General features: G+C 35.0%; 2 long non-coding RNA genes across 2 annotated transcripts; both read right to left on the bottom strand.

Annotated features, from left to right (window-relative positions):
• Window positions 1-27,852: 27,852 nt before the first annotated feature.
• On the bottom strand, window positions 27,853-39,877 carry LOC131148948 (uncharacterized). The gene is made up of 3 exons (XR_009135094.1): window positions 39,469-39,877; window positions 28,501-28,650; window positions 27,853-28,090 (listed from the first exon to the last, which is right to left on the bottom strand). It is a non-coding gene; the product is annotated as an uncharacterized LOC131148948 (long non-coding RNA).
• Window positions 39,878-40,909: 1,032 nt separating this feature from the next.
• LOC131148947 (uncharacterized) lies at window positions 40,910-63,258 on the bottom strand. Its single transcript, XR_009135093.1, has 2 exons — window positions 62,975-63,258; window positions 40,910-41,054 (listed from the first exon to the last, which is right to left on the bottom strand). It is a non-coding gene; the product is annotated as an uncharacterized LOC131148947 (long non-coding RNA).
• Window positions 63,259-72,089: the final 8,831 nt, after the last annotated feature.

Below are 72,089 nucleotides of genomic sequence, written 5' to 3'. Positions count from 1 at the left end.
TTCTCGAATGAATCATATTCATATTGATCTACATTTTGTTCGTTATATGGCTCAACATGGCATTCTCAATGTTCATCACGTCAACACTTAAGATCAACTCGCAAATTTATTAACAAATCCCTTGTTACAACAACACACAAATTCTCTCAAAAACAAGATTGTCTTAACCAATGGCAGCTCCATCTTTCGAGGGCGTATAAAGATGGACTCCTCAAATCAAGCACAAGATCATACAATCTGATTATTAGGCTAAAAATTTGGTTATAACAGCCACAAATCATGAGTTAAATCTTTGTAACAATTAGTCAAATCACGCGTTAAAACTTTGTAACAGTTAGGCAAATAATGAGTTAAAGCTTTGTAACAGTTAGGCTTATTTTTTAACTTTCGTTCCTAGAATAAATTTTGTATACTTGTATATATTTCCATACAAGAATTTGTAATAGAAGTGTGAAATATTCTTCACAAAAGTAATAAGAATTTTATTGTCAATATTTTCAAACTTTATTAGATTATATATATCACAATATTGACTTGAGCATAGGAGAAGTCTCGAGTGGCCACTAGCAATTTCCTTAATTCTTTCTTCTTCTCTTGATTGCATGATATTTTCATAATCTATGTATGCAAATATTGGGTGAGATTTTTAGCATCAACAAATTGGCACGCTAAGTAGGCAAATTTTGCTACATGATGATCCTTGAAACTAAAGGGAGGGGGGAAATAAGGGAAAAGAATATGAATTTATTCATACCACCTATTTTTTAGGCACATGGTATTTTGAAATTTGTAAATTTTATTATTTGAGGCCCTTTTTGGACTACAAAAAGCATCCAACCTCACAAATATAACAACTATTATGAATGATGGTAGCTTGGCAGCATATGAGTGATGGCTACTAGCTGCCAATGTTGGCTACCACATGTAAGAAAAGAAGAAAATTTCAGCGACCTATGTTGGCTGCCACATGTAAGAAAAGAAATAAAATAATTACCTGCTCCTCCACTATATAAGAGTTAAGATTGTGAGAGTTTTTACAGAAGAGAAAGGAGAGCAAGTAAAAAGGAAATAAAAAGAACGTAAAGGAATAGAAGACATATAAAAGAAGAAGAGAAGAGAGATAAAAGAAAGTTTGAGGGATATTTTGTACATGGTCAAATCTATATTATTTTGTAATTCCTCCCAAAATTGTGAAGCTTTGATCCCATCCGCCCGTGGAGTAGGTATATACGAACCACGTAAAATTGCTATCTCATTTTTATGTTATTTTCTACATCTATTATCTACATCTTTTATAACACGTTATCAGTATGAGACTCTATCCAAGTGACATATTTCTTTAATTTTCTAACCAACTGAGATATTTCTTTGAATTCTATTTAATTTATTTTCTATAAGTTTTACCGCCTTGATAACAAGTTTTATTTCTGTGTATTAATACTGCCTTGATGGTAGGTTTTATTTTTTGTGTATTAATACTGCCTTCAATCTTCAGAAAAGATGATAATATTTACCTCTTGAAAAGGGTATATTTTTAACCTCCCGAAGAGATGTTCAAATCAACCTCCTGAAGAGGTGAAGCGTTTATCCTCTAGATGAGGTAGTATATTTTACCTCTGGAAGAGGTGGTAAATTATTATCCATTTTTATATTGTAAATTGGAATCATACTCCTAAAGAGTACAAATTGAGAAAAATAAAATAATATTCCTCAAGAAACATATTTAAATAACCCTGAAAGGGTGAAAATATTATATTATTATCTCATTTTTATTTCAGTTTTTACATTTCACTTTTCTAAATTGCTTTATTATTGTTAATTTATTCAAATGTCGAACCTAAGCAAAGTCAAATTTGTTTCTCTTAACATCAAAGGTAATAATTATCTATCAAGGATCCTTGATGTTGAGATCCATCAAAATGCAATAAACTTAGGGAATACTATTTTAGATGGAAATACCGCATCCCTACAAGATTGCGCGAAAGTCATGATCTTCATTCATCATCATTTAGAGGAAGAATTAAAAACTAAAGACCTCGTTGTTAAAGAAAGACCCACTTATCCTATGGAGAAATTTAAAGGATAGATTTTTCCACCAAAAGACTATGATTTTACCAAAAGCTCGATATGAATGGTTGTAGGTTGCAAGACTTTAAAATTGTCAGCGAATATAACTCGGCCCTGCATAAGATTAGCTTGAAGCTAAAGTTATGTGATGAAAATATTATTGATGAAGACATGTTAGAAAAATATTTTACTAATTTTCATCCCACTAATGTGCTCCTGTAACAGCAATATAGGGAAAGAAATTTTGCTAAATTTTTCTGAGCTTATATCATGTCCTCTTGTCACTAAGCAAAATAACGAGCTTTTGATGAAGAATCGCTAAACTTGTCCAACTGGTTCGACTCCATTCCCTGAAGTGAATATGAACACATCTCGAAGTTAAGGACGAGGCCATTGGTATGGTCGTGGTCGATATAATCACAGGCATCGACGTTAGTTTACAATCCCCAAGAAAAGGGATCGCCTCTAGAAAAGGGATTACCACTATAAGAGGGATGGCCATCAAAAGCAGAATAATGGTCAAATTCAACGACCTAGACATCATAAAAATGAATGCTACAAATGCGGAGGAAAAGGTCATTGGTCACGTACATGTCGTACGCCTAGGCACTTGGTAGATCTATACCAAGCTGTAATAAAAGAAAAGGAAAATAGTAGAGAAATAGAAACAAATTTTTCCGATAATATTGTCCTAATAGACCCTAATGCTGAACCATCCAACTCTGTATATCTTGATGTTGCTAACTTTCCTACAAATCAAGATGAAAATAATGATGTAATAGTTTAAGATATAAAGTAAGCAATATTATATTTGGATTTATTATCATATGATTAATTATAATAATAGATTTTTAAAATATGTATTGTAGCATGGATTGTCCTAAAGCTTTGATCGATTCTAAGATGTCTATGGAAGAAGTTTGTTTAACTGACAGTGCTACTACACGCACAATTCTTCGAGATAGAAAATATTTTCAGTATATGAATATATCCTCAACAAATGTTAATACAGTATCTAGTTTTACAAATTTTATTGAAGACTCCAAAAGAGCTAATATAAAGTTACCCAATGGTATTTTATTACAAATTAATGGAGTTTTATATTCTAACAAATCCAGAAGAAATCTATTAAACTTTAAAAATTTAAGACTCAATGGATATCACATTGAAATTACAAATAAAAGCAATAAAGATTTTCTCTATATTACTTCCATTGTCTTTGGTACGAAACAAATTTTAGAAAAAATGCCAACTTTATCTTCTAGACTATATTATACAAAGAATAAAGCAATAGAATCATATAATGTCTTGCACCACAAATGCAATGATCCAAAGTTATTTACACTTTGGCATGGTCGTCTTAGACATCCTGGAGAGGTAATGATGCGAAGAATCATTAAAAAATCACATCATCGTCCACTAAAGAACCAAAAGATTCTTTTATCAAGTGATTTCATGTGTACTGCTTGCTCTCAAGAGAAATTAATCGTCTAACCACCCATTTCAAAGGCAAGTATCGAATCTCCTAGTTTCTTACAAAGAATTCATGGTAATATATATGGACCAATACATCCACCATTTGGACCATTTAGATACTTCATGGTTTTAATTGATGCATTTACTAGATGGTCACATGTTTCTCTACTTTCTACTCGTAATATTGCATTTGCTATACTTCATAGTTTCTCCTAGTTTCTTACAAAGAATTCATGGTAATATATGTGGACCAATACATCCACCATTTGGACCATTTAGATACTTCATGGTTTTAATTGATGCATTTACTAGATGGTCACATGTTTCTCTACTTTCTACTTATAATATTGCATTTGCTATACTTCCTTCTCAACTAATTAGATTACAAACTCATTTTCGCAATTTGTCAATTAAATCAATTCGTTTGGATAATGCTGGTGAATTTAGATCCCAAACTTTTGATAACTATTGCCTGTCACTTGGAATAGATGTTGAACATCCCGTTGCTCATACCTATACACAAAATGGTTTAGTTGAATCTTTTATTAAGAGACTTCAACTCGATGCTAGATCTATGATTATGAGAACCAAATTGTCTTTATTTGTTTGGGGACATGCTATTTTTCATGTTTTATGTTTAGTTTGTATAAGGCGAACTACTTATTATAGTCTTTCACCCATGCAATTAATTTCTAGGCAACAACCTGATATTTCTTATTTAAGAACTTTTAGTTGTACAGTATATGTTCCTATTGCCCCTCCTCAAAGAACTAAATTGAGTCCTCAATATAAGCTTGGTATCTATGTTGGTTTTGATTCTCCTTCTATTATTAGATACCTTGAACCTTTAATAGGTGATATGTTTAAAGCATGGTTTCAAGATTCTCATTTTGATGAAGCAGTATTCCCTACATTATGGGGAGCAAAATCAATGTCCAAAGCATAACATGAAATCACATAGAATGTCATGAGTTTATCTCATTTAGATTCTCGCACAAATCAAAATGAACTTGAAGTTCAGAAGACTATACATTTGCAAGGGGTTGCAAATCAATTACCAGATTCTTTTTTAGATACCAAGGTCATATTAAAATCTCCTGCTACAAATATTTCAGAATGTATTGATGTCCCTGGAGGACAACGGCTGGCTAATGAACCTAAACCACAAGTTAAGCATAGAAGACCTATTGGTGCAAAAGATAAAACTCGTAGAAGGAGAAAATTGAAATCTGTAAGCACTATAGAAGAGGTTATAGAGGTGGATAATCCATTCAACATTCACATACCTATTTCTCTTGAAAATGAAATCCCTATTATGGAACCTCCTGAAGAGGAATCTCTTTAAGAGAAAACTCCTAAAGAGACATCCCTTGAAAAGGGACAGGTTCCTGAAAATAATAATGAGATCTCAATTCATTACACAAGATAAATGTGAGATAAAAATAAAGTTGTTGTCAACAACATATTTGCATATGCAGTAGCTACTGACATTATCAGAAGTAATGAGGATCCTGAACTTTAATATGTTCATGAATGTCGATATAAAAGTGATTGGCCAAAATAGAAAAAGGCTATCACAACAGAAATAAACTCTCTATTAAAAAGATAAGTTTTTGGACCTATAGTCCAAACACCAGAAGATGTCTAACCCGTTGGATGCAAATGGGTTTTGTGCACAAGAGAAATGAAAATAATGAAATTACTCGATATAAAGCAAAACTTATGGCACAAGGTTTCTCGTAGAAACTTGGAATTGATTATGAGGAGACATATTCTTTCATAATGGATGGAATCACTTTCAGATTCCTAATTGAGCTAGTAGTTGCTAAATGAGTGAGCATATGTCTTATGGACGTAGTAATAGCATACCTATATGGATCGTTGGACAGTAAAATTTATATGAAAATACTTGAAGGATCTAAATTTCCTGAAGCAAAACCCAAAAGTTTATATTCAGTTAAACTCCAACATTATTTATATGGATTAAAGCAATCTGGACGCATGTGGTACAATCAATTAAGTACCTTGTGAAATAATGATTCATAAATGATCTAATTTGTCCATGCATTTTTATTAAAAAGATCAAAATCTAGATTTGCTATAATTGTTGTTTATGTTGATGATTTGAATTTAGTTGGAACTCCTGAAGAATTCACTAAAGCTGTTAATTATTTAATGGCAGAATTTGAGATGAAAGATTTAGGAAAGACAAAATATTGTGTTGGCCTGCAGATTGAACATGTAAATGGCGGAATTCTTGTTCATCAATCTAAATATACCGAAAAGGTATTAAGACAATTTTATATAGATAAAGTTCATCCTTTGGGATCTTCATTGATGGTGCGATCACTTGTTGTTAAGAAAGATCCATTTCAACCTCATGATGAGGGAGAGGAATTACTTGATTCTAAAGTACCATATTTAAGTGCTATCGGCTCTTTAATGTATCTAGCCAATTGTACAAGATCTGACATTGCATTTGCTATAAATCTACTAGCAAGATATAGCTCCGCTCCTACTCAGTGATACTAGAATGGAATTAAACACATCCTACGCTATTTGAGAGGTACATCTGATTTGGGTTTATTCTACTCATTTGATTCTAAATCTCAACTAATAGGATATGCAGATGCTGGATATCTATCTGATCCTCACAATGCTAAATCTCAAACTAGGTATGTATTTCTTTATGGAAAAACTGTTGTATCTTGAAAATCAGTAAAGCAGAAAATTACAACAACATCCTCCAATCACTTTAAAATAATAGCTATCCATGAAGCTAGTAGAAAATGCGTATGGCTCATATCAATGATTTCTCATATCAAATAAAATTGTGGTGTCAAACAATCAAAGATATTCCAACGGTTTTATATGAAGACAACGCTGTCTGTATAGCTCAACCTAGAGGAAGATACATAAAGGGTGACAGAACGAAGCATATCTCTCCAAAAGTCCTTTATATGCATGAACTCCAAAAGAATGGTGATATAGATGTTCAATGGATCCGATCAAGTGATAATCTATCCGATTTGTTCCCCAAAGCTTTGTCAACTACAACATTCAAGAAATTAGATCATCTCATCGGAATGAGACTTCTTAAAGATCTTAGCAAAAGGAGTTAATATATGATTGACATCCAAGGGGGAGTATTATGAATTATGGCTGCATGGTAGCATATGAGTGATGGCTGCAACATGTAATAAAAGAAGAAAGAAAATGTCAACTGCCCATGTTCGCTGCCACATGTAAGAAAAGAAATAAAATAATTATCTGCTCCTCCACTATATAAAAGCTAAGATTGTGAGAATTTTTACAGAATAGAAAGGAGAGCAAGTAAAGAGGAAGAAAAGAACGTAAAGAAATAGAAGAGAGATAAAAGAAGAACAGACGAGAGATAAAAGAAAGTTTGAGGGATACTTTGTACAAGGTCAGATCTATATTATTTTGTAATTCTTCCCAATATAGTGAAACTTTGATCCCATCCGCCTATGGAGTAGGTATATCCAAACCACATAAAATCTTTGTCTCATTTTTCTATTATTTTCTGCATCTTTTATAACAGCAACCTATTAGTTTCATTTTTACTCTTACACCTTTTTTGTTTTTGAATAAAGGAAACATCTACCTATACATATACAACGGGATCCCCTTCAGTTTCCATTTTTATTATCTAAAATATCTCTATATAAATGTTAATTGAAGACAATAATTTATAGTAGATAGAGAGTTACGTTATATCTACAAAAATAATTTCATTAAATTATTATTATAAAAATAAATAATGTAAAATTTTGATTAATTTTATAAAAAATAAATAAATGAAGAAATATTGCACATATTGCATGTATTATGAGTACACCTAAAGAAAAGAAAGCATCAAAATTACCAAAGCAAAGCACATGGTGCTTGTGTGATATTATCAATTGCAACTTCACCGAGAAGGGTATGTTGATCTTAAAGTTAATAAAATTGCTCATCAATATTAAGGGTTTGGCAGATGCATATATCATAGATCACATTTTGACATGAAAGTAACCAAACTATATATTTGCTTAAGTGTCCAAATTGTATGTTCATGCCATTTATTAAAGTTAGGACTTGGGTGCTTTTTGGGCAAAATTCACTTATATACTAATCATCTAATACATGCGATGTGTGTAATTTGCCTCCATTTATTTTTCATAAAACTAATCAAAATTTTACATTCTTTTATTTTTATACTTCAATGAAATTACTTTTCTCGAATTCTAACATTTACTTTCTATCTTACTGAAGTGAAGAGCCCTTTTTGCATATGTATAGATAGATTTATAAATATAAAAGCCTCCCTTTATCCAAAAACAAAAACTATATATATATCCACAAACAAATCGCTATATTTGACTACTTTTTTTAGTCTAGAAATGACCTCAAATATTAAAATTTACAAATTTCAATATACCATGTGTGTAAAAAAGTGGCAACATGAATATATTCATATTTTTTTGCTAACCATGAACTTGATCAATTGATCATGCACATCCATAAATTGGAGTGCCACAAAAATGTAGATGTCAAACCAAAAGGAAAAAATTGGGAAAAAAAAAAATAGATAATGTATCATTCCTTAAAATTCCGGAACTAATTTCCTTTAATTATGCATATCTCAAACACATGGACTAGTTAAACCATTTGGGCAATAGGACAAACTCACTAAAAGCTTTTTCCTTTTTTCTTTAATAAACAAGAATTGTATTCGAAGGAGAAAGCATATACAGCATAAAAAGAAAAGAATAAAAAAAAAACAAGGAGAATAACAAAATCCTCACTTTACATCAAGAGAAACTACCTACAAAGATCACAGCAAAACTAACGACAACTCAATGAAGCGGAGCCAACCAATCCTAGTGCAAGTCTTATAAAGAAACATGAAGAAAAAATTCATTTTTCAACACCAGCAATGATGCAAGATAAACTGCTCTACTCCAAAGCAAATTTTTAGTAGTAACTACATTTTGAAAACTCTAGTATCCTTGTCAAACCAGACACACCAAATAATAGTCATAACAATGGATCACCACAAAGCTTTCCTACCCTTTACCTTGCCAAAACCCCTAAATGTAATAATACAAAAAGGCTTCGATGCGAAACCTGCCCGAAAAAGGAGGGGTTGTGGGGTGTAGGTTATACCAATATCAAAACAACCAAAGTGAAAAAGGGTGAAGAAACAAATGTGAAAAATCTCTCTAGTACTCCTTGAACAAAGGACAAGTACATTGGTGTTGATTCTTTTAAGTATCATAGTCCAAATAAAAGCTTTTACTTTTTAAGGAGCTTTAGCTTTCCAAATCAAAGAATACAAAGCAAAAGGATCCATAGTAGTCACGAGAAAAATCAAAGAAAAAATATTTACAAGAATTTTCATGAGGATTTAAGCTCCAAATGCTTTTATCACTTCCCAAATGAACATGAAGAGACTCGAGCATATTGATCAATAGAGCCAAAAGATTAATTTTCCCCCCATTACCCACCATATATTAAAACTTAGGAAAAAATATTCATAAATCTGAGACACAATTTTCCAAGGACTCGAATAACTAATATTGACTTACACTTTAACATCCCACCCATTTTAAAATAGACCAAATTTACTATGAATTACCTTATGCCAAAAAGAATTAGATTCTGAGGAAAGAGCCATAACAATTTCCCCACCAAAGAAATATTTTTACCAAGACCCAAACCTCCCTCCCTTTAAGACCTACACAATCTACGAACCTATAAGAAACTCAATGAAAAATTAAATGATTCCAACTATATCAATAAAATTGCAAACACGTGCATCATCTGCTAAAGAAAATGTTGTGGAAATCGAGTATAGAATGCACAGAGGAATTTTAAATTGCATCAAATGATGAAACACTAGACAACACAACCAGTATATATGAAATCAAATAAAGAAACAACACACGAATATACGTTGTTCGATAATGTCTACATTTACGGGAGCAATCCAGCCAAGAATTTCACTATGAAATGAAAGTTTACAATACACTTCATACAATGATCTCTCTCTTATCAAAATATGCCTAGAATGACCTATTTAACGACCCCTCAGAGGCTTCCCTCTAATTAATACCCAACCGTCCCAATGTTCCAATTCAAAATTTGAATTCTTCCTCGCAGCCTAGAACACTCGTCGACGAGAACAGGGCACTCTTCGACAAGAGAGAGAAGCCCACTCGTCGACTAGTGAGTCCACTCGTCGACGAGTCTTCGAGTCTCTGATTTCTTGCTCTCGGTATCTTAGAACTTCTTCAATTCTCGAGCTCTCTATATCTACTTATCAACAAGTAAGACATACTCGTTGACAAGTCCCTACTACTCAGCACCAATGAATCCATATGCTTTTCTTCTTCCTTTATTTATGAGCCCTAGCAAGTAAAAGAGCCACACATACAAATACAACAGAAAATATAATTTTTTTTTTGGGAATGTTAAAGAACATCAATACCTTTCTCCCAAATATTGTGGTTGAATTACATATACATGGTTGTAGCTTCCGCCAAGAATATCAAATAATGGGCTTTTTCTATCTCCCATTGTTTTACTGTTTTCTAATATTTTTCCTACGTTTATTATTAACTTGACATTTCACAATTCTTAGTCCATTCTCCTCATTAAATGTGAGTTTCATAGTCCTCAATTCAAATACAACCTAATGCAAAATTGGTTTGTCGACTTTTTGAGTCCTGTCCCGTTTTGATAATGACAAATCACAGCATCTCATTTGTGCATTGAGTGAATAAACATGATTAAGTTTTAGAAAGCACAAATGGTCGATGCAAAATGGAAGCCATGAAGCACTTAATCGAGCACATCATTTGGCACATTCCATGGAAAATTGAAGAGTAGAGCTTGAAGACATGTATTTTTCAGTTGTAATGTTTATAGGTTTCAATTGTGCATGCATATTTCATTTGATTTGATGTGAAACTCGCATATGACCTTAGTTGGACCCTAGGTACTCTGTATTTCATGAAAAATCATTTTAACAAATGTGCAAAAATTATTTCAAGTGTAAAAGTCATTTTTGGAATGAAAAACTCCAAAACAAGATTTTCAAAATCCCCTTCATGTTTTTTTTTTTTTTTTGGATATCGTCCGGGTGTCCCCAGCCGGCATCTACCAGATTACCCTGGGATGCATCACAACCGAGACTAATCCCCACTCCCCACAGAACCCACCCCAAGACCCTACAGGGAGATAAATCAGGATTTGCTCAAGGCAGCAGGAATCGATCCCGAGTAGCTAACCTGGGTCACAGGCTCAGCCGGGTCACCCTTGCCACCCGAGCCAGCACTTGGGGGAATCCCCTTCATGTTTTTGCCATCGCATCAATGAGCCTTTTTCTCAATCAATCATGTTGACTTTTTGAGTCCGATCCTTGGTTTTGATAATGACAAACCGCGAGTTACTTAAGTGTGTTTTTAGTACTTGAGCAAGCTTAATATTTTTGCACACACATACGGAAGTGATGGAAGCCTGAAGGAACATAAAAACCATATCATCTGACATACTCCATGACAAATCAGAGGAGCAAAAGAAGAAAGAGAAGACATTTTTGCTATATTGTAAATGCATTTTGTTTTATATTTTGACTCTGTAATATTATGGACTGTAATAATTGCATTGTGTGCATGATAGGATGTATAAGCTCAAAAGACCATAAAAAAGACTTCGGTCGACCGACATCAAGTTTTTTAGGCTAAATTAAAAATCTGTTAGAATTGGTGTATTCCCAAGAGGGGGGGTGAATTGGAATTTTAAAATTTATCACCTAGGTTAGCCGGATAAACAGCAGTATATACACAACCTAGGGTCTGCCTATTCAATTTCCAAATGCGTAGATAAGTATAATGTGAAATTTAAGTCATACGCATCATTCACCCATAACATACATGTGCGGCTAATATAAAGTGCGGAAATATAAATGAACACACGATATGTTATCGGGGTTCGGCCAACCGTGCCTACGTCCCCGCCTCAAGCTCCCAAGTTAGAGGATTCCACTAAGAGCTCACTTAAGGGTGGAGCATCACCGTTTACAACCAGGTCAAATTAACACAAGGCTGACCTCAACCTTAACCAGGTCAATTAGCGGGGCTGACCTCAACCTACACGCCTTAACAGGATGACGCACCTAGCTTTCCTAACCGGGTCTAAGCCAATCCGGGACTATTCCAGGGCTAGTCTCCCTCTTCAGGCCCGTGCCTGGAAACACAACCAAAGTGTATTACAATGAAATGGTACAGTGATTGTGCTTTCAAGTAAAGCAGATATGTACCCAAATTCGCGCAATAATATACACCACAAATATGAATTAATTTGTAAGCTCAGTGTGGTCTAAGATGTCAACTCTCAAATAGATTTACTATCGTTGTAATGAGTGCGTGAGAGTGCAAACCTAAATGATCATTGTATCACAGGATATTCAATCTAAGTGCTCAAACAAAGATATCATCCAGACTTCATATATTTCAATCAACAAGTTTTCTCAATACACATATGTATATGAAGCTCTAGCAACGTATAAGTTTGGTTTGCAAAAGGATATTCAATCTTTGTATTCAGCAAAAGATATATGAGTTAACGAGTATTGCAATAAAGATTTTATCACACTATCAAATATCTCATCAAATATTTTCAAGATTAATAACACAGTAGATATTTGAAAATATTTTGCAACCAAAATACAAATACTATCTTCTTAAGATGTTGCAATGGAGGTGCAAATCTTAGAAGATCTATCAAAGTTTTCTTAGGATAGACTTATTAATAAAGTCCCCTAAGAATACTCAAGGTTTAGCTCTCAAGGATAATAAAACAATCAAATATGAATGGGAGAGCAAACCTACTTAGACTAGCACTCAATCAACTTACAAAGGGTTTAATTTGTATGAGAAGGTAAGTATGAGTGTAGGAGGCTTAAGAATGAGTATTATAGGGTTTTGGATTTTCAAAGAATTTTCCCTAATCAAAGTGGCTAATCCCCCTTAATCTTTGCAAATGAAGGCATATATATAGGCAAGGGAGAAAATATGACCGTTGGGGACCTATAGGGTATTATTAGAAAAGTTTAATGGAGTTTAATGCATTTTAACCCTGTTTAGAAAAATATTAACCACGGTAAAAATGGGAACAACCCGAGAGGTCCGGTCGACCAAAAGTGGTTCGGTCGACCAGGACTCAAGTAGCTCGGTCGACCGGGAGCATTTTGAACTGAGTGGTTGGTCGACCGGAAAAAGGCGATTTTCAAAAATACCGCGGTTCGGTCGACCGGCCCCTTTTTGAACTGCATGGCTCGGTCCACCAGACCGTTGGAAATTTTCCCGAGACCTTTCGGTCGACCAAGTTGTTGAAGAACAAAAATGGTCGGTTGACTGGGAGGTCAAACTGTTGACCCCCAAGAGGTTCAGTCGACCGAGGTCAAATGACCTATAAGTGCTCGGTCGACCGGGCCTAGGTCAAACTGTTGACCCGGACAGGTTTCGGTCGACCGAGCCAAAATGAACTGAGTTGGCCGGTCGACCGAAAGTACACCAAGTGTGCATTTCGGTCCGTTCTTGCAACATTCAAACCCTATTCAAGTGCCTATTACATACAAGTGCAAAAGTGAGTGTCCTAAGGTCACTTGGGTCCAATTTGGAAACACTGGAAAACTCCGGTATCGGTCGACCGATCACCCTAAGGTCTTTCTATGGTTCGGTTTGAGCTTACAAAGTAAATCATTCATGTGATGTGTGTGAGCTTATTACAAACCGAAAAACCCTAATTACTATTACAGACAATTTCACTGGAAAATATTATAATTAAGAGTTTATGAAATTGTCTTCAAGCCTTTCTTGCTTTGTGCACATCTTGATCTTATCATTTTTGATTCCTGCACAAAAACTCAACTACTCATTAGATACAATGAGTATTTGTCATAATCAAAACCGGGCGTGACCAATAAGGTCAACAAAATCCTTGGCCGTAGTCTGACCCTAGGTCCCTGTATTTAAATTTTGACTTAAACAGGACCAAAATCTTAATTTTGAAAGGGCTTCAAGTGACCGAACTGTGTGTGTTAAAAACGCCTTAGTCGACCGAACAGTTGAAAAGTCAATATGTTGACTGTGGGTCAGGCGACCGAACTGATTTGAACTAAATGTCCACAGTCGACTGAACGCTGGCCCTGACTTTTCCAACTTCTCCAAGTGCTTGAACTTCACGTTCAAATTAACCTCAAGCGACCGAACCCTCAAGTTTGGCTAACCAAACTAAGGACCACGCGATCGAACCTTGAGTAGTTTGGAAATCGCCTTAGTTCAGCCACCTGAAGTTCTCACCAGGAACCTGAACTTCAAAACTGCCTTTTGTTAACTTTACTAGATGGGGATGAATTCGTATTTTAAAAATTAATCCTCTAGACCAATCAACCAGCAGCAGTATTACACAAACCTAAGGTCAATCTAGTGCGGATAAAATAAATCAATGCATACTCAACGAAAATTAAACTGTACAAGATATCTAATTAAGCAAGCACAATAAAGTTGTAAGGAGAGATGACACCAGATATGTTATTAAGATTTGAAAAACTGCCTACGTCCCCGCCTTGACTCACAAGCACAGGAATTATACTAATGCTCACTTAACGGGTGGAGCGGCAACTAAATACAACTCGATCAATTAACACAGGACTGACCTCAACCTTTACAACCAATCCTTCCGAGTTGGATTACCGCCCCCTCAGGCCACGCTTGGAATACAATAGAATCACAATACAATTTGCGTACAAATATTATGTTTCTCAATCAAACAGATTTGCACCAGTAATAATCAAAGCACACAAGTAATGTAAGAACAATAAGCTCAATGGTGTATATGTGCAACCAACACTCAAGGTAATAACTATCTCAAATTAAGCATAAGAGTATATCAACAAGCTAATCTTTAAAACCATGTAAAGATGAAAATATCAATCTCAGTTTAAGGTTTCAAAGATTTGTACCAAGAATAATCAGAATATCTCAAAAATAATTTCTCAATATCAAAGCACAAAGAGATATTCAAAAAATAAGCTTGTAAAAATATTTTTGCACACATAAAAAATACAAGCACAATGTGTCTTGCAATAATAATGCAAAGACCCACTTAACTATAAGGTTTTCCCACACACGGATTTATTAAATAAAATCATTGGAAAACCTAACTAAACCCTCAATCCGAAAATCAAATATGCAATAAACCAATAAGGGGTTTTAACACATTAGAACAATTAATAAACACTCACAAGGCTTGATTTCTCAAAATAATGGAAATATATGAGTGTATAGGGTTTGTATGAAGAAATAGGGTTTAGGAAATTTCAAAGGATTTTTTGCTTAATCAATGTGCTAATTGGGTGCTAATCCAAGCAAATGGACCCCTATATATAGACGTGCCCAATTTTATAACCGTTGGGGATATATAGGGTATTATTAAATTTGTTTTAAAACTGTTTAGGAAAATTTACCCTATTTAACCCCTCTTAACCATGGTAAAAATTAAAACAACCCAAGAGTTTCAGGCACCTGACCCTTGGTTTAGTTGCCTGAACAAACACAACAAAACAGGAAATTTTTCAACATTCGGGTGCCTAAATAGGGGTTCAGTTTGCTGACCAAGGCAAATTTCCATTCTGTCTGAGGTTCGGTTGCCTGGTCCTGAGTTCGGTTTACCGAACTCATATGTTCGGTAACTCGAGGCAGTTTTGAACTTGTAAGTTCGGGCTACCAAGTTGGTCAAAAAGGTAAGCTTGCGAGTTTGGTTGACCGAGGACGGTGAAGTCCTTTTTTGGTTCGGTCGCCCAAAGTCAGGTCAACTATTTGACCTTTCAATGGTTCGGTCAACCAAGGTGTTTTAAACACCAAGGTTCGGTCACCCAAAACCTAACTAATTTAGCCCTTTAGGTCCTGATTCAATTCAATTGATTCCCCTAGATAGTATATGTGATTTTGGGGACAATCTTACGTGTAAATGCAAGGACCTAGGGTCATTCTAAACTCTTTGAGCTTATTGTTTCTACATGCATGATATGCAGTAAATATTACAGACCTTTCCTATTTTACTATTATAGACCTGAATTGAATATAATATAAATTACAATGAATGAATCTTCTAGGTCTTTATTCTTCAAGTCTTCATATGCCATCAAAAGATCTTACTAATATGAACCTGCACACTAACTTGATAGACATTAAATACCTGAGTATTTGTCATAATCAAAATCGGGTATGACCTATAAGGTCAACATTTCCCCCCTTTTTTATGATGATAAATACATTATGCAAAAGTGGGTATAACCTTGAAAGGCTCCCCTTGTCAATATGTATAATGAAAAGTTTAAATATTTAAAGTTCAAAAACATTGTTCAAAAAGTACCCAATTTTGCCCCTTCTCCCCCTTTTGGCAACAGCAAAAAAAGTTACTGTAAGTATAAGGCGCATAAGCAAGGCATTGAGTATGAGTCATTTATATGCAGGATATGATTAAGAAAGTTTTTAGAAATTTAGGTAGCATGTCGTTTAAAAATAGAGCATTTTCCCAAAAATACCTGCATAGAAATGACCTGATTGAGTTTTAAATTAAAAATTTATCCACAACTACCAACTTAAACAGTTCAGTATGATCAAGAGGAAAAACATAAATATAACTATCAACATGTAAAAAATATAACAGTCATGCATTCCACAAACACATACAAACACATAAAGTATAAAGCAATGATAGAATTAAAGTTCAGAGCCATATGTTTTCTATATTAAGAAGCTCCCCCTAGGTTTGTGCACTTTATCAAAAATCAAGGAGGCATATCTACTATGCATTAGACCTAACTTACATCTAATTTGTATGAACCTATCTTCCTAAAGTGGTTTGGTGAAAATATCAGTCCACTGCTCATTTGTGCACACAAACTCAAGTGCAACATCTCCTTTCTGCACATGATCATGAATGAAATGATGTCTAATTTCAATGTGTTTTGTTCGTGAATGTGATATAGGATTTTTAGAGATGGTGATTGCACTAGTATTATCACATTTAATTGGAACTGTATCACAGTGCAATCCAAAATCAATAAGTTGTTGTTTCATATAGATCGTTTGAGCATAACAACTTCCAGCCGCAATATCTTCTGCTTCGGTTGTGGATAAGGCAACTGAGTTTTATTTCTTGGAGAATCAAGAAACCAGAGATTGTCCTAAATAGTGACAAGTGCTGCTAGTACTCTTCCTATCAACCTACTACCGGCAAAGTCAACATCAGTATAACTAACAATCTCAAATGTTGTATGCTTAGGATACCATAAACCTTACTCAACAGTTCCAACAAGATACCTAAGAATTCGTTTGATTGCTAATAGATGAGACTCCTTAGGTACAGCCTAAAACCTAACACATATACATACACTAAACAAAATATCAGGACAACTAGCAATAAGGTATAGGAGGCTACCAATCATGCCACGAAATAATTTCACATCAACATGGATTCCTTGCTCATCTTTGTCAAGTTTAGTGGAAGAACTTATAGGAGTACCAAGATATTTACCGTCTTCCATATTAAATTTCTTGAGCAAGTCCCTAACATATTTAGATTGGCATATAAAGGTTCCATGTTTAGCTTGTTTAATTTGCAATCCTAAGAAGAAACTCAATTCACCCATAATGCTCAGTTCAAATTCACATTGCATGCATTTGGCAAACTCATTACACAAATCATCATTAATTGCTTCAAAAATAATATCATCAACATAAATTTGAACAAAGAGCATATCATCATTTTTAGATTTAATGAAAACTATAGTGTCAATTTTGCCTAGGTAAACCCATTTTCCAATAGAAAACCACTAAACCTTTTATACCAAACTCTAAGAGTTTGTTTCAATCCGTACAAGGTTTTGGACAATCGGTATACATGATTAGGATATTTATAATTTTCAAAACCAGGAGGTTGTTTTACATACACTTTCTCATTTATATAGCCATTTAAGAAGACGCTTTTAATATCAATTTGATACAATTTAAAGTTCTTAAAAGCAGCATAAGCAAGCAACATACGAATGGCCTCCATTCTAACTACTGGAGCATAGGTTTCCTCAAAATCTATCCCTTCATCCTAATTATATCCCTGGCCAACTAGTCTAACTTTGTTTCTAGTTACTACCCCATTTTCATCCTTTTTATTTCTATATACCCATATAGTTCAATTAACAATATGATCGTTAGGCCTAGGAACTAGGGTCCATACTTTGCTTCTTTCAAATTGGTTAAGCTCTTCCTGCATAAACATTACCCAAGACTAATCCTCTATGACTTCCTTAATATTTTTGGGCTCTTCTTGAGAAAAGAATGCAAAATGACTAACTAAATTTCTTAAGGAAGATTGGGTAGTTACACCACGTGAAGGTTCACCTATAATTTGATCTAAAGGGTGGTTCCTAATGAATTTCCAATCCCTAAACAGCTCTTGAACTCACTTTCAATTTTATCATTTTCAATTGATTTATCATTTGCTTCTAAATTGATATCCACATTATTTTCAATAGATAACTTAACTAAACATTTCTAATATCAATATCATCTTCATCATCTCTTTTAGAAAACGGATTAGATTCATCAAACACAACATGAATAGATTCAACAATAGTTAATGTTCTATTATTAAAAACTCTATATGCTTTACTGTTAAGTGAATAACCTAGAAAAATACCTTCATCAATTTAGAGTCAAATTTTCCTAGGTGCTCATTATCTCTAAGTACAAAACATTTATAACCAAAACATGAAAATAAGAAATATTAGGTATATGGTTGTTAAACAATTCATATAGAGTCTTATTAAGTGAATGTCTGATTAACACTTTATTCATGACATAACATGCAGTATTCACAGCTTCTACCCAAAAATATTTTGGTAATTTGTGTTTGTGTTCATTTAACATTGTCCTACCCATCTCTTGCAAGAACCTATTCTTTCTTTCTACAACTCTGTTTTGTCGTGGGGTCCTAGGTGCAGAAAAATTATGTGAAATGCCCTCTAGGTCACAATAGTTTTCTATACCATCATTTTTTAATTCAGTCCCCCTATCACTTCTTATGTGTGTGATTTTGTAGCCTTTTTCATTCTAAATTCTTCTACACAGTTAAGTGAATTGTTCACATTATTCATCTTTATGAGAGAGAAACAGCACCTATGTGAACCTAGAATAATCATCCACTATAACAAAGGCATACAATTTTCCACCTAGACATTGAACTTGATTAGGGCCAAATAAATCTAAGTGTAACATTTCAAGTGGTCTGGTGGTAGATATGAATTTCTTTTTCTTAAAACTTGATTTTGTTTGCTTACCCATTTGACATGCATCACAAATCTTATCTTTCACAAAATGTGTTTTAGGTAAACCTTTAACCAAATCCTTTGTCACAAGTTTTGACAACAAATCCATGCTTGCATGTCCTAAACATCTATACCATAACCAGCTAGCTTCATTTATTACAGAAAAACATGTGACTTGTTGAGAGGCTAAATTGTTAAAGCTAGTTGTATACACATTTTCATGACGTTCAATAGTAAAAAGTACTTTGTTATTAGATTTACTCTCAATAATGCATTTATCATTTTCAAAAGATATTTTATATCTTTTATCATACATTTGGCTAATACTCAACAAATTATGTTTCAAACTATCAACAAGCAGTACATTATCAATAACCAGGGAAGGTTCCTTACCAACCTTACCTACGCCGATAATTCGCCCCTTTGCATTGTCTCCGAATGTCACGTATCCTTCATCTTTGGGAGAGATGGATACGAACTTAGCCTTGTCGCCAGTCATATGTCGTGAGCATCCGCTGTCCAGGTACCACTTGTCCTTAGAAAGAGGACGATTTTAAGCACACCAACAAGAAAATCTAAGTAATTGACACTGGTCCCCAAATTCTATTGGGTCTACAAGGGTTAGTGCCTGGATCACCTTTGACTCTCCATGGCCTATTAATTTTTACATGTCTATTCTAAGTGGAAAATCAAATTGAATATGACCAATTTGTTTACATTTAAAACATATAATTCGACATCAAGGATCATTAGGTGGAATTTGGGATTTTGATTCTCGAGTAAAATGTCTCAAATAAAGATTAGGTCGTCTTACATTTTCAATACCATTAAATCTAAGACCTTATTTGCTAAGAGACTTTCTTTGGGCTACAAGTAGTTTTTCAAAATTGCATTGGCTCTCAGTAAATTTGAAAACAATTTTGGAGCTATCCTCCAATTTTCTTTCAAGCTTGGCAATTTTCAAATCTTTTTCTTTAAGAATTTAGACATGAGAGTTCTTTACAATTTCAAATAGTTTTGACCAATTTTCACATTTATTTTCAAAACATTATTCTCCTTGGTCATGGTTTTTCCCATAGATTTAATTCATAAATCCATTCCGTAGGGAAACTTCTATTTGCTTGTGGGTCTTTGCATATTTATTGCAAGACTCTTGAGTTTGTCTTATGTTTTCTTTGAAGAAAATAATTTTTTACAAGCTTATGTTAAATATCTCTTGAGTTTAATTTTCTACAAATCTTTTTGAGATATTTGCTTATACTGTTGCAATCTTTGAAACCCTATTTGTGATTGATATACTTATACATATTGTTTCAAATATATTATCATATCACACTCTCACAACTTGAGAGTTGCAATACTGACTTCACTAAGCTTATACATTCATATCATACTAAAGTACATTAGTTATTGCTTATGCATATCGGTACAAATCTTCTTGTATTAGAAACAACTTTATTTGTATGCAAAATTTGAGCCGATTGATTGTATTTCAGGCATGGCCCTGAAGAGGGTATACTCTGCCCTGTTAAGGAGTGTCTTGTAAAGGTCAGGGTCAGCCTTGTGAATTTGACCTAGGGTCTTCTCTGCCCCGTAGGGAGGACTTGTAAAGGTTGAGGTCAGCCCTAATAATTTGACCTAATTATAAATGATGTCGCTCCACTTGTTAAGTGAGCAATAGTGGTAATCCTCGGGCTTACGAGCTGAGGCCAGGACACAGGCAGTATTAGCCGAATCCCAATAACATAGCATGTGTGCACTTTATAATTCCGCAATATATTTACTTCACATGTATGTTATTTTCATTAGACTGTGAATGCTGCGCATGATTTAATTTCCGTATATTATAGTTATTTGCACATTTTGGATTGCATAAATAGACCTTAGGTTGTGTTATACTACTATTGGACATTGAACCTTGGACAAAATTTTTAATACCCAATTCACCCCCTCCCCCTCTTGGGAATACACCAATTCCAACAAATCAGTTCTCATCTTAAAAAATGTTCAACATGAAAGCTATGGGATTTTCTTTTAGATTTCTTATGATACCAAAAACGTCCCATTTGAGTTTCTATAAAAAGTAATGCTCAAAATACTAAAAGTTGTCCACAGCAAAAAAATTCCCTTTATGTTTCTTCCGTGGCATTGATGAGTCATTTTCTCAATCAATCAATTCTCATCTTAACATATGTCAACATAAAAGTTGTGGTATTTTTCCTTAGCTTTCTTTTGATACCAAGAACGTCTCATTTAGAGTTTTCTACAAAAAGTTACGTCTGAAATACTGAATGGTGTCCGCAGCAGAAATCCCAGATTCAGTCGACCAAACCTCAGTTCAATCAACCGAAGTTCATCCTGGTATGATCCAGTCGACTGGATCATTAGGTCAGTCGACCAAGTCGAGCTAAATTATAAAATTGTCTTTGATTCAGTTGACCGAACCTCTTGGGTTCCGCTAATAACGGTCAGAAAACGGCCATAAATTTTGAAATTAAACATTATTTTATCTCTCAACGATCATATAATGGCTATATCTTGATTTTGCCTATAAATACAAAGCTTTAAGACTTGGAGAAGATTGATAATCCATTTTGAGAGCATATATGAATATTCTTTTATTATTGAGCTTCATTGAAACACTTTTTCACTTCATTTTAAAATTTATCCTACTCTTGTTTTGAAAACACTTTTGAAGAAAATATTTTGAAGTACTCTTGAAAACTTTGAGCATCTTTTATACTCACATTCATTACATCAAAGCTATCTCACTTTTGATATTTCAAAAGTCTATTTTGAGAAAATTATTTCCATAATTTATTGAGCTTCAACTTCAAATCATTTAAGAGTGCATTAGAAATATTTGTATTTGTACTTATCAACTCTTGAAGGAGCATCCATTGTACACCAAACTTTATTTCCATTCATTTCTTTATGGTTCGGATTTTGAACCGTGCCAAGTGAGGGTATATCACTTGGAGAGATATCTCTGCCTATAAGAAGGGATTACGAGTGTGAAGCGTACTGAGCAAGGGTATATCGCTTGGAGAAGCTTCTCCACCTATAAGGAGGGATTGTAGTGACAACTCCACCCTAGTTTAAAGGAGTAAGATAGTGGAAATCCTCAAGTGGTTCTCTTGAGGCAAGGATGTATGCAAGTATAGCCGAACCTTGTAAATCACGGTGTCATTTTCTTTATCCCTACACTCTTTAAATTCCACACGTGCATGTCTATATTTATATTCTTGTGATTATTGTACATGCTTTAGATTTGTTGTTAGTATTGATGGGGAATCGACTAAATAGTTGTTAAATTTTTAAATACACAATTCACCCCTCTCCCCTCTTGAAATAACACCAATCCTAACAATTGGTATCAAAACCTGATTAATATAAACTTAACCGTATTTGTATAAGATCTTATGGCTCATATTGGTGTATCCCCATTTAGTAAGGGTCAATCCTTTACAAAGCCTCCAATGTTTTGTGATTGTTCAAGGGAACTATGTTCCTATGAAAATTATTAATAATAAAGAATTTCCCAAACTAGAAAATGAGATGAATGAAAATGACATTGGTTTAATGCAAATCAATTTTAGTGCTATGAACATATTGTATTGTGTTTTAGATACTAACGAATTTAATAGGATCATGACTTGTACAAGTGCTAAGGAATTTTGGAAAGAACTTGATAAGAGATATGGAGAAACCAAGGAAAAGAAGGCTACCACTTGGGATGATTCGAGCTCAAGTGATCAAGAAGGAGAAAGTTGTTGCTTTATAGCATTAACCGATGAAGAGGTACATTCTTCTCCTTCCACTTCGTTTAATGATTCATGTAATGATTCTTGTGATGAATCCTATGATAAATCATGTGATGAATCTTGTAATGAAAGCATGTTATCTTATGAGGAACTTCAAAAAGAATTTATTAAGACTCATAATATTCTAATTAAGATAACCAAACGATACACTTCATTGAAAAATGAGAATAAAGTTTTAGTGAAAAATTTAGAATCTCAAACTTTTGTTGAAAAAGAAAAGGACTTAAAAATTAAGAAGTTAGAGAGTAAGGCTGAAAAAGTAACAAAAGAACTAGAGGACCTAAGATCCCAAACCATTATTGAAAATAAGAAGGATTTGGAAATAACAAGATTAAAGAACAAGGTCAAAGACTATGCTTTTATCTATACATTTACAAGAGGTAAAGAAAACTTTGATAAGCTAATAGGCTCACAAAAGATGACTTTAGACAAGAAAGGCATAGGATTTAATAGCAAAGAAAATAAGAAAAATAAAATCTTTATTTAGGATACTTAACAAACGAATCAAAATTCTATGTTAGCACCTTGTCAAATGCATATGCTCACACTACGTGCTTCTTGTGTTAAAAAAAAAAAAAAAAGAGCCACATCAAATTTGATTGCCCACTTAAAATGAAAGGTGTGAAAGCCAAACAAGTTTGGAGAGTCAAAGAACCACTGGATTTTAACCCGTCAAAACTCAAAGGAGAATGGGTACCCAAACGAACCACAAAATGATTCTTCATTAGGATTAAGAATTAAGTAGATTTAACCATCCCTAAATGAAAAAGTAATAGTGATATATGACTAAATGCTTGGGAAGTGGTTTGCTCTTAAAAATTTCAAATCCTAGTATACACTATTGCTATACTAAGAATCTTAGAGAATCAAGTCAATACGAAAATTCAAGTGATATATCTAATTTGATTGCTTAACGTATATATTATAATGATTGGTTAAAGTATGAAAATATTGGCTATAGCATGCTAACTTTGAACTGAAAAGGAATGAAATAATATCTGTCTGAATGGAACATTAGTCTCCACATAAATCCATATCATTCCTTCGAAATGTTCAAAGTAAAGGTTAAGGGCGTAACTAGTTACAATAGAAATGTTTTTTTTGGAACCTTATATTTCTAAGATGAATAACATAGATTATCTACTCCTAAAATAAAATCTCAAAAGCATGCTCGAGTAAATCCACTTCCAATGGACAAATGTGTCTCTATTTGTTAAATGATTTTTAATGCTTTATTCATGCTTAAATGTGAATATCTAAAGTTAAAACATATTTTGTCCATTGCACAAGTTTGAACTTTAGGAAATTAATCTTATACTATGTATCATCTAGCCCTAAACTCATCTTGGAGCCTTATTGCTTGATCATATTCAAGGGCTTTCAAAACTCATCCACATGTTAGATAATTTAGTCGTCACTGGAAGTTCACGATATCAAACTCTACTAGTGAATCCTTCTCATGCATAATTTGTCAAATGCTTACTAAAATCCTCTCACAATCAAATTAGAAACATCTAAAAGAGGATTCAAGGCCTTCATCAAATCAAAGCAAATACTTCCTCTGTGTTTAATCATCAATAAATCTTTTGACTACTATTAATATAAAAAGTCTTCTCTTCTATAGGAACTCTTTACAAATGTGCTTAATCACCTAATGCAAAATCGGTTGATTGTAGAAGCTTCCCACCAACTATCAAAGATTTTTTTTTCTCAAGATGTTCATTGGTCTAAGGGCCAATCCAAGTACCCAATGCTTCCTTCTTTTTTCCTTTTTCTTTTTTTTTTTCTTTTTTTTTTCCCCCCTTTTTTTCTCCAAATACAAGGATTGTCACTTTAAGCAAACTTCTCCTACTGACGCACCAATATGTTAACCTCAAAAATCATACCTTAATTTCTGCATCCACATATCATGGCAATCACCACAACCAAGTCAATAGCGGGTATATGTAATCATAGTATTTCTCAGATTATTATAGGATATCCTTACCTCAACTAAGACCCTCCTTTTAAACATAGGCCTTCCCATTTATAATTTCCTCCACAATCGCCTATTATGTAATATCACTTTACATAGGAATAACCGTTTATCTCCTTTGACCGAGCTTTGGTTTACATATTATTTTTGCCCCCTTCAAAACTCGACAATAAAAAAGTATGATTAGATTAGCAGTTTGGCATTTGGTTCAACAAGGGGTTCGTCAAATTTGACCACTATTCCTTACCTCATTTAAAGACAAGTTTATTCGATAAATTTGTCAAACCACCGAACCAAAAGTAAGCCTTAAGTCCCACTAAGTGGGGTCAGCTATATGAATCTTTTTCCACCAATTTATGTGATCATACACCATTTTCTTTAACAAATTCAGTGCTATTAAATCCTTATTATCTCATTTCAAGTTATTTTAGGTCTATTCCTACCTCTTCTACCATCCCTCACACTAAACTAACTCACTCTTCCTTACTAGCACACTATGTGATCTAAATTGCAAATGTCCAAATCATCTAAATCATCCCTTCCTTATCTTCTATAGGAGTTACACCCAACTTACCACAAATATGCTCATTTCTTAATTTATCTTTCAATGTTATAACACTCATCCATCTAAACATTCTCATCTCGCCAACTTTTACATTTTGGATATATTGTTTCTTAGTTACCTAATATTTTAATCCATATAACATAGCTGATCTTATAGTCATCCTATAAAACTTCCCTTTTATTTTTAAGAGTATTCTATGATCACAAAGCGCACTTGAAACACTTCTCCATTTTACCCAACCTGCTTTAACTATATACTTTACATCCTCTTCAATTTCTCCTTTAACTTGTATAATAGATTTAAGATATTGAAATCTACTAGTATTATTGATTTCTTCATCATCAAACTTAACTTCATCTCCAATATTCTTCCTACCATTACTGAAATTACATTTCAATATTTTGTCTTATTCCTACCTATCCTAAAGTCTCTAGATTAAAGCTTCTCTCAATAATTCTATCTTAAACTCCACTCCAAGTTTACTTTCATCAATCAAGACAAAATCATTTGAAATCTACAAAGACCACAGATTCTCATTTTATATACTCCAAGTCGGCTGATCAACCACTAAAGCAAAAATGGAGTGTTTGGGTATGCTACCATATCGATATCCTTCTTTCCTAAATGAGCTCACAACTATTTACCTCTTTAAATCCTGATACTAAAAGTAGAGAGTTAGGTTTACGTTTGCTCATTTGGAAATATGCAAAATGGAGAAAGAGTGAAAGATAAAAAATAATAATAATAAATAAATAAATAAAGCAATATTAAGTGGGTAACAAATTGACATCTTTACAATTACTCCTATTTGGGCCTTTGAATGAGCATGCCAGCAAGCTTCTAAAAGGGCTTAATCAAAACTCACGAACAAGTTCAAAACAAGCATGTTAACTGTTCACAACCCTACACCGCCAATCGCAGCCTTGTCAAGCTTGATAATTGCTTATTTATGCAAATGGACGGACCTGAATTACCTTGCTCTTCATGAACTCAGTTTATTTGCAGCCCTCAACAGGGCTAACCTGGGAAGTATGATGAGAAATAGGATGCTTTTTTGGGTTAGGATGCAAGCCAATTCAAAACATGTTTTTCAGTTAACACACACACACACACATACTACGATGGATAAGAGCTGCCATGAATAGCTTTATTGAAACAAGAATGAATATCTAAAATAAACATGAAGTGAATATCTGAAATAAACATGAAGAGTTGTGGTAATGCTAAACATGGTTCTAAATAATGGTATCGGTTCTTGTAACATTACTGCTGGTGGTGTAAGCATTTGCAACTTTTTACTACTTTATTGATTATAAGCGAAGTCAAAACTAAGAAATCATAAATATATATATATAAAACACCATCTTTTGTACTCTCTAATGGTACGTTTGCTATGAAAAAAATAGAGCATATAATGTTCATATGTTAAACAAGAACAAAAATGCAAACAATAGAAGTATTTGTCACCAAACTAGGTGTAAAAATAAAATAAAATAATAAAACTGAAAGAACTTAGAATACAAACACATATAAGTTAATGAGAGAAAAACTTGGGTTTATTTTAATGGTAGTTATTAAAAAAAAATGCACACTAAATGTCAAAGGAAAATAAACCCAAAAATAAAGTTTCTACAATAATAATAATAATAATAATAATAATAATAATATCACCAACTAAATAAACTAACTTAATATTGAGTTTCTAAACTTCAATAAAGGGAAAAGGGAAAGGGATAATGCAAAAAAAGGGGGCTCAACCTGTTTTAGTCATTCACAGCTAGTCTAGCACTCCTAACAGCTTGTAACAGCTAGAACGTCCCATAACAGAACCTAACGGCCATTACAGTTGTAAATTGGAGCACCTCCAAGTTATTGCTCCATAACGATCTCAAAAGCCACCAAGACTGTTACATAACATCTGTAGCGGTCATTACACTGATTTTTTTTTCATCCGAAATGAGCTCACAACTCTTACCTCAACCCTAGATGTTAAATGTAGTTAGGCTTACGCTTGTTCAATGGGAAATATGCGAAACAGAGAAAGAGTGAAAGACAGGCCAAAAAAGAGCAAAATTAAATGGGTTACAAATTGACATCTTTACAGTTACTCCTACTTGGGCCTTTAAATGAGAGCATACCAGCAAGCTTCTAAAAGGGCTTATAAAAACTTATAAGCGAGATCAAAACAACCCTGTTAACTGTTCACAGCCCTAAACAGCTAATCGCAGCCTTGTTCAACAAGATTTAAAATTATATTGAAAATCGCTCATTTATGCAAATGGACATTCCTGAGTTAACAAGCTCTTCATGAACAGTTCAGTTTATTTGCAGCCCTTGGCAGAACTAGGGTGGGAAGGATTATGAGAAACAGGAGGCTTCTTGGATTAAGATGCAAACTAATTCAAAACATATTTTTTTCAGTCAAAGAAAAAGCATGTTAAACGTGATCCCATGAATGAGAGCTTTACTGAAACAAATATGAATTTCTGAAACTGCCCAAATAGGCAGCACCTCTGAAAACAGAATGAGCCCATAGAATGTCAGGATCGTGTTTTCTGCAATTGAATTAGTGGACAGAGTTAGATTCAACCCTCATTGAGTTGAATGGGGACAAGTCCAATGCATATGCTCCAATTTAACAAATAAATAGTCATTATGCTGTTCTAATGGCATAGAGATTTTCCATATTATTGTGTTTTTGAGATCCTGAATTCCTGATAAGCTTCAATGCAGAGCTGACAGCAGAGTTTAGCATGCTACCCATGTTTCCAACTGCATCAAACCTAAAATAAATAAATGGAACAGACAATGGGGTTAAAGAAGTTTTAGGCATAAACTTGAAATCTGAACTACCTGTCAGCATAGCATTTTTTAGCCAATTAAACAACACAATCAGCCAGCATCACAAGCCTTTATGTTTTCTTGTTCTTTCACTCAAAGAAGGATTACGATACTTCACTAGGTTTCATGTTTCATATTTAGCAACAGATGACGCACTCTTATTTTTTTCCCCAAATAAACAAATTCCCAGTTTGATACAAGAGCAGTAAACTACCTAGCTCAATGAGATTTAATATGCATAAAACCAGAATGTTCTTCCACTCCACTTCATGTTATTGCATGAAACAATACACAAAATGAACTTGAGCTGTAAACTTGACATGAACAAATGAAATAATTATTGCAAATCTACCTCTTGGTTAGTAGACAAATTTATGGATCTACAACCTATGTGTTTTTGCTGCCAAAAAAACCAGATTTGCCACCTCAAACCTGCCTTCCAAAGAGTAACTGACTATGAGGTTTGCACCTCTACTAGCAACCACAAGACCAGCCATATAACCTTCAGTATTAGCAGAAAACCAATTTCAACCGTTAGCCAATGGATAAAAGAAACTAAAGAAAAAAAGAAGCAATAAAAACTTAAAAACATGAAAATATTAGCCCTAGGCAATAGACTTAAATAATCCATAATACAAGATTTCCTATAATTTCATTCCAGAACAAATGGTGAGTATGCCCGCCCTCATCAGAGTACACGTGTGGTGGTAGGCACATGGGTGGGTGGATGGGGGCGTGTCTGTGTGTTGAGTGAGAGGGAGTCGCAATGTCAGCCAAGTAGAATGGAGGTGAAGCAGTATCAGACCAATCATCATGATTGCATATTCATAGATTTTGTGTTGTATGTTCTAGTACAGAGCCCAGATCAACATTTACAAATGTCAGTGAATAATAATAGCATGCCAAATGCTCAAATAATTCAAATGGGACTCCTCAATATGCCAATCAACATTATCAACCCTCTTCCCATAAACATGAGATAATAGGTGGAGAATGAGAATCATGACAATGCACCATGGAAATAAATTCAATCCAGTGTTCCTCGTTAAAAAAATAAATAAATAAAGAAATTTAAAAAAAAAAAAAAGTTCAGCATGGTTTCTTGTTGCATTTAAAATGTTTATTTTAAATGCAAAGAAAGAAATCACAAAGATTTCTATGGAAAACATCATTCCAGCATTTTAATATTAATTGTGGTAATGAATTCTGCCATCAAATTTCAATAGAAAATTGAGTGGAATTAGTTTGCTTCCATCAGATAGCCAAGTGCATCAAGATATCCATTTTTTAAAGAGTACAATTCAAGAATCTTATTTCACATTCACCAGATGGCTATTATAATAGAATCACTGAAAAACCATAATAAGGAAATATAGAACTTCAGTAAAATAGATGTTGGTACCCCAAATTTCCGAAGCGCTTCAAAATATAGCCTTTTGCAGTTTGTCTATACAGTCTGATGCAGGACCAAGTTCCAAAAATTTGGACTCTCAATTCCAGTCTGTCTAAACGTATTGCGTAAGGGCCTCTTTGTAGGATTACAATGGTTGGACAAGCCTAAATAAACTAAAATTTTACAACAACAACAACAACAACAAAACCAAGCCTTAATTCCCACTAGGTGGGGTCGACTATATGAATCATTTTTCATCAATTTATGCGATCATAGACCATTTCTTTTTTATAGATTCAGGAATATTAAATTCTTACTCACTATCTCCTCCCAAGTTATTTTAGGTCTAGCCCTACCCCTTTTACTACCCCCCACAGTAACTAACTCACTCTTCCTCACTGGTGCACTATGTAGCCTACGTTGCAAGTGTCCATACCATCTGAGTCGTCCCTCTCTTATCTTATCTCGGTAAGGATTCATATCATAGTGATCTGACAAATTTTACACTGGCTGTCAGCTACCTAACGCAACCCTCCTCCTTACCCGGGCTTGGGATCGCCTATGTGTGAAAAAATTAGGACATTAAGTGCATCACAAACGAAATTAAATAAACTAAAATACTATTTCCTAAAAATAATACCCTAGAATCTTGCTTCCTAAACAATAATATCCTATAATGTTGAAGATATGGTACTAACTACAAATAAAATTAACCTAAATAAAACAAATGAAAATACAATAAAATTAGGAAATTAAAATAGATCTTGTTTGCATGCTGCATCATTATCCCTCAACTAGAAAAAATTCGACCTCAAATTTTTAAAATCTGAAGGATGAAGAATCCATATTGTGACCATGCTTGAAGGAGGCCAGTGTAAAGTGCTGGCTTCAAAAAGAAATAAGATTTTTTGAGTGAACAGCCCATGGAGGTACAACTAACAAATTTATGGGGGATGATGAAATCAACTGGTTGCAAAATTTATGTGGGATGATGAAATCAACTGGTTGGAAATCAGGCTCCAATTTTGAGATCAGGATGGTCAGGAATCTGGCTCTGATTTCAAGGCATCCACTATTTCCTGCGTTGGTTCTTCGATCTCAATAGGAGCATCCTCAACTACCTCTTCTTTTTGGACTACCTCTTTTCTTAATGGGTAGAAAAGAAGTCATCTCTTCTTATTTGCAATGATTGGGAGAACAAAAAATAAAGGTGCAAAGCATTGAATCAATCTAGCATCAATCTTGTAAAATGCAGAGGTAAAGGTAGCATCCTTTTCTAAAAAAATTTCTCTCCAGCTGGTTTAGCCTGGTCCGGTTTGGTCTAACTAGTAAAAGAACCAGCTCCATCCTGTTCTCTAAAATTCTCCTTCATAAATCAAAACTAAATGAGAGGAAGGGTTTTCTTTGTCATTCCACAAACTTGATAGTTGGAAGGACACCAAGCAACAAGATTGCATCACTAAATGGAATCAATGACCAGTAAAAAGGGAAAATGTTCCCTGCAATGGCTAGATTCTTCATGTGAGCTCTATCATCGATGGCTTTAAATAGCAGCTGCAACCATCACATTATGCCATTATATAAAAGTCTGTTGAGTTCCCAGTAACATTGCAAACCACTAAATTGGTGGGAGGAAAATTCACAACCGTAAGTCATTATGAATTACTATTATATAATGGCCCCTACAACCGCTACAGAACTATTATGGGGAAAAAAGAGTATTTTTGTTTTTACTTTTTCTTTTTTTTCTTTTTTCCCTTTCATAAGTTATTCTCGACAAACTATGTAAAGAGGGCTTGAAGAAGATTATAATGAGGATGATGATGATACAAAAATTATTTATTTTTTATTAATATTCACAAGAGATGCATTGATAAACTATTTGATATGAACAACATTTTTATAAAAAAAATATTTTATTTTGATAATATTAGTGATTTGATATTTCTTTTCTATATTTTTCAACCTCAACCTTCTTTTCTTTCTAGTTTGGTCGTGTTCAAATTGTTAGTTTTTATTTATTTAATCATAAATTTTATAAATTTATATATTATAATTTTAAAAATTAGGTTATACTTATACAACACAACCCCAACTTCTCGCGAATCCCTACTGGACTCAAAATTGAGACAAGAAATACCAAGGGGAAAGGAAAATTAATAAATTAAAGTGTATTACCTTATCTGGGTCCTTCTCTTTCAATCCTGCACGAAGCTGTATCATGTAGTCTTTCGTATCCCACTATTATGCTTGTTGTCTAAATGGAACCTCTACGAACGCTCCTTCTAACAAGCTTCCTTGGGCTTCCTTAGAACTTCAACCTTCACACAATAATATTTGGAATAGAAAGAAAGACTCAAAAATAGAGAGGTTTAGAACTAAATAGACTTCTATTAATGTATCTTAATTTTTCCTCTCCAAACACAAGGGTCGGAGCTCTCTTATATAAGCAAGCAACTACTAATGGATAAGCACAAGTTGTTTTCTTAAAAATAGACGTCAAACCGATGTCGACATAAAGAAAAAGTAAAAGCTACTTTAAATAAAAGCAAAAGGACAGCACATCAAAACCTGCTAACTCTTTTGACAAAATAACAAAATACCACCAACTTTTATTAAAGCAACTTTTGACTAAAGCATAAGAATACAAATACAAAAGCAATTTATATGACCCGACGAATTGTCCTTTCGGCTAGGCCTGGGATATGACATGGTTCTGGACAAATGTCTTATATGACCCTTTTGAGTAGTCCGCTCAGTCTGGCCTGGGATATGATGACACCTAGACTATCATCTGAATCGCATATCGGGCAAAGATCTCGTCCTTCTTCAGAGATTTTTCAAAGCTCTAATGATTTCTTCATCGTGATCTTTTCTTGCTAATTATGCAAGTACAATCTGTAGATCACTCTTTATGGCCAGGATTGAAGGAAGATGATGCTCCCAATTTTTAACTTGATTTATTATTCTTTTTGCTCCAATTGCAAATTCTGCTAAATTTGCTTCTTCAAATTTCTAGAGGAACTTTCCTTCAATAGCAATCAAAGTTTCATAATCTGCGAAGAATATACAATCCAAAACCATCCTTTCTTCAAGAAGATAAATTCCCCACAAATTATGAACCAATTCATAGAACTTCCTATGTTTCTGGAAATCCTCCCAATCTGGTTCTTCTTCATGAAATTCTGAAATCGCTCCGTCTTTCCAATCTTCTGGAAAAAGATTCCAAAACAAAACTCTTCCTGATTTCAGCTCAATTGGTTCAATGTATCCAATCCACCATAACCATCCTGGATTAGTGAAATTTAACACGTCTTACCATTGATGGCAGGAAATCAAAAGTTTGTCCTGTTTTGCTGAATCCAAAAAAACTAGACTTCTCCTGATCTTAAGGCCTTTTGTACTGCAATTAACATTAGGGCTTATATTTCTAGGAATGTGTAATTTCATAATACACAAACCACTCCTCATCCAAAACTGTTTTAATTCTGGATACTCCGAAATACTCATTATCGCTCTAGTAGTGAAGTTGTATTTTTTAAGCTGGATATCCATTTCAAAAGTAAGTTTAATTTGTTGATGAATGAGTTCCGTTGTACTTTCCCTGTTTATAGTCCTAGAGTTTTTTGAAATAATGGCTTTCAAATTCTTCCAATATTTCGACTACTTCTTTTAGGCAAACTGAAAAAGAAATATTTGTTGGAATCGCTAGATTATTAACTATCCTTTCTAGCAAGTTTCTCTTTTCCTTTGAGATTTCTGGAGTCCTTCCCAGAAAGTCTTCGATAACCAAATCAACTTCGACTATTTCTCTATCCTTACTGGATCCTAAAACATTCTTGTTGATAGCAACTGAGTCATTTTTCTGCATGTCTTCTCCTCTTACCCTCCTGGTTCTAGGATTCTGAACACACTGGGTTCCGTAATGTCCATACCGGCTGCAAATGAAACACTGAATATGACTCTTGTCACTGGACTTTTCATCTTTCCTAGATGAGCTTCTCTTCTTCATCTAGCTTTGTTCCAGAACTGGAACTGAACATTCTCTCTTCTGAGACACGTTTCTTCTTTCTTTGCTACTTCCTTCTCCCTTTCTGCAGTTGAAAGTTATCTGTCTTTATTTGTCAACAAATCTGGCAACTGGTCAATCTGTCACCTTATGCCTTTCCTGACAAATTGGACATTTGTAATGGCTGCTATTGCTACTGCTACTACTTGCAATTAGATCTGCAAGAATTCAAATATCTTGTTAGAGTATCAGTAATAATATTATCTCTTCTTTTAATATGTTCTACACTAAAAGAGTAATATTGTAACTCATTTCTCCATCTAACCAATCTTGTTTGAATGCATTGTTTTAACTTTATTCCAATAAAATGCTTTACATAGGAACTATCTGTTCTAATGATGAATGGTTTACCCAAGAAAAGTTCATTAGTCCTAATTCCTTTAAGAACTACCAACAACTCATTTTCATGAACTGGGTAATTAAGTTCTACTCCATTAAAACATTCACTCCAATATTTGCTGAAGTGTTCTGTTTTATCTATCTTTCTGATTTTTAAAACACATCCTTATGCTATATTTGAAGCATCGGTTTCCAGAATTATATCTAACTCTGTACCGTCTGGATATTCTAACTTTGGTAAGTTTTGAGCTTATTTCTATAAAGCTTTTACTGCTTCAGTATCCTCTGAAGTCCAATTCCAAGGATTCTTTACTGAAACCTTTTTCTGAATTGGTGTTGCCTTTTCTACCAAATTTTTAATAAATTTTCTAATGTAATTCAATACTCCTAGAAAGCATTGACACTGCCTTCTATCTTTGAATTCATTAAGAAATTCACATAGCCTTTTTGATATATGTGGCTAAAGTTCCTCTTCGCTTCCTCGAATTTTTAAACCTAAAAATTCAATCTAAGGTTGCATCCATATGGTTTTTCTTTTTGAAAGAATCATTCCTTCTTTTTTGAACACTTGTGCCACTTGCCTCAAATGTTCTAAATGGTCCTTAGTATTTTTACTAAATACCAAAATATCATCAATGTATATTGCAACAAATCCAGTCATTCCTTCAAAAGCCTTATCCATTCTTCTCTGGAAAATTCTTGAGGCATTCTTCAATCCAAATGGCATAACTAGCCATTTGAAAAGCCTAATCAGCGTAGTGAAGGCTATAAGAGCCACTGTTCTTTCTTTGACCTTTATCTGCCAGTATCCTTATTTGAGATCGAATTTAAAATAAACTAAGGGTTTCTCCCTTCTTATTTTATTTCTAAGAGACTCCTGATTAGGTAAATTATACCCATCATCTCTTGTTTCCTTATTCAGATCTCTATAATCAATTACCATCCTAGCTTTTCCACGAAGTTGTTCGGCATGATTTTTTACCATAAATGCAGCACTCCTGTGCTCACTTTTCCTGTGCCTAATGAGTCCCAAATTTAATAATTTTGGAATTTGTTTCTCAAATTACCTTATCATTTCATTTGGATAACTAATCCCTTTACTTCTGAGAATTGTATCGGGATTTTTGAGCACAATATCAGCTTCTGGCATGGCTTTCTGCCATAATGCCTGTGGATTCTCCGACCAGTTTTCTGAAAGCATCTTCTTGATTTATTCAAGATTACTTTCTTCTTCTGACTAATTTACCTTTAGGATACTTCCTGATACCAGTTCCTTCCAATTATCAAGTTTCTCCTGATAATCAGATCTTCCTTCCTCGACTATCATATAATTCTTTATAATAGTACCTGAAGACTTTGGAATGAAATGGTTATCTAGGATTATTCCTTCTGAAAATATCGTAAAAGGTTGATATTTCCTAAGGAATTTACTTCCCAAAATAAAATCATCTGGTAATTCTAGAATTAAGCAAAGAATTTGTTCCTCATAATCTTGGTCATTCATCATTATCTTCACATTTTTGGCAATTTCTCCTATCTGAAGTAATGTACTGTTACCAATTATAAACTGAAAATTTTCTGATTCCCAAGTTACTTCTGGAAATCTAATTCACGTACAAGACCATGTACATCCAGTATCGATAAGAGTTGTACATTCTATCTTACTGATAGAAATGTTTACCAATGTTGCCCATTCTTCGATTTTGGCACTTAAAATTGATGTTCCCATATATGTCATATGAGATTGGTCTTCTTCTTCATCTGCATAGATAGGAATTCTTATGGTTCTCTGACCAACTATCCTTCTACTACTTGAAGGTCTTAATTCAGATGGTCCAGATCCTTCTGACCTAGTTTCTGAATTAATATCTTTCTCTTTAGATACACTCACTCTACTAGGAGTATAATCACTTAGAGGTTTTGTTATAATTAATCTATTTGCCTCTTGTCGTACCGACTCTGGGAAAAGATTTTTCAATCTCTCTTCTGTTCTTAGGGTTACCAAATCTGTGGCCAACTTAGTGCTCTTGGATTTACGACTTCTGGTTGTAATCCTCTGACTGAATCGGTTTGATTTGTTTCGAAGAGTTGAGGAAATCTACTAACTCCCCTTCTGAGGGCTTGTTTCCCCATGTTATAAAATTTCAAATACAATCTGGCAATGAGTCTAATGCACCTTCTATCTTGGCTACATTTTAACATATTTTGCCAGTCTCTCGTATTAACTCTAATCTATAGAGTTTTCTCCACACTTTTATCCTAAAGGTCAACATGTAAATTTGGTATTACTTTTATCCACGCTGCTCCTGAATGTAAGTTAGCCCTTGCTCCCCCTAGTAAGGACCTACCAAAATTACCGATACTTCCATCCATAACTGCAATAAGGATAGGGAGATCTTGCCCTTTTCTTACTAATGGATCTATCCCAACCTAGATAATTCCATAGTGGACATATCTTGCTTTCTTATCCATTGCTCTCTGAACTTTTGTGTGGTGAGTAATGGAACTATAAATGTTACTACATCCGTACTTGATACTTCTGCCATTACCTCTTTCTCAATTACCTTTACTGTCTCTTTATAAGGTATCCATGAGGTTTGATATGCTTCAGCCCAACTGGCTCGAGGCATCCTCCATTCCTGACAATCCCTACTTTCTGAAGGAATTTCAGTTTTTGCAGCTTGCACTAGATCTTCCTCTTCTCCTGCTAGAGAAACTAGTTCTGGTGCTTTGTCTACTACTCTCATCATAGCTAGTTTCAACTGACTTAACTTAAGATGATAAGGAGATTCATCTTCTGAATCTTCTTCTTCATTTCCAGATTCAGAGTATTCTGAGAAAATAGAATAAATGCTTTCATCATCTAAGTCTATCTCCTCTCCCCAAATTGGTTCATAACGAAGTTTGAAGAGTTCTCCATCAAGATACTCTTGAGGCCACCTTTCTTCTTCTCAGCTTCTAGACAATTATTAGCTTTATGGCCCTTCTTGCCACAAAACCAACAACAGTCACAATTCTCCAAAGATTTTCCTTGCAGACACTTAGGATATCGTCTATATATCTTCTTGAACAATTCCTTGACATCTTCTCTAACCCTACTGGGTCTAAGATATCTTTTCTCTGAGTTTTTTTGCCTTTTTTTAGAGCTCTTCCTTTTTCCAAATTTCTTCCAAGTCTTTCCTTTGACTTTGGATGATTTAATCTTCCTAAGGCAAACTCCTCTGGCACAACTAGTTTCTACTCGTTCTGAGTATCTAGTTGGTCTCTAGTTACAGCCATATCTCCTTGCTACCCCACTTGTCTTGGGACAACAATCTGGATTCATATAAGTTATGTTTCTTACATCTTGAAACATATGCCGCTGCATACAGTAAAGCCTTATCATTTGTCTTACTATTTCCACTCCGACTACAAGAGTATCTGATACTTTTGTATCTCTCTCAAGTCTCTGCTTAACAGCCTGTTTTACCACTTCTGGCCAACTACCGGGTAATTTATTAATGAAGACTTCTTTCGTGTATGGTTGATCTTGTGGTCCGAGCTTATAATACCAATATTGAAATTCACAAAGAAACTCTTCAAAGTAACACATGTCACAAATCTGAATCTTTGTGAGAGTCATTCTGGCCTTTTCAACTAGCTCATCACCTCTATCAACTAGCGAATATCCTACAAACTCCTGTTTGAGGAAATCTGCGATGATAACAATTACTTCATCTGGAGTTTTGATGGTGTTTAAGATAATGATACTCACATCTGAGTTCCTTTGAAGTATTTCCCAAAAATCTCCAGCATTTCCTCTTAGTGTGGCTACTACAAATTTATATGCTTGCTCCACTGACCAAGATTCGATTCCTCTACTAAGGATATGATATCTAATATCCATAGCCCAATCATCAATTGCAACTGCGGGATCCTTTTCACAATTGAGCCTAAGGATTGTTCCATTCTAGGGTACTCCCTCTGGAACACTTTTTCTTGGCCTAAATTCCTCTTGAATTCTACCTGGATAATTTAAAATAGACTCCTGCTATTTTTCCGTGGTCTGGAGCATTTCTTTGAAAGATAACTTCTTTTGTTCCCACGGTTGTGGTTCCATTCTTAGGGGCTGCGATACTGGCTTTGCATCCCAAGATGAAACTTCTGGAAAGCTCACTTGCCCTGTTTCTCGATAATTTGATGGTCCTGCTCCTACAGATCCAACCCTTGTAGATCCTTTACTGGTTCTTGCAAGAATATTTTCGGCACTAGCTAGTTTCTTAACCTTGAGAGCTTCTACCTCATTAAGCCTTTTATTGATTCTCTTTTGAATTTCTGAGACTTCATTCTCTGTCCATTTTTCGATGTAGAAGTTTATCCAACTCATCCTGAGCGTTCTGGATATCTTCTGTTATGTATGACAAAACTTTTGTTTCATCAATGTCTCTGAGAGCACTCTGAACCTCCTGTTCCTATGCATCTTCATAGTCTTTAGCAACATATCTTCTTGATATACTGCTTCTGACTTGAGGCGATTGAAGTTCTTCTGCCCTACTGAGGGATTGAATTTTGTCCTCATAACTTTTCATTATTTCTCTAATTTTATTCGTGATGGACTGATTTTCCTTCATTTTTGAAGATTAATGAGATCTTGGCCGTTTGATTCTGATCTTAGAGTCCTGTGGAGTTGTTCTAACTACCACTCACACTGCCAAATTCTAGATTGATAAAGACTAATCTGTTTCTCAATCTCTATTAGTTGTGATTCTAGACCTTTCTTAACTCTTTTTAGGTCTATCACAATAGGATCTAATTCAAAGTTGGCTTTAGAAGAAGATAGTTTGAAATATTTTTCTCCAAACCTCTTCTATTAAGTTCTCATAAAATCTTATATTAGATCTTATTGAAGCCTTCTGACAAAAAAGCGACCCTTGTTCTCTGTCTCTTCTGCTGATCATAAGACCATATTTCTCCTCCTAAGAAACATTGATATTAGGACACATGCTCTAATACCAATTTCTCACAAAGCTCTAAGGAAGCCCAAGGAAGCTCGTTAGAAGGAGCGTTCATTGAGGTTCTATTTAGACACCAAGCATAATAGTGGGATACGAAAGACTACCTGATACAGCTTCGTGCAGAGTTGGAAGAGAAGGACCAAGATAAGGTAATAAACTTTTATTAATTAATTTTCCTTTCCCTTTTGTTATTCTTGTCTCAGTTTTGAGTCCAGTAGGATTCGCGAGAAATTGGTCTAAATTTTTTAAATTTTTGTTACTTGAACAAATAAAAGAACTTGTTTAATATATTGTATTATATGTTCATCTTATGTGCCTAATAGATTAAATAAGCATATAATTTATTTTGTTTTATTAGTTAATTTATATTATATATTTTCCTATTGATAGAAAAGCTGTATAAATGGCTGCTAACTTGTTGCAGCGCAAGCTAAAAATAATCTTACTCAACAAGGCAGCAGTGTACAACCATGATGAATCACCAATGACATGCAGAGTTGTAGCCTGGTCTACCCTGATGCTCACCAAGTCGCAGGCGCCTGTGTGAATTAAGCTGGCTCCAAAAAGCCCATGAAGTAAGGTTGATGGTTACAAACTGCTGTGAGTTGACAATGACAAGCTGTTGCAATTTGCTGGCTAAGACGGTCTTCGACCTGCAGAGACTTTACAAGAAACGGCAAGGTCCACAATGGAGGTAGACAACAATAAACTTCTGTTAAGAAACAATGAAGGCTTCGATTGCTTCAAGGCTTTGATGCCTTTGGTTCACTTATGGCTGGGGGGTCTGGGGCCACACAATTTTATTTTTTTTTAATCTGGAAATGAAAAAGGGTGGAACAAGTGTCGTCCCTAATGAGATGGTGGTGGACATGGGGCTCATGCAAGGCAATTTGAGTCAAAATCACAAAACCAAACAATTGAGTTAAAATTCATAGCCTCATTGGATCAGAGTCTGCTCTAATACCACTAGATGAAGGACCAAAGTCCAACAACTTTCAATTCTCAATTCCAATCTGTCTAAACCTATTGCATAAGAGCCTCTTTATAGGCTTACAATGCTTGGAAGATGAGCAAACTAATTTAAGAAACTCAAATAAACTGAAATACTAGTTTCTTAAATAATACCCTAGAAAATCATGCTTCCTAAATAATAATATTCTAGAATCTTGAAGATATGACCCTAATAAAATTAACCTAACCAAAACAAACAAAAATACGATAGAAGTTAAGAAATTGAAATAGATCTTGTTTGTAGGCTGCATCAGAGTCAGCCAAATATGTAAATAACAGGTTGGGATAACCTGACCTGAGTGTTGTAGATGATCAGTCAAAACAACAGCATGCAGAGAGTCAAGATGCAAAAGCATAGGTTAAATAATGTAATAAAGTACCTTTAAGTCTTCAACTGAACATTTTCATGGTTTTTTATCTGTTCTCTTTTAACCAAATGGTATATCAATCACAGAAACAGGCAACATATGAACTAACTAAAGTCCATCTGCCACAGTTACTCATGAATGTACAACACTACAAATAGAAATTCCGCACCCTCACCTGAAAACTACATCTTGCTGACCATTTTATTTGACATGAAAATCATTTCCAGGTGAAGAGCATTCCCACTACAGACCCCTTTTAAAATGGTTTGCTCGAGGAAAATAGAAAAATACTTCACCATTCATCAAAACTATTTTTCTACACTATAAAGTATAAACTATTCAATTTGTCAGTCTTAAAAGAAATTATTTCCTTTGAGAAAATGAATCAGATGTTTTCAGTAACTTTGTCCAGTATAAGGAGGAGCAGGTTAATCAATCAACATGCTTCCATTTGTAATCAATTTCTTTGCCTGCCACTGCCATCTAACAATAGTCATCAAAGAGTAAATATAATTTCAACTTACAATGCAAATACCGCAATCAAGCAATTGACCATGGAAGACAACACTTGCAAGAAGTCAAGAACAGTACCACAACAATGCTGATGAATCCAATACCAAAAAGATATAGCAGCACCAGTCCACTGGATTCAAAAATCCCCACCAATCAAATTCAATGCAATGACAGGCACCTGATTCTTGCCTTCAAGAATGAACTCCGGCACTTCCTTTGCTGCAAATTAAACAGCTTGTTAAGGTTTGATATACTTTGTTGTCCCACAACCTGACAGCTTAAGCTTTTTAACAACAAAGTCATAATCTGACAAGGTATCAGAGCCATAGTTGCCAGAGGCACCTGAGTTCTAGTCCTGTTGCCCACAATTATTGCTTGCTTGTTTAAAATTATCTTATTCCTTGAACCCTGTAATGATTGTTTTTTATTATTTGTTTCTCTCTCCACATGCAATCAGGCTGCAAGTGTGGAAGCGTATTAAAGCTTGATATACATTGTTGGCCCACAGCCTAATGGCTTCACCTTTTAGGTACAGTCATAATCTTACACACCTCTCGTACCTATATGCAGCAAAGTGGCAGAGGTGCTGCTGTATAGAAACTAACCCAAAGAAAATAAAAAATTAATAAACACATGCATATGCACTGTAACTTAAGGAAACAAAAAACATTGAACATAGAATCAGTCACATAAATAACCAAATGATAAAATAAATCATATAAATAACCAAATAAACTAAAGAAGAAATACAGGTCTAAATCCTAGATCAAATTACCAACACTATAAATCAAAGAGAGGAGGTGGAGATTTCAAAGTCACAATAACAATGAGTCATAGAAAATAAGGGCCAAGCACAACCACTTGTCTATTATTACTGAGACACAATAATTTCAATATACAGTAATACAACACAAGACATAAGAATAATAACAACTCTGCAAAAAAAAAAATTCAACATAACTTCACGAATAATTTTGAATGAGCACATAGTTACTCCATGCAATTAATTGCCATCAGAAGGCTTCACATTTCTAACAAATCAAACAGTGTCTACTTCGGACTTCTCTAAAGGAAGTGATGCAGGATTCATACAGGATGTAATCCGGACTTCCCAGGAAGTCACACAACAGGACTGATAATTTGTCCTCAACCAATTAGCACTAGGAGACAGATACGCACCATCATGTAGCACCCACATTAGGTTTTACAAGCCAACAAGCTAGTGCCAGCAGTAGTCTTAGAAAGTGCAATACGAACATATTGCTGATCAAAAGGGGATTCTCCATCTGGCAGTTACATTTGGATTGGCTTTTGGGTTCCTAAAACACCCCCATAATTGCTCGTCTTTTCTAGTAACTAAAAAGCTTATAATAGTAAAATTAACAATACAGTTATTCTTTAAATTAAAAAATAAAAATTTTTAGGAGCAGTGGAGCGCCCATAGTGCATGCCCACAGCTAGTTATATACTTCTATCAAAAGGAAAATGAAAGAAATTTAAAAGAAAAACAAACGGGAAAAACGACAGACAAAATCTCAACTAGGGTCTAATTCTAAATGATGCAAACTGCCTCAGGTATACACTGAAGCCCTTTTCACAGGGAAAAGCCTAAAAAACCTATAACATGACAAATACATGGAATTATTTATAGAAAAAGAAACTTTATTAGAACAGCAAGGGGAAAAAATAACAAAAAGGACAAAGGGTTCTCAAACAGAAAGAAGAAAATAATAAAAGACAATCAGCTCAAAAGCCACCAAATCACGGTTGACATCCTCAAAGCAGCAGTCCTTGAAACAACCCACATCAAAAGCCCAAAGAGATGCCAAATACTGCATCTTGTTCCAAATTAAACCTAAAACCACAGTCTGTTCCAACTAAATTCCCCATAAAACAGCAAAAAGAGCACACCTCCACAACCTCCCAACATCCTTGCCCTTCCTAAAACCAACAAAAGAAATACTCAAAAGCTCCTCTAGCAACTTCAGGCACGCCCAAACTTCAACATGAACTCCAGATAATCTACTCCACAGACTCCAAGAAAATGAACAGTTAAGAAACAATGTGGAACATATTCTGAAATATGCCCACACAAAAATACCCACATATAGAGATAAAGCTTTAGAAGGCCTCCAACTTTACAGCAATTGTTGTTGTTAACTCTATTAAAGGCAACCAGCCAAACTAAAACCTTTATCTTAGAAGGGAATTAAGCATACCATGTGCACTGATGCAGACGAAAAGATCTAATAAGGCAATTGCAGAAATTAAAGTTTTTAACTTATACAACAATATTTTTCCGGTCAGATATTTATTTAATATTTATAAATGAATAATAATATAATACATTGTCAGGGAAAAAAAAGTAAAACTCATTATTCTAATTTTAATCATTAAAACCAAATCAAGTTCACCAAACTTAAGGCAATGGTAATATAAAAAATGTATCCTCCATAAAATATCATACGAAAAATAATGGGCACATGTGCCAAAAGTACCATTTAACATAACTTTGTTCCTGTTTTATTTTAATGGAAGTACAACTTTTTTACGCAAATCACTCACAAATTGTTTGTCCTGTGCACACACACACATATAACCATGAGTTAGCTTTGGTTGAGTTTTATTTGGTTTAATTCCAAACCATACGGATAGTAGCTTCTAGCTGTGAATAAAACTGAAGAATATATATAATTTGCAGATTAGCTTTGGTTGAAACTCAAATTAGTTTAGTAGCTTCTGGTTGTGAATAAAGCTGAAGAATCTGTAGCTTCCAGTCATGAATAAAGCTGAACACACGCATGCCATGAGAATTTGGCTATACACCCAAAATTGTATGCTTTAAAATTTTTTTAATGCATTGTATTGTGTGCGGTTTCTATTAGTTGTAGAGTGTGACTTAAAAAATTGTCTATGTGAATTAAGTTTTAAAAAAACGCAAACGTGTACTTCGTCTATGTTACACAATTTCTTTGTATACACAGTCAGTCCCAAGCCCAGATTAAGGAGTAGGATTGTGTTAGGTACCTAACGGTCAGTGTAAAACTTTGTCAAATCTTATTATTATGAATTCAAATCCACCTAGGTAAAGGGAATAAACCGGGTCAATGTAAAAGGGAGAGGGTTAATAAGTTAACACAAGAAACTAAAGATAAGATTAGCAACTTGGAATATAGGGATTCTTACAGGAAAAAGCATGGAAATAGTGAAAATAATGTTTAGAAGAAAAATTAACTTAATCTGCCTTCAAGAGACAAAATGGGTAGAAGAGAAAACTAGAGAAATTAAAAAATCAAGATTTAAACTTTGGAACACTGGCAAAGAGAAACATTAAAACGGGGTGGGTATTATTGTAGATAAAGACCTAAAATATAATGTAGTAGATGTTAAAAGAATAAGGGATAGGAACAATAAAATCAGGATAGCTTTAGCCCGGGAGATAGTGAATGTCATTAGTGCATATGCTCCCCAAATAGGCTGCTACAGAAATATGAAAAGACAATTTTGAGAAGATATGGATAGTATTTTACAAGGATACCAATGTCTGAAAAGATATTCATAGGAGGTGATTTAAATGATCTCATTGGCAAGGATAATATAGGATATGAGAGGATACATGGAGGTCATGAATATGGAGATAAAAATGAGGTTGATGATACAATCTTTAGATTTTGCCATGTCTTACGATTTGGTTATATTGAATACTTTCTTTATAAAGAGATAAGAACACTTAATAACTTTCAAGAGTGGTTATAATAAAAGTCAAATAGATTTCTTCTTAACTAAGACCAAGGAACGTCTATCTTGCAAGGATTTTAATGTTATTCCAGGTGAAATTTTGGCTACACAACATAGAGTCTTAGTACTAGATATACATATTACAAAATGGAAGAGAAGGAGTAGTATAAATTAACACAAGAGGACCGGATGGTGGAACTTGAAGGGAGATAATATAGTAAAATTCAAAGATAAAATGAACAAAGAGCTGGATTGGACAGTTGAGGATAAGGTTAATTGAAATACTGTCTAGAATAAAATGACAAATTCAATCATAAGGATAGCAAAAAAGGTTTTAGGTGAGTCCAAAGGAAGATACTAAGTTAGTAAATAAAGTTGGTGGTGGGATCCAGAATTCCAAAAAGCCGTTAAGTCAAAAAGAAATTGGTATAAAATATGGCAAAATTGTAGAAATATAGGAAATATTGAAAAATATAAAGAAGCGAGAAAAAAATGCAAAAAATAACTATCAATGAAGCTAAACATAGAGCTTATGATGCTTTATATACTAAACTAGATACAAAAGAAGGAGAAAAAGTCATTTATAAACTTGCTTAAGCTAGAGAAAGAAATTGCAAAAATTTAGGTGATGTTAAATATACAAAGGATTGAGAATGATAATGTCTTAATTACAGAAGAAGACATAAAAGAGAGGAATTAAAATGAAATATTGAACTTGGAAGTGACAAATGAGGAGAAGACTAAAAATAGGAGATTTATTCGCAAAATTAAAGTCCTTGAAGTTAAGATAGCATTAAAAAATATAAAATGTGGAAAATCTATAGGACCAGATAAAACATCAATTGAAGTTTGGAAATGTTTAAGGGATAAAGGAATTATTTGGTTAACTAATCTATTCAACACTATTATAAAAACCAAGAAAATGCCAAAAGAATGGAGGAAAAGTACGTTAATACCTTTGTACAAAAACAAAGGCGATATTCAAAATTGTAATAACTATCGTGGAATTAAAATTATGAGTCATATGATGAAATTATGCGAAAGGATAATTGAAATTAGAAAATAAGATTAGAAACGAAGATTTCAGAAAATCAATTTGGTTTTATGCTTGGGAGATCAACAACAGAAGCTATTTATCTTTTAAGAAGTTTAATGGAAAAGTTTAGCAAAAAGGACTTACATATGGTTTTTTTTTACCTAGAGAAAGCTTATTATATAGTACCTAGGGAAGTTCTTTGCTGAGTATTAGAGAAGAAGGGAGTTTGCAATAGATATATGGAGGTCATTAAGGATATGTATGATAGAGTAATGACTAGCGTTAGGACTATAGGAGGAGATTTTAGAGAGTTCCCAATCACAATAGGTGTACATCAAGGTTCCACTTTGAGTCCTTATCTTTTTACTTTAATAATTGATAAACTAACTAGGAATATTCCAAAATGAGATCCCTTAGTGCATTTGCAAATAATATCGTCTCAATTGATGATAGTAGAAGCAGAGTGGAATCTAAGCTAGAACTTTGGAGAGCCACCTTAGAGTCTAAAGAGTTTAGGACAAGTAGGAATAATATAGAATATATGAAGTGTAAGTTTAGTAATGTAAGGAGTATCAATAGAGAGAAGATTGAACTGGATAACCAAGAGGTTAATGGCATTGATAGATTTAGATATCTTGGATCTATTATGCAAGCTGAAGGGGAAATTGAAGAAGATGTAGTACATAGAATTAAGACAGGTTGGTTAAAATCGCAGAGTGCGTGAAGTGTGTTATGTGATCATAGAATACCCTTAAAATTAAAAGAAATGTTTTATAAGATGGCTATAAGGCCAACTATGTTTTATGGTTCAAAATGTTGGGTAACTAAGAAACATGTACAAAAAATGAAAGTTGCTGAGATACGTATGTTAAGATGGATGAGTGGTTCAACATTAAAATATAAAGTAAGAAATGAGCATATACACAATAATTTAGGTATAACACCAACTGAAAACAAGATATGGGAGGGGCAGCTTAGATGGTTCGGGCATTTGAAATGCAAGTCTAGTAAAGCACCCGTGAGGAGTGAGTTAGTGTTTCTGGCATGAAAAAGGATAGGGGTAGGCCTAAAATAACTTGGAATTTGATAGTGAGGAAGGATTTAATAGCCCTTAATCTAATAGAGGAAAACACTCTGTATCAAGTGAATTGGCGGGAAAGGATTCATATAGCCGACCCCACCTAGTGGGACTTGAGGCTTGTTGATGTTGTTGTTGTTGTTTTTGTTGTTGATATCATGAATCTGCCTATGTTAAAGACCATAAACCCCTGTGTTAGCACATGCAGGATATTAAAGACCATGAATCCAAGGGTCAGCACATGAATCTGCTTATTCATCAGCCCCTCAGCCAGAAGTTAATGCAGTGCTCACAACCTGTAAACAGTGACTATGAACCCATGCCATCACAAATCTGCATATCTTAGAAGTACACACTTTCTATGTCATGAGTATATGGATCTGCAAATTCTAAAAATCATGAACTCATGCGCACCGCCATGATGGAGAAGAAGAAAAAGCACCTAGCAGAGAGGGGACGGCCATACGTAGCATTGCTGGAGAAGATGGCCAGAGAGGGGTAGCTGTGCAAGGCAGAGGAGCTTCTTCATCAAGGCAGTGGCTGTAGCAGCTTCTCATGCTTCTGTGCACAGTAATAGGATTATCACCATAGTGGGTTAATCTGGTGATGGTTTTTTTTCACCTTTTTTTTTCATTAAGGGTAAAAATGTAGAAGTAACCTCTGAATTTTTCATTTGCCAAATCAGACATGGAAAGATATCGGTCAATACCAATTTCAAGAAAAATAAGAGCTGTACCAAACACATTAGTCACCATTTCACTTATTTTGTGAACCAATTCAAACATGACCTTTAGAGATTATTCAAATAAAACAAACGACCCCTAAGACACCATATTTCATCAAGGAAATGAACTCCAAAACCGCATCAGAACTAAGATTAACAGCCCCAACTCTACTCTTTCCCAACTTAATTTTAAGACAAATTTTCCAAACGAGGCCCCTTTTCTTAAATTGCCCTACCCTCTAATATTCCTACTTATCAACCATATATTTTTTTTAAATCTTGCCCCTGCTTTTCCGTTACCTTTCCCCACCTTCCCTCCCTCCCCCCCCCCCCCCCCCCAATTCAAAAATCCCTCAATTGATTGAAGATTCTAAATTTCTCAACCTCTCTTTGAACTCTTTATCTTCCTCTCATGGATCTTAGGAGAACACATACTCTAACCACCTTCCCTAAAGAATTAAACAATTTAATACCCATCCCCTTCAAGAAGGCTTGAGGGCCTCGAATTCCCCATTGAACTCAGACCACACAGGACAAATGGTATCACCTTCACCCCCATCAGCTTACTCCATGTGGCACAAAGATGTATTCTACCAGAACTGGGAATTTCAGGGCTTAGAAGACCACTAATCTATCTTTACGAAAGTCAGATGAGGATTCCACAAGACACTAATAGAATTAATAGGATTTCCAAGAAACTACGAGAATTAATTAACAGCATTCCCAGTATAGGATATATCTTCATTATATAAGATAATAGCCAAAGTCCCTGAACTCCAGCATTTGAAAGATCAGCTTCCTTCAACTGCAAAAACCAATTAGTACATTCTTGAAAGGCCTCCCTAGGTCCAATATCCCCTCAAAATAAAGCATTCCCCCAAATCCGCATAAGCCAAACAAGAATTTGTAATACCTCTGATAATTTAATGAGGCTCAAGTTCAACATAATACCCATTTTACCTTCCATCAACCAGCCCAAACCCTCTCTCTAAGTTGCACAAACTTTCAGAGTCATCATCCTCCTCTCTGAATGCCTCAGAAACAAGAGTTAGATCCCAGCCAGCAGCCCCAATCATCATTCCATTACCCATAATCATTGATTTGAAAACCAGACTGGACTGATTGGTCAGACCGGTTAAATGGGGACCCAGCTCACCCTCTGGTTTGATTCTTATCAAAATTTTAACCAAGTCAAAACCTGATCAAAACCAGAAAAACCAGCACAGCTAGATGAACCTGACAAACCAGATAGAACTGGAATCAAGAGAGACTCTTCATTTTTTTCAAGATCATGATATGTTGAGAACAAATTTGTAGAGAGAGAAAGAGAGAGAGAGAGAGAGAGAGTAGCAGCAAATGGCAGCAAATAATCCATCAATTTTCATCGTGCTCGGCTGAAATTTTGGTTCCTGCAGCAACTAACTTGCAAATAATTATCACTGTAAAATCTGCAATGAGGGAGGGAGGAAGAGTGACAGAGAGAGAGAGAGACAGCAGTGAGCTCTGGCTTGAAAGAACAGAAGTGAGGGGAAGGAAATTGAACAACACCCAAAATAAGGATTAAAAATTAAATAAACTATCATAAATATATACTATTATAATAACAAAGGGTTGTTGGGACTTGGGATATAAACAATTGTAATAATAAAGGCTTGTTGGGAAGGGGAGCCAAGGCGCAACGGTAAAGTTGTCAATACGTGACCAGGTCACGGGTTTGAGGAATGGAAACAGCCTGTTGCAAAAGTGCAAGGTAAGGCTGCATACTATAAACCCATCGTGGTTTGCCACTTTCTTGGACTCCGCCTACGCGGGGAACTTTGTGCACCGGGCTGCCCTTTTTTTTGGAGTCTTGGGACTTGAGGTCACTGGTTGTGGTTCTTTGGAAAAAGAAAGGCCACTTGAGATAGAAACTAAATAAATAATATAATTAAAATGTAAGATTTAAATATAAAGTACTGCAGAAGGTTCTTTGAGTATCGAACCTGAGGTACAAGGGGTAAAAATAATAGTTTTGACCATCAACCCACAGCACTAGACATGAAAAAGGCATGAAAACTATATTAATATATATTGATCCAAAGCAGTTGAACTAGTTGGACCACCTGAACTGGGAACCGGGATGGCCATCTGGTGCGGAATTCCGCTTTTTCGTCAGGTTTTTTTCCTCTTAATCTTTAATTTATCAGCTATCCTTCCCAACTACTTCCCGTGCCTTAAAAACAATATCCCCCATTGGAAATTACCAGCACAGGGTCTTCGAAGCCCCAAATAAACAAAACCGCCCCTCCTTAGAGCGTGCTCCTATGTCCATCATCCTCTGTCAGCTTCAAACAGAAAATCTTGCTTTTTACAAACTGTAAAGCCTGAGCAGATGTGAGGATTTTCAGTTCCCAACAAGTCACGTAACCCTCCCAAGCCCCCCTGCAGCACTCATCCATTCGGGCGAGCTCCAGCTTGACCATCATCAAACTCCAAAACTCTCCCTTTCCTCCTAAAGCTTCATATTTGTGATTCCAGCCCAAGGTATTAACACTGTTTGAGCTGAGATTTCATAAGCCAATTACCTTCAGCCCACCCCCTTTATTAGCAGCCCCAAATCTTTCCAGTGGCCCATTGTCTCAAAGTTCCTTCAGCTCATAACCCACACCTTTGTATTTTAAGCCATTATCCGCCCAGAGGCACCCCTTCCCAGTCCGGAGCATTTAGATGTCGCCTATCCAGTCCCTACTAAGCACATTTGGAATCCCAACTTCATTCACATGTCCACCTAATTCTGACCTGGCAGCCCAATTTGAGGCCCACATTTTAAAATCTCAGAAGCTGGGATTTACCCAATGAGATTCTCCACAGAAATTGAGCCAACAAAATCTCATATCTATCTGCACCTTGACTTTCCGAAGGAAGACATTCATCCTTTCCCTGATCATTCCACAGCCTGATCAGAAATCTGGATGTTTAAGGTTAGGTTAAAAAAGAGAACTCCATGGCTGGGATTAGTCCTTCAGGGGGCATAATTTATCTTTTGGGGAGAGCTAAAGAAACACGATTTTTCTCACAGCCTCATCCACCATCAACCAAGATAAAGGACCAGCAGTCGGGCTTCCACACCAACTTCTTTTCATTCTTTTTCCATTGAATCCCTTGTGCTTCATCCCTCTTCTTGCGGGGCCTCTTCCCGGAGTTTACCATGCATATTTTCTACCTGCATCAATGCTCTGTGGGAATTCCCACCATCTCTCTCAATGGAAAGGAGTATAGCCCCAAGCATTCAGAACAACCCAAATAAATGAATTCCCCCACTAGTTCTATAACCCAAGGGTATTCTGACCTTGTCATCCAAAAACTTATACATCTGCTTCCTGAACCCAATTTTAACTCATGACGCCACAAGAATACAGAGGACAATTACCTTCCTGACACCAACTGTTCCTTAATACATATTTGCCGCATCCCCCAGCAGTTCAAAATTGATTAAATTTCCTACCGCTTTGCTAACCTAGGGGTCAAAAAACCATCCCAATTTCCTCAAATATACGAGCGCTCCATGTGTCCTCATGGATATTTTTCCATCAAAACAGTGAAAGCTTGAAATTGTCAAACTATTTTTACATAGCCTCTCTCCCATGCACCATTCATATACCTAGTGTTGCATCAAATCCTATAACTTAATATTAAATCACTAAATAACTAAATATTACGACAAATAGAATCCAAAAAATATAATTAAAATCCTAATTTAAGCCTTTCACCATGAAATATATGAAATACAAGTCAGTCATGATCACAATCCAACATATGGAAGTATATTTGTTTGTTTTCCCAAAGATTCGTCAAGCTGAAAAGAGTGAAGAGTAGTATGAAGCAAAACTATACATCCTATTTGGGAACCCAATTGAATGACGTTCAAAAACTACCCCAAGATACTTTGACAACACTGGTGCTTTCAAATTAATTATATGCATCTACATCAAAATGCAGATGATTCTCTCTTAGTAGATTTCATGCGACATTTTCCATAAAATTATTTCTGAAATTGTTTACTAGGGTGCCAATGCAAGGAGTTGGGCCACAATATCGCAAAAAAAAAAGTAAAGTATACCCCCACAAACACACCAAAATGTCTTAGAACACAATTAAGAAGCCTGAAAAAAGTACTTACTCCACACCAACTCTGTTTTCCTCCAATCACCCTCCCCTAAAAAAATTCTAGAGCTACAACGCCAGAAAATACTCCCACAACAGAAAAAAGTAGCACATCTAAAAAGTATTTTTGCTTCCTTCGAAAATCTAAATCCCCGGGATCTTTGAAGGAAAAAAAATACTTCCAAAGATTCAAGGCACACAAATAATCACAAAGCACACCAAAAATACTGCATTAAATATCCCAAGAAAAAAAAATGCAATCCAAACATAAACGAGCATTTGTGTCACTAATATAAAAACTGGGTTTAATCTTGAAATAATTGAAGAATGAGGAACACACAGCACTTTAGGGTTAGAGATGACAGGAAGAGAAGCAGAAATAAAAAGACATTCAGCAGTTCTTGGAATTCGGCACAGCTCCAGTAATGCCATCTTATATGTGTAATAAGACTAAAAAGATTGAAGGGCAAAAATACCCCACTCACACAACTTAATTACTAAAATGCTATTTTCTTCTAACACTCCCCCTCTCAACTAAAGGTGTATAAATCACCTAACCCAGTCTTGTTACAAACTACTAGACAAATCAAGCTTTAAGTAAGGCTGGGGAAACATTCGCCTAAAACCGAATCCATAGATTTCACCAAATGGAGTTCTCACTACCTTCTTCAACCAGATCCCCACAAAAAGGAGGGAACCTTTCAATGTGCTTTGTCATCTCATGAAATACGGATTCGCTAGATATAAAGGGCAGCTCTGATTATATCAAAACAATATAATTGGCTTTGTACCAAGAATTTCATCCTGACCTAAGCGACTTCGGCAACATAAGCGGACTCACATATGAGAGATTGGTGATTTTGCCTTCAAACAATCGATCGTGCTACAGTAGTTTGTCTTAATGTTACACCTTGTAAAAAGATACCTTCCACAAATGACTTATCCAATGTAGAATTGGATCAATCCGCATCAGAGTACCTATGATCTCAAAGAGAGAAAGATCGGCGGAACACACGCGTTGCAAAAGATTAAGTCAGGGCACTGACATTGTTAACAGCTTACAAGCAAGATTGGAATTTGTCTTCTAAGTCCGTCCCAACGGTGCCTTGGACAACTTACATGTCAAGTCAATAGGAGCATCAATGTTTCGCTCCCAACAAAAAACCAACTCAACTAGCAAGTCAAAAGGTTATATTTGGTTCATAATAGAACCTTTTCCTACACCGTATATTCAATCCCAAGAAAGTATGCAAAATACCCAAGTCCTTGGATTGAAAATTTAACTCCAAACGAAAACTTAATATATTCAATCCCCGCAGTAGTAACTGACGGTAGCGACGATATATCAACGTTAAACTGAGAAAGGGAAGAGTTGTACTCAAGAGGGTGGGTGAATTGGGAGTTAAAAATTTCTGGCAAACTTTAAGTTCCTGTAGGTAAGTATAACCCCTTGTTAAGATGAGTTGAGTACAATCAATCTCTCAAACCAATCAACACAATCTTTTAACCACTTTAATTAATCAGTAACAACAAAAGATGATATGCTATCTCAACTTTCAGAATTTTAATTAGATGACTAAATCAATCAGATTCTTTTCAGTAACTTCAAAGCATATTGATATCTAAAAGTATTTTGAGATCTTATAATTTTGTTCAATAGAATAATTATTCACAGATTCAGATCAGCTTTCAAAGAAGACAGTCTCTGAAAATTCAATCCAATCAACTTTATGTTAAAGAACAAGCTGAGCAAAAGTCCAGATTTCTTAATTAATGAATGAAGACGACATCAAATTGAGTCTTCAAATATAAATAAAGAAGTCTCAGCTTTAAACATTGTCAGAAACTAATATATCCAATTCAAGTTCAAACCTTGATGTGAATACACAACCAATACAGATTTTCGTTTGCTTTGGAATATGCAATCCAAAAAAAAAGTACTTACTGATAAAAGAACACTTAGAATTTCAGCAGTCTTTTCAAAATTTCAGTCTTGATATCTTTATCAATCAACACACTTCCTTTAATCACAGGTTTCCACCAACCAGATTAATTCAACCGTCATACTCCCCTTGTGAGGTTTTCCCGCAAAACTCATCAACGGACTCCCGTTACTATCCCAATCCACTAGTTAATTTCACAAATTTAAACAATTCTTCAACGCAATTTATATATTTGCAGAAATTAAAGTAGATTTTAGGGAATGAGAGAGCGAGTACTCTACATATTTTATTATTTCTGCAATCCCCGCCTTCCTTCCTCGCCTGGGGGGGGGGGGTAGGCCACACACTCTAAGGATTCCCCTATACCACTTCCTTTATTGGGTAGGTACTTAACCTTAACCACTCCGTTGATGCAGGATACAACTGCTTTTTACAATCCCTCCTTCATCTTATGGTGGAAGCCCTTCCCAAGCGATACCCCCACACTTAGGTCCAATTCCATTTCAACACTTTCCTAAACCTCCAAGAAAACAGAAACAATATTCTTGTTATGTACAAAGACATCTTCTCTTTCAACTCAGCAGATTAATACAATTTGAAAACAATATACTTCATAAGACAATTGAAAGTGAATTTTTGAAGGCCTTAAAGTAGACTTTCACCGTGTGTGACGTTCGTTCTTATTTGAAAATCCAGATAGGAGGTCTCAGAAATTTTTGTGAGAGAGTTTCACAGCACACACTTGCCTATGACCTGCCAAACGGTTTGAGAGCAGAAGTAGCGTTGGTAAGGTCTGTGTATTTTCTTGTGGGTGTGTATTGAAGCCTCAAGCCTTTGGGGAGTATTTAGAGATGTTTAATCAAAGCATTTCGTGTTTCCCCAAGGGCTCTTTGTGTAGTGTTTCCCAAGTTTTTCATACGTTTGGAATTCAAAAAATCAAATTGGGAAACTTCCTCGTCATATTAAATTTGGAAATCTCGAACTAGTCTGCGACGTGGTGGAATAATAGAGTAGTTGCCTAGATTTAGTAAAACACTGAAATCATGTCAAACTCAGCAAGGTAGTCAGTCGACTGGGTTTCAGCATCCAGTCGTTCGCTCTAGGTGTCCGCCGGAGTGGTGCGCATGAAAGGCAGGGGAGTTATGTTGGCAGCGCCTTGGATTAACTGGGTCAGGCGCCTGGGAAATGTCCAAAATTGGGGAGTCATGTGGTTTGCCATGTTCGTGTTGGCTCGGGGGCGGGCCCAAAAGATTGGACAAGTACGGGGGGAAAAAGGTTGCAGAGTTGGTCAAGACAGGGGTCGCTAAGTGGCAGGAGTTGTCTCTATGAGCTTGCTAAATGCAAGGGAAAGAGCAGTGGATGAAGGACGGACAGAGGAGACGCGCGGACGCAGTGCGGCGACCAGTACCAGACGAAGAGAAAGGTCAGCGGCAGGCGGGGTGCAGCGCGTAAGGCGACCGGGAAGTCGTAACTTCATTACTGGAACAGGCAGCCAAAGCAGCGGTGAGCCAGCGGGGGAAGAGCGAGATCGTGTGTTTAGGAGGAGCGGCTGGGCTGGGTGTGGAGGAGACTGGAGGCGGGCAGAATCCTTAGGGGCACTGGACCGGCGTAGGCAGCAGCTGGGATCCTGTAAAGGCATCACTGTGACCAAAAAGTGTGGAAAGTCGGCCGGGAGGGGGGAGCACGTCAAAGAAGATGTGAAGGCTGCGTGGAAGGAGCACAGACGAGAACTACTGAAAGGTGACCACTCATGTCCGTACTTTTTGTGGAGAAGACCGGAATCGGGTCTGAGTAGCATTGGGATAGCCCACATTGTAGAGAACACCACACTAAACTTGTCAAATCAGGCTCCAAAGGCCTGCTAGGAACTTTAATAGCCGGATGCAAACTACATACTTTTTACCATCCTCCCCTGGCAACATATTAGGGAGGTTCTCCAGCGTGTTTACCCTTCCTTCCTGCAAATCTCCAAAAAAAAGCATTCTTCACATCCGTGTAAGGTCCATCAAAATTAACGGTGCTTAACAAAATCAACATATCACGAATAGAATTATCTCAGCAACGGGAGAGAGGTCAAAATATCAAGACAATTTGTTTATGTCACCCCGTATGTCAATACCTTAAGGCCGCTACAAATAGACGTCGTCCAAGAATATATTTTGATGGTGTAGCCCCAACAGGCACGCTAACCAACTCACATAACTAACGGAGAAACCAACACACAAGTCCTGCGCATCCCATCGCGTGGCAAGGCATCACGCATATTTTACGTTCATTGCATCTTCAACCCCCAGGAGTTAAACACAAGGCTTCAACATGTTGAGGAATGATAGAAACCAAGGATAGAACTAGGCAAAAGAACACTGGACAGGAAGGTGAAGACAACCAAACATATAGTAGCAACGAGACTGTTGAGTATATGTTTCCAAGTACCAATCTCCCTATGAGCAACAGGCAGATCCAGTTACACAAGGATAATACTCTAAACTAGAAGTCAAAATAGTGATGAGCACAAAAGGTGGATGTTGTGGTAGTTTTTTATAAACCCTCAATTGGATCTGTAGGTCCAATAACTGCTGTTTTTGGAAAAGTAGGAGATTTATAGAAAGCATAACAGTGGAAAAGAGAACACAAACACACAAGGGCAATCACAAGATCATTGATGGATTCACAATAATTCATCCCAGGAAGACCTTGCATTGGAAGAAATAAGGTGTCCCCTCAAAAACAATGACTCTGCACTAACAGTATTCCTACAAAGTGTGGCGTCTAAGTTTCATAACATCGATAACCTTTTTTGAGTATGGAGTACCTATAAAGACACCCTAATAGCATAGGGAGAGGAACTTGTCATGACCACTATTGCGGAAACATAAAACAAACCGTGCACCCAAGACAGCGAGACACAATAGAGAACATAGTTGATTTCCAGGTTCACGATGGCAGGAGGAATTTGTCCTCCTAGAACCATTACAGGGTGGCATCCTGTCAAGACAAAAAAAAGGCTATAATTAGAACTCAGTCCAAATGTCTTAGGAACATGCTATAAAGAGAGGAGAGACCATGCTAAGCCCACATCCTATTTTTTTTCGCTACTCCATACCTAGGGGTTATATTTATGACATGAATTTTTTTTACTCATCAAAGAGGTAAAAATATTAGCAGGCATCAGGGTAACTGCCAACGCCACTGGATACAAAACATCAAACCACTCTACAAAGTGTTGCAAACATCAAGGATTACATGGACATGAGTCATTAACAATTTTCGCCACTCAACACAATTTCGAGACGGAGCAGCAATCTCATTAGTCTTTGCAAGTTTAAGCTAAGTATTTGAATCCTATTTAAGGCTCTCTTATTCTTTCTTTCCAAGCACACCAAAAGATGGCTAGAGGGATCAGAGTTCAAAGCCATTCAACTTCTCCTTGTGATCTGATGCTTTCTAAGCCCAAATCTCCCCATCCACTGAATTTGCGTAACCACATGCTATAACTGTACAAGGAAATGAGCAAAATTCCATGAGGGTGGGGTTGCGGCGGGTGTCTCCATGGGCAATGGGACAAGTAATACGTGAGGATCAACTGATATCTGCATCACATTCAATACCAAAGAACGCTGCACCTATTATGTGTTAGAAATACCCTCTTTGATCCCAAGCTGGCAATTGTTGAGGGTTAATAATTTCCATGCAAGGGCCAACTGAGTTTTTATTTCCTGTAGAACTGATATGGCTTCAAAATTCATACCTATCAAATAGATCCAGTTACATACAGCAAAAGGATCGTATCAGCAAAAGCCAAAGTATAGATGAACAATCAAATTCTTTACTCATACACAAACCTCAGAGGAATTATTTGAATGAAAAGCACACAATGATCTTGCATGTGAGACTCAGTTCCCACATAGGAAAATCCTGTCCTAAAATGCTTTGCAACTAACACATACTCAAACGAGAAATCCGACTTGACATGAACAAACTCATTATATTTTTGAAACGATGGATGACCCAAACCCCAAAGCATGCTACTGATCAACAGACACCATACATAGAAAGTGAGGAAGCAGCTATGAAACGAGCCTAGATCTCTACCACTCCCATCAAAACTGTACTAAGAGCACATCCAATCATCCTCCCTTCAGAACCTGAATAACACAATAGAAGGAAACAAGGTCACATAATAGTTATGAGCTTTAAATTTATTAAACTGATAACAGGCTTCCAAAGAGAATTTAGCACATATAACACGAATGAAAGATGCGTAAAGGGAAATTAAAGATATGCTACAACTAGAACTAGTGTAATTGCCATCATCAAGAAAGCCTTAGGGTGTAAGCAGTGAATTTCAAGACTGAATAAATAGGATTGCATGTCAGTGGGATAAGGCCAAATCAATAACCTAGGTGGATAGGATGAAGAAGCGAGAACCGATGTACCAAAATGGGCCAAGTAGCATTGAATATAGAAGACTAAGCTGGAGTTGTTAGAAGCCATCGTGAAAAAGATTCGTTATACTCCTCTAATTACACAGTCGATGATGTATCAACCCACTCCCTAAACGGAGTGGTGGTCAAACCCTGAATAGCTTAACATTGCCAACGCACGCGACATAGGCAACTCAAGTGCCAAGGCAGTAGCTTAAAATGGCCTATCATGGGTTGTTTGACATTCACTCGTGGTGGACAATCTAGGTTGCTAAAGGAGGAGCACATAGATGTTAGTTGTCTACTTGACATGGCCAGGGATGGACATGGTTGAGGCCATGGTCCTTGACAAGGTTGCTTACGGTGCGCTGATTTCCGTTGACATGGTTTTGTATGGTAACTCGACTTATGTCCTGTGCCTCATGACATATGTTGGTAGACTGTTAGGACGTAGCACAAGTCATGGTTAAGGGGCGCAACCAGCTTAACACAAAGTTTTTTGATTCATCGTAGCATGGCAGTATAAAATGTCAATGCTTGCATGTGTTGACATGTCGACCAAGCAGGGCGCTTACTAGACGCAGGCTCTCCTTGTATGGCTACACCAGACAGGCCAGCTAGTGGGTAAATTTAGTGTGGGTTCACATCTGAGCATGGCCCATTCTTGATATTAGTAGCCACTTATTTGTACAAGTATAACATTGTTTTAGACCTTGTAGCTATGGTTTGTCCAGACATACCCTACGGGGTTGGGGTTGTCAACTTCCAAACCCCTAGGGAGTTACAGGGGTGTACTGTCCATATTAATATTAATATGTGAGTAGTGGTCCTCTCAGGTACAAGAGACATTTGTGGATTGGGTCCTGCACTAGTTCACGAGCGTGTGTTCCTTGTCTTGAATAAGAGAAAAAGGTTAGGAGGTGTTGCTCTCGTAAACACTATTGCTTTGTGAATGTTGTTTCAATTGCTATATACTTGCACGACTTAACTAACGAATCAATGTGTGTGTGAGGCATTAGCTTAACCAAGTCTGTCACTTGTGCCATCGTAGTGTCAAGTTGTGAGCTGTGAACTTAGACACTATGATAAGTGGCCAAGTGCCCTTGAAATTTCATCGGTAAAATCACCCTCGACAAGAGACTTATTGGGAATCAAGAGATCCTAGCAACGATCAACACTAAGGTTTTCCTCACCACAATGTGTGCAAATGCGAGAATTGCCAAGATGGCCTCCTCATCCTAATACACTACCTCTGCCACAACCGCTTTCCAAACCTCGCCGTCTTCCTCCAACACTTCCCTTATCATAGTTGTAGGCAATGTTAATCATGATTCATGACTGAACTATCGCTGGGAGAAGCTTGAATAGAAAACTTAGCACAAAAGCAAAATAGACCACACTTTGACCACACAAAGAAGGGCATACCACAACAAAGCACTACCAACAATTAAATAGTGGTGCAGACACTCCACAACCAAACATCATAACGGTATCATCACAACCAGCAATAAGAGGGGAAACGTCATTATAGTGGGGGTGTTGTGTCGTTAACCTGACTCAGCGAAACTACCTGAGCCACACAAAACCCACATGAGTGGCTCACAACTGAGAGGGAAGGATAAGAAAACCCTAAAACAATCTCCAAACCATAAAAAATAATCTCTACTTTAAGGGTCGATGAGGGAGAGAAAAGAGAAGGAAATAACTACATCAAATTAATCAGGTCCGAAGAAATCTCACTCATTCACAAATCTTTCCAAACCAAATATTATTACCATTACCAATGTTGAAACAAATAAAATGAAAAAATAACTAAGCAACAAGGAAACAACATTCCAAAGACTCGTATAAGAAGCATTGCCACCGCCTCTAACACTCATCCATTCTCTCATGAATACCATACTTTTACAACCTTCTTCTATAGCAAATCAATTTCTAAATGGAATTCCACATCATTCCCCACTAGAGAGATAATATTTAGACACTAAATTTCCAAGGTCAAAAGCCCTCTTCTAACTTAGTTCTCCAAGTCCTAACCACATTCCAACTAACTCATCCCAGCTAACATGATGATGTAAGAGAATAAGCAAGACCTTGGGAAGATCATTGCTAGAGAGTACTTACGAAGAGCGTTAGGTCAGGGTTGGGTTTATTTAGTATTTTATTATGTGTTTTAGTTTTAATTAGTAGAGTATAATGTGCATTTGGTGCTTGTTTGTAGTATGTAGTCATTCAAGGGGTGGGGCATGTTTGTAATGTAATGTAGTTTAAGGCGGTTTATGTTGTAATTTCATGTGAAAGATGCTTTCTTATAAAATAGGCGTAAGTCATTGTAGGTACAGTTATGGCGTTGAATTTGAATTTGACCGTGAACTCATGTGAGTTTTCCCCTTGTATCTCCTCTCTCTTATCTTCCCCTTCTTTTCTTCAATTTCTTCTAATTTCTTCCATGGCTGCAGATCGTTAATGCTGCCCCTGCATCACATGATATGATTCCTTTTACTATACCACATATCACCACCACAAAAAATCTTCCATAGCCTCTTCAATCTCTTAGCAACACTAACTTGGATTCTAAAAATAGTGACAAAATGGGTATATTGCAGAGTGACGATCATCACTATATAAAAGTACAAACTGCCCTCTACCGGGACAACGTAACCCCTCCCTTTTTTCAACCCTTCTAATCTCTTACTCACTCTCTCATCCTAGATCTCAAAACACACAACTAGGATGTCCCCAAAACAGGAAGACCCCCAAATAAGACCAAGTAATGCATACAAGCTAAAGAAAAAATATTCTAGCTCGGCACTAGCAAAGTCTTCGAAAGTTGAAGTGAACTTGCCTCAAAATAACATCTTTGACTTACAAATGATTGAGATTCCTTTTTATCATGAAAACCTACTACTAAATAACTTTCTAGTGCAGTACTATGTTCCTATATGAAATCCTAACTTGTTAGTGTTTTTACTCCATGAGGTTCCTATTGCTATACAACCCCTAGACAGGGTAGAAATATCACAAACTATAAACAATATTCAGTAATCCACTCGTCAAACATACCCAAACAGATTTCATATCCTCACCAAAATTGTATATTCTCTCCCTCTCTTAATATATCTTCTTTTTTTATCAACCAAAAATAAGTACCCAAACAGAAGCTCATACTTTGGCTTCCAAAAGTGTTGCAATATGTTCAAAAAAAAATTCAACACAAGTTAAAGGGGTGTCCAATAAGAATATACATAGAAAGTAAAATTCGATTACACCTTTGAGGTTTTTGAAAATGACATTCCACTTCCTCTCTTTCAAAAATACCTCAGAACTACCTATACTATAAAATGGTGATGACACAAAAGCCCCATTGTTTCTTTTCTTTTCGTTTTTTTCTTGGATAGCAAAAAAAGAGATTTTCATTAATAAGAGAAGGAACAAATGGCCATTGTTAGTTTATATCTTAGAACTCATGGACTGACTTTGAAAAGAGAAAATTTTTCTTGCCCTTTTATTCATATTTGATTTTAAAATAATAGATTTTCACTTGAAATATCATATTTTTTTATTTATTTTGTACATATGTACATGACTTTTGCACATCTGTGTGTGTGCATGCATGTGAGTAGGGGTGTGCAATCGGCCGGTTTAGCCAATTCGGCCAATTAACCTAATTAACCAAAAAAATTTGATTAACAATTCATCATAACCGAATCAACCGAACTACCTTTCTTACCCGAACCTTACCCGACCGAACTGAATTTTCAGTTAATTTGATTAACCAAATATAACCGAATCAAATTATAAATTAATTATGGGAAAAAATATGATTGTATGCTATTAATATTTAATTATTAATTATATAATAACTATGGAACCCTAATTATAAATTATATAATTTATATTTAATTATTAATTAATTATATAATTCGGTTAAATCAATTAACCGAAAAGTAATTTCTACATAACCAAACCAAAAACCGAATAGCCGATTTTACCAAAATATAAAAATAAACCGAACCAAATTAAAAATTAACTGAACCGAACCGACCGAATTTGGTCGATTATTTTGGTTTATTCGATTTTTACCGAATTATGCACACTCCTACATGTGAGAACGTGCATGTCTACATGTGTGTGGCATGTGTGCATATACGCACAAGCATGCTACGTGCATGTGCACATGCATATGTGTGTATAGGAAAAAAAACATTATTTAAATTTCACATAATTATTGAAACACAGATATCCCACCCTAATGTACAATTTTAGTCAATTATCCAACTTGTGTTGGTTATGCGTTTGACATGTTTCGCGTGTGTGTTTGATGTGTTAAGCTTTGACCAATGCTCATTAAATTAATTTTGGATTTTATCATTTTTAGTTCTCCATGGGATCTGCAGAAATTTTGCTTGGGAATAGCTGTTTACCATGGAATTGGGCTGTCAACCAAATGAAGAATTGGACTACAGCCAAATGCCTAGCTAGCTGAAAAAAAAAAATTGTAATTCCCAAAATCATTTTAGAAAATAACATATTGACAAGTAATCATTTCAAAAAAAATTATTTTACTCTCTATTACTTACCTTTTAATATGTTACAAGTTAATGGCCCCTAGAGGCCATAAAGTGGTCCGCGAAGCTTTCTTTTTCCTTCTTCGCATATGATCGTGAACGGATTGCGGATGTGCGGATCAAGATATTTATTGTTACCTCAAACACCTTTCAACACGATCTCCTTTCCTTGGTGATGTTACTTCCTACTGAGTATAAAGTAAATTAATACTGCCTACTGCTGGGTTTTATTTTATGTGTCTTTCAAACCCGGCACTAACACCTAGTTTCTTGGATAATATATTACGAAATTCAAATGAATTCCTCTTAGTTTCTTCCCTTTCAGAAAAAATTAAGCAATTCCACTTAATTGTAATGAGAGTCGCAATGCACAACTATATTCAATTTCACCTTCATTTGCCACCAACCATACGAAATCCAATAAATATCAAATTACTAGTACAAGGAAGGAACAGAAAATTCGAATTGAACAATCATTAACTCACACATGAGACGACAATTGAATGATCTTCCCTCTTTTTGCAAACCCCAGCATAAGGGCGGGAAAGGAACCAAGCCGCTAGAAGCTATACATTGAAGGGATCTATGGAAGAAGGAATGGCACATAAAACTGCGGCTATGAGCAGGGTTCGCACAACGCGACGGAGAGAGCCTCGCCACATCGTCGCAGAGTCTATAGAGAAAGGGAGACTCCCGGATTCCGATGCGCTGTGCGGCGATGACACATAGCTCGCAACTCGCATGGCCTACGCTAAGCCAACTCTTTCTCAACTATTCATTAGTCTAAATCTATATTTTAAGGTTAACATTAAAATTTTAAGAATTTTTTTTGACAAATTTCAAGAGTTATATAATAGTTTTGAAATCACAGAAAAAATTAATGAAATTTTTGAAACTTTATAGAAATTTGTATGTTTTTGTTTTTGACAAGTCTCAAGAAAGGTAAATGTTTTTTATTCATATTTTAAATATAAAAGTTTATTTAATTTAGATAGCCTCTAAATAATGGTGATATTTTAAATTCTTTTAAAAAAATTATTTAGCAAAATCATACTTGAAAATATGTTTAAATAAAAAATCACTTTTCAATTTTATCTCTTCTAAAAATTAAAAATGACAAAAAAAAAAAATCAACACTCAACTACTAATTAAATTTAGATAGTAATCACTTTTTTTATTAAAATAAATTATCTTATTTTTATTTATAATTATTAATTGAATATATAATAAGAAAAATATTATTTATATTGAATTAAATTTTTTGTTTATACAATTATTTATTAATTTAATCAAACATTTATTTTTTAAAAGTGGAGACAAAAAAAGGTTAAAATGGAAAAATAATACATGTTTAGATATTAAATACCGAATAATTAAAATTATTCAGTATTTAAATTCAATAAAAGGTTCAAATCCAACTCAAAATTGATTCACAACACTTTGTGTAATCACTATTCTTAAGGGAATAATTATAATAAAGGAATTTGACAAATTACAAAAATATATATTCCTTATTATCGTAAAGCAAATAACATTTCAAAATATTTATGAATCCATAACAAGAAATTCATAAGAAATAAGTATTTATAAATTTTATCATGTGAAAATATATTCATTCACATTGTATTTAATCTTATTCTTAGAAAAAAATATATATTTCGTGAATCAAATATAACTTTACACATAACTGATCTACCTAATAAAGCTTGTGCAGAGCATACTACTTGCATGGCACTATTTTCCACAACAAAACATATTTTTTTCATCTTTGCGATACAATTTTTGAAAAATCAAAACATAAGTTATTTTTATAATTATTTTGAAAATTAAAATTGAAAAATGAAACTACTTTTCACAACTAGACAAACCCATAAACCCTAAGAGTATGCTTTGTACTTCGAAAATATAAGAAAGAGAAAAGAAAATTAAGAAGGAATCCACCATCCATGTTTGAATTAGCCCAAGGTTTTATTGACTTGATTTTGATGATAATAAATTATTATGTACTAATAGTTTTGTGCTTAAGTTGTTTTCAATAGAATCAGTCCATTGAAGTTAAATAATTGAGAAAAGATTTTAAAGATTTAAATTGATTTATTTCTACTTTTATTCTCTCAATTGTAATGTGTTTTAACTTGTAAAACTTTGAGAATATTAAAGGCATGACACAAATTAACTAAAACTAGAGAATTAGAAACAAAGAAAGACGGAAACTCAGCATTATAGCCACGGACGGTTGATCAATTTAAGCAGAAGCTGGAGGCAGTTAATCAATCTAGCAAGTTTTGTCTATTATGGTCATTTCTTTCTCTCTAATGCTAGTAAGCAATCATCCGAACCCAGTAAGTAGTCGACCGACCTGACCTAAAAAAATTTTCAATTGGTAGAAAATAAAGTGTGTGTGTGTGTGTGTTTTTTTTTCCAATCTCTATAGATATGCCCTCTAAAGTTTTATGAATGTTAGAGAACATACTCATATTGAATATCCAAATGCTCTACCTTCCAATTTTCTCTTAATCTCTCTTATTCTATTTGTGCTCTAAATTGTTCATCCTTGAGAGAAATTTTAGAAAACTCTTATCTCATAATCTTACGTATTCTTTGAGAGTTTTTTTTGTGAGTATTAATTTATAAATTAATTCCTTGTGAAGAATTTGTTATGTAAGTTCTCTTGTACTGGTTTCCTTGTCTCTATAGAAAATAGAGGTTGTAATTTGGTTGCTTTGTCTGAAAAACAAGAGATTGTATTGGTTTCCTTGGTTTCCATTAAAATAATAGGAATTAGTGGAACCCCAAGATGATTGGCCTTAGAAAGTGGACATAGATTGGGATAGTCAAATCACTATAAAAAGAGTTTGCAATTTCTCTTCTCTTCTCTCTTTAAATTGCTTTAATATTGTGTGTTTTGTTTGGTTTATTTAATTTGATTTAAATCTTGTATCAAACTCATTAATTTTATTAAACCTAATTTACTCCTCTTTTGGGTTGCCACTTAAGCCAATAGTTTGTTTATCAAAGGGAATTAAGAAAGAAATCAAAAAATGTATCAAAGAAATGAGTACAAATTTGACTTTACACATTATTAACATTTTTTTCTTAATTTTTTATTATTTTAGAATAAATTTTTATTTTTAATGTTATTGATACAAAGAGAAAATAAAACGGAAAGGCATAGCTTCCATATGTCAAAAATGGTGCAATAATGTATTAGGCATTTGTCCAACCCTAACAATCTCTCCTAATAATTGTAATAAGTGGATATGTTAAAATTTCCACTTGGGAGTTTTTTTTAGAATTCCACTTCTCTGACCCTATTAAGTGTTATCGGAGCAAACAATCTGAGTTTAATTTAAGTATTCATGCATGTATTCTTATGGATGTTGATCTCGTGGAAGAAGACCAATGGAACCTACGGATGATAACCTCATATATGATTGGACTTTGATTACATAACATGAGCTTCCGTTCAAGGGAGGGTGGCTGGAACTTACAAGTGAGGGAAAGACTATTGAGAACTTCACTTGTCAATTTGTCCCACATTAGAAAAGTTGAATGGATGATGAGTACCTATATACATAGTTGAGCCAAATATCTAATGACTTAAACTTTTGAGTCATATTGGTGCTCACTCATGTATCTTAAGCTCACCTACGAGGACTCCTTCGGTCCTAACAAATGGATTAGAGCTTATGGTTTGAATTGGGCTCAAGTGTTATGCTTATGTTCCAACAAATGTTAATCTCGTGGAAAAGGAATGGTGAATTTTATGGATGTTAAACCCATAGATGAAGGAACTCTCATGGTTAATTTTTGGATTTTCCCATGATTGAGTAATGGCTTTGTTGTTTGCATGACATGGAATGATCAAGAATGACTCTTACATATGAAAAGTGGTGGGAACTCACAAATGAGGGGGAGATTATTGAAAATTTTGTTGGCCTAATAAGGCTTAATCTCGTTTTGATGATAATAAATCAAGAATACTTAACACGTTTGTTTAAGTAAAGTTTCAGGGCTGAAATGTTATCATAAGATCAAGTTTGAGTGTAAAGAGCTTGAATGAAGCTTGTGCTTGAAGTCATGAGTAATGATGAAGTTAAAGCATATTGAAGAAAGAGTTCAAAATGGACACAAAATGGAAGCTAAAGCTTGAAAACTTAGTACTCAGAAAGTTTTATTTTATAAAAGTCTCATGTAAGTGCTTCACAATTTCAATATCGATGTTTGAAACTCTTAGGAAATATCATTGATTTAGAGACCTATTTTTAAATCATGGAAAATATCTTCATAAAGTCTCAAATAAGTTTTACAAGTTTAAAGTTAAGTTTTGAAATCAAAATTTGAAAAACAAAAAAGTAGCAAGCAGGACAGGCGACTGACATGTTGCTTTAATTGTTTATAAGCAAACAGAACCAGAGCAGGTGACTAACCCCTTAAAATCTAGTCGACTGACTCAGCACTGGTTTTCAAAATACGCTGAATTTAAAAAGATCAGGCGACTGACCCTCGGACCTTAGTCGACTGAAGTACATGTTATCACTTTTAAACAACTATGTTAAAGTTTCCAAAAATGATTTCTTGGCTTCCAAACTTAGAGAAAACTTAGGGAAAATGGTAAGAAACTTTATTACTCTATATATACTTGATATTTTCACAAATTATCATAACATACAACACACATATGAATCATATTTCTGAAATTATATTGCTGAAAGTTTCTGAAAGAGTTGTTGTGCCCTTGCTGAAGTTCCAACTGAAATTCTGATTCAATCTCTCGATTTCTTCACTCTTAAATAAGAACCCTGGTGATATTATTCTGAGTTTCAATCACTTTATTGATTTTGATTGAAGTATATTGATTCTAACATTGTACAAATTAACTATTTTGAGAGTATTTCATGGTACAAAGAAAAGTTGATTCTTGTTTCTATTTTTGACAATTCAAGATTGTTGAATTGTTGCCTAACAAGAGGGTTATTCTCGTTAAATAGGTATCTCCACCTTGAATGGAGAGAGGCTTACTTCACCTGGTAATGAAGTGGAAATGGAATCCTCACAACGTGTCGCTTGAGGCAAGGACGTAGGTCGCTGGCCGAACCTTGTAAAAAATCTGGTGTTCCTCTCTTCTTCCCTTAATCTTTTTACATTCTTGCAAGTTTATAAATTGTGTGTATGATTATTTAATTGTTGAGAACTTGTTGGATATTGCGGATTTGTGGAATACTAATTTTGATCAAAGGAATTATATTGATTGTCTTTGTTGAATTGAAATTTCAAATTAAGCTTAAATACTAAGAATTGCTGAATATCATAACTGAGGGATATCTTGTGAAATAGATTATTTCATTGAAGGAAATTTACAGGGCACTTAAGATAATTTTTTTTGAAATCGATATTGTCTTTGATATTTACTGAAAAGAAAAATTGACCTTGAAATTTATCTATTAAAGTGCTGAGAGTTGAATTTGTAATATCATATATACATTGGATTGTTGGTGGTTGATAAGAATTTTTGTTTGTGTGATTATTAAATTAAATTGAAAAGGGTTATACTAAACTAAAGTTGTTAAGAAAATTTTAAAACCAATTCACCCCCCTCTTGGGAGTACACCTTTAAATCTTAATTGGTATCAGAGCCTTAGGTTGTAGTAAATCGTAAACTAGAAGCTACATTAAGATCCCTATGGCACACGTAGGTGTGTCCCTGTTTGGCGAAGGCCATTCTTCATCTAGACTATTTATCTTCTGCGGTATTAACTATACCTTTTGGAAACAGCAAATGAGAATATTTTTGCAAACCATGGATTGGAAGGTCTGGAAATTAGTCACACATGGTGACCTTATTCCCACTAAAAAGTATAGATAACAAGGAAATACTTAAGGAAGAAAAAGAATTGATCGACAATGTTATGAAGATGTTGCAGATAAATTCAAGTGCAATGAATGCACTATATTGTGCCTTAGATGCAAATGAATTCAATTGGATCATGGGATGTAAATCAGTAAAAGAAATCTAATATAAGCTTGAAGTTACTTATGAAGGAATGGTTGACGTGAGGGATAGTAGAATTGACATGCTCACTAGCGAGTATGAGACATTTAGGATGAACCCTGAAGAGACTATTAGTAGTATGTTTACTAGGTTTACCCACATAATAAATTCCCTTAATGCATTAGGGAAAAACTATTCTACATATGAGATGATTCAAAAAATTCTTAGAGGACTTCCACCGATTTGGGAACCTAAGGCCACTACCATAACAGAAGGCAGAAATATGAAAAATACCTCCTTAGATGAATTAATAGGATCACTCCTCACATATAAGATGACAATAAATGAAAGAAACACTGAAGGTAGCAAGTAAAAGAAGTCAATAGCTCTAAAAGCAGAAAAAGAAAGTTCTAGTAAAGAAGAAGACAATAAATTAGACAACGATAATATAACTTTATTCACTAGAAGACTAGGAAAATTCTTCAAAAAGAACAGGAGATTTGCTTGAAAATTCAGAGGCTTAAAAACTGACAAGGTGAAACAAACAAGAAGGAAAACAAAGAATGAACCTCCTATATGTTCTAACTGTAAGAAGGTTGGGCATATAAAACCTGATTGTCCATAGCTAAAGAAGGATGCCAAGAAGAAGAAAAAGAAAGAGATAAAGCAACCACATGGGATGACTCAAAATCGAGTGAATCATAAAATGAATCAAGTGATCAAGACGCAGCAAACCTGTGCTTCATGGCAAGAGACGACAAGGTAAATTCCTACTCTAGCTCACATGAAGAATCTAGTGACGAATCATGTAGTGACTCATGTGAGAGTATGCCTTTATATAGAGAAATGCAAGTTGAATTATTTTCATTACATAATATGTTCATAAAAGTATCCAAACGAAACATAGCACTAAAAGAATGGAATGAAAGCTAAAGAACCAACTAGAGACATCAACATCAGCTGAAAAATAAAAGGACTCAATTATTGATTAATTCATGAGTAAAATCAACAAGATTTCTCAATACCTAGTAAAGTTGCAAGTGAATGGTAAAAATATAAAGAACTTAGAAATATGTGATCTTAAGAATAAAATTGAGGATCAAACCAAAATCATCTACAATTTCACTAGAGGAAAGGAAAACTTTGATAAATTGGTTGGATCGAAAAAAAATGCCCTTGGATAAAGAAGGAATAGGATTCAATGGGGTTGAAAACAAGAAGAAAAAGAATCTCCACTTGGAATACTTTGTAAAAGCTTCAAAACACTTTGCTAGCACATCTTCCACAAATGAATATGAACACACTACGTGTTTCTTATGTAAGCAAAAAGGACACATAAAGTTTGAATGTCCATATAAGAGAAAAAAATGTCAAAATCAAGAAGGTATGGAGAGTCAAAACTGAAACTAAAATTGAATCAAAAAGACCTAAGAAGGCTTGGGTACTAACGTAACACCTTGAAACCTTTCTTCTAAGTATGTTTTAGGTCCACTCCATCAAAAGAAATTGGTACTTGGATAATGGATGTTCAAGACATATGACCGAAGACAAGTCCTAGTTTACCTCATTGATGTTAAAAGATGGTGGACATGTCACATTCGGAGACAATGCTAAAGGCAGAATAATCATCATCGAAAAAGTCAGTAAAGAACCCTCATTAATTATTGATGATGTTTTATTGGTAGAAGGGTTAAAACATAATCTGCTTAACATTAGTCAATTGAGTGATAAAGGATTTGATGTAACATGTAAACAAGACAAATGCATAGTTGAATATAGAGAAAATCATGACACCTTGTTCATGGCAAATAGGGTTGATAATGTATACTGCATAAATTTTGAAAACCTGATATCTCAAGAAGTCACATGCTTCACAGCCTTGAATGAAGTCGGCTGGTTGTGGCATAAGAAATTTGGACACGCTAGTATGGATCTATTGTCCAACTTAGCCAAAAAGAACTTAGTCAAGGGTCTACCGAGCACTAAATTTGTAAGGGACAAGGTATGTGATGCTTGTCAACTTAGGAAGCAAACCAAAACAAGTTTTAAAAAGAAGAAGCATATCTCCATTGGCAGGCCTTTAGAACTTATTCACTTAGACTTATTTGGCCCCCACTAGAACACTTAGTTTAGGAGGAAAACAATATGCATTCGCCATTGTCGATGACTACTCCAAGTTTACCTAGGTACTCTTCTTATCCTCCAAAGTTGATGTGTGTAATATGTTAATCAACTTATGTAAGAAGCTCCAAAACGATTAGGGATACAGAGTTCTAAACATCATAAGTGATCGAGATAGAGAATGCAAAAATAAAGACGTTGATAAATTTTGTGAGGAATATGGAATAACTCACAACTTTTCAGCACTTTGTACTCCTCAACAAAATGGAGTTGTTAAGAGGAAGAATATGTCACTTCAAGAAATGACTAAAACCATGCTAAATGAACATAATTTGCTTAAGTATTTCTAGGCTGAAGCAGTAAATACCGCATGTTATGTGATGAATAAAGTATCCCTTAAGACAAGCTTAGAGAAGACCCCCTATGAACTTTGGAAAGGAAGAATACCAAACATATCTTACTTTCACGTATTTGGATGTAAGTGTTTTGTATTGATTGATAAAGAGGACTTAGGAAAATTTGATGCAAAATCAGATGAAGGAATCTTCTTAAGATTTGTGTTGAATAGTAAAGCCTTTAGAGTCTACAACAAAAGGACCGTTTCAATCATAGAATCAGTCCATGTAGCTTTTGATGAGGCAAATCCATTCAAACCATCTGATATTGAGGAAACTGAAATTAAACAAAGACTAGAAGACTTAGAAATTCAAGAAGTAAAAGATGAGAGTAAGGAATCAAGCTCATCTTTAGATGATAGCCCTCTAGATCAATCTGAATTACCTAAAGAATATAAATTTGTAAGGAATCACCCAAAGGATCAAATCATTAGTGAACCTTCATGAGGAGTATCCACTAGGTCTTTATTGAAGAATATGTGTATCATTGTGCATTCTTATCTCATGAGGAACCCAAGAACATAAACGAAGCATTAAATGATGACTCATGGATAGTAGCCATGCAAGAAGAGTTAAATCAATTTGAGAGAAATAGAGTTTGGAAGTTAGTTCCTAGACCCACTGATCACTCAGTAATCGCCACCAAATGGGTGTTTAGGAATAAGAAGGATGAGAACGGTACTGTAGTATGTAACAAGGCTAGACTAATAGCTCAAGGTTACAATCAAGAAGAAGAAATAGATTACGCTGAGACCTTTGCTCCCGTAGCTAGAATGGAAGCAATAAGAATGCTACTAGCCTATGCATCTCATAAAGATTTTAAACTTTATCAAATGGATTTGAAGAGTACATTCTTAAATGGATTTATAAATGAAGAAGTATATGCAGCACGACCTCTAGGATTTGAGGATTTTCATTGTCCTGATCATGTGATTAGACTGACAAAAATCTTATACAGACTAAAACAAGCTCCTAAAGTTTGGTATGTGTGACTAAGCGGCTTTTTGTTAGAAAATGGCTTTTTTAGAGAAAAAATGGATAGCACTTTGTTTACTCAGTCTAAAGACAAAGATATGCTCATCATTCAGATAT

This window comes from Malania oleifera, chromosome 2, assembly GCF_029873635.1.
Source record: "Malania oleifera isolate guangnan ecotype guangnan chromosome 2, ASM2987363v1, whole genome shotgun sequence".
Lineage (NCBI taxonomy): Eukaryota > Viridiplantae > Streptophyta > Magnoliopsida > Santalales > Ximeniaceae > Malania > Malania oleifera.
Note: the sequence above shows the minus strand (reverse complement) of the source record. Positions and strands in the feature narration are given on the sequence as shown.